A 72,089-nucleotide genomic window follows, 5' to 3' on the forward strand; every position below is an offset into this window, starting at 1 on the left:
GACCCACTGAACCAACTACAAATCATCAAATTACTTCACCAATAACTAAACCCTAGCTTATTCCTAGCAATTTGGGCAGTTTTCCTAGAAACTTTGTTTTTAATTTCTCACAAGCACTCCTTTCCTTCATTTCACCTCATTTAAGTTTCATAAGTTGTTTACAGTCCCTATCCATCTCCTCTAATTTTCCTTACCATTATTTCCACTCCACCTATCCATCATTTCATTTTTTCACTCATCCCTCACTATTTTTTCTCATTTTCGTGCTGCCAGGGTTTCTGTCATAATGGAAGGAGATTCTTCACCAAAAAGGAAAAAACACCATTAAGGAGGCAAAATTATCAGATATGAACCTACCAACTGCAATGAAATCAATACATCACCCTTCATCAAGCAGTGTTTTGAAGATGTCAGTTGTCTAGAGTTTTATAAAAGGGTGTGTGAAGTTGGTTTTCATGAACAGTTGACAGATTGGATCACCACTCATTTGAAAGGCGAAAGTGCTATCATTGTTGGAGTTGAGTTCACATTTTCAGTGGCTCCTATTTCACTTGCTACAGGGATACCAAATCATGGAGAATATTGGTTTAAGGGCATGAATTTAGATCTTGAGCATTACAGGTCCTTGAAAACACCATATAGGGAAACCCATACACATATCATACCTTTTAGGTACATGTTGGAAATATATGCTCCATTAATGAAGGTTGTCATGAAATTTTTCACATGTGAGGTAAGGTTTTCTAGATTGTATGCCTATCACATCCAACTTCTAATGCACTTTAGAGAAAAAAACCTCTTAACATGTGCAACTATCTATGTAGAAGCCTCGTCAAGATGTCCAAGAAGGTACAGGTGAAAAACAAAGAACACTATCCTAGTATTTTTCACCATAGTTTGATCAAAACTGTAGTCCTCCATCAGATTGCAAAGAAAAACATGTCATGGGATTCTTTCTTGGAGACGTCTTTGAAATGGCATGAGTCTAATGTCTCAGTTCAGCATCCAAACATGCCAACATAGCAGATGGATGTTGGATCATCAAGCCAATCAGTGGAGGTTCCTGAAGCACCTAGACCTGAGGTGACTAGGATGTACCAAAGAGGGAAAAGGCTTGTGTTTGCTTCCCCTGGTGAGAAAGGGGCCAAGCCTTATACATCAGCAAAATAGGGATCACCAATACAGGATAAAGATTTGATTAAGAATGAGTTTGAGTTGGTAGACCTAGAAACATAAAATGAGCCCTCAAGCATGCAACAGACTATCAAAGAAAAAGACTCTCAGATTAGAGAACTAATGGAAAAAATGGCAAGGGCAAGGTTTGTCATCTCATTCCTAGAACAAGAAAACAATCAGCTAAAGGCTAAACAACTTATCATGGAGAAAGAACAAGCTAAACTATTGCAACAAGCAGGGAAATTCAAAGCAGTATTGGAGATCAATGAACCTGAAGAAACTGAAAGACAAGGCGAGAAAAATAGGCCAAGAACCAAATGACTCAAGAAGTTATTGAAAGAAGAGAAAAAAACACAGTTTTCTAGATGAAGAACTAGATATGGAAGACATAATTTCCTTAGAGATAAATAAGGACTGGGAGTATTGGTTAGACAAGGTCAACGACCACTTGGAGTAGCTTCTTGACAAGGCCAATAGAGATAACCAACTACTAAGGCACATGGCACATCACTACCAAACCCGAAACATAATTTGTAACATCAAGGTCAAAAAACTGTAAAACAAGCTCAAAGAAACCCTAAAGGAGAAAAGTGAGAAGGGTAACTTAGAGATGCTTGTTGAAGCATCCATGAGGGCTTAACATACCTCATTTTTCAGCTCTTGACAAATTTTGGAGAAATTCTGAGCATTTTTTGTTTTTTGGCTATTTTGGTGCCTAATTCAGAAATTTGGCCAATCACAGGCGCTGCGCTTCTGGAGCCACCTTGGGAGAATGCATTTTTGAAGGCCTTCCCATGGGTAATGTTCAAAAATTAAAGGTGTTATGGAAACTATACTTGAAAATATAGTTGATCGTTCTTTCAAATCTCCATTTGGAGCTCAATAAGGCATCTTAAAGTGGGCTCAAAGTCAGCATTACGCTTCTGCAAATTTTTGTGTTTTTCATTTAAATTTCATTGTGTAAATTTCCTAGTTTTTAGTTTGACTTGGTCAAAGTCAAAACTCTTGATGTAATTGAAGTTATTTAGAGGTTAGATGATGTAAGAATAAATAAATGGACATGATAGGTTGTTTTTGTGGTTTAATAGGCCTCATTAAGGAAGTAAAATCCAAAACAAAGTCTACAAGAAGTGTTTGTATTTGACCTTCTCACTCTCACCTGTTGGTTGAGAGAATCTTGGAATCAGTTCCACCACCTAGGAATTCGACTCCTGAAGGTGGGGAAGTGGTTCAATTGAGTCTATATGTATCATTTCTCATTCAGAGAGAAGGGTTGGACTTTTGTGGAGCAGGCTTGTATGTTTATGTTCTCTTCAGCTAATACAGGAGCAGTTGCAGCTATATTTTAGGAACTATAGTTCAATGAGTCATTGTGTTTGTTTCCTCTTAATATCAGTTTCTAATGGATAAATCATCTCTTCACATGCTTTATCTTCTTCCTATGAATTTCATTGCAGTTATATAGACAAGAATCTTGAAGTTAAGCTTTGTTTATGTGGAATTCATAGTTGTGTTTACTTTCTTCTAAAGCTAATGAATTCATGCTTTCACATGCTCATTAGCTTCTTTTAAGCTCACAAACATATACTAACTTGAAAAACACCCGAATTGCACCATAACACACTGATATCTAGCTCCTATTTATACTTGTTTCTGCATACTTGAAGCCTAGACCTAATTACTTGTTCTAAACCCTAGTCCAGCAAACTTAATTCACAAATACTCAAAACAAACTTGCATATCTAGCCTAAAACCTTGTTCTTTACAACTTTGCATTGACAAATCCTTTGAGAGATCCCTCTCTGGCTTAGTAGGGCTAGATACTGAGCTGAAAGTGGTTCGAGGTTACCTCCTTCAATATCCTCATCAGCCTAGGAAATTGTAGGGGATAACATTTTTGGCATCGTTGCCAGGGAAACGACTGATAAATCATTCATGGGAAATATTTTAGAGCTTTCAAGAGAAATGGTTCTATAGTTGACAGTTTCCAATATCCAAAGATAGGCTGATTTTAGGAATTTCATCAATCTTAAGGTGAGAAAAAATTGTGGCTCCCGAAAGATATACCAGGTCAAATCTTGACCCAAATCCACCTTTTATTGTTGAAGATCCTAAAATTCTGCTCAGAAAACTTAAGTTACCTATCACTAAAAGTGAAATTCGAAAAATTAAAAGAACAACTTCTCTACCTAGAAATATTTTTGCTTTTGAGGAGCTTGCTTTTGATACTCAGTTAGAATTGTCTCTTTCAAGGTCAAAATCTGAGTCTTGCATTTCTGAAGTGATATCTGAACCTCTTCAATTTGAATCTCATTCTCATTCTTCAGAATCTCTATCTGCTAGAGTTGATCATGAGTTGTGGTTGAATTTTGACAAACTTCAAAGTCTTGCTGACCAGCTCCAAATCACTACTGAAAAGGCCTACATTCAGTATCAACTTGAATACTTAATTGTTGTCTCATCCTCTACTACACCTCCAAATACATCTACTACATCTCCAAGTACCTCAGCCACCTCATCCTTTCTTCCACCACCTCCATTAGTGTCATCATCTTTACCTACACAGCCCATTGTAGTACCTCCACCACCTCCAACAATCATGGCATGATTTGTGCCTCTCATGCTACCTGCTCAACTTGCTACTTTACCTCAAAACTATGGTCAAAGACTCCCTCTATTTGATGGGAGCTCAAAAATCATAGCCCAACATCATGTTGATAAATTGATAGATTTTATCGATCTAGAAGAAATTGATGAAGATGATGCTAAGATGAGAATAATAGCTCAAAGTTTCTCCAGAGATGTGAAGAAATGGTTTCGCAATTTGGATGCTAATTTTATCAATAATTCTCAGAGGCTAATAGAATTTTTCTTAGTGCATTGGAAAGAAAAGAAAAATCCACTACAAATTTTGGCTGAGTACAATTCTATGAAAAGAAATCAGAATGAGACAGTCCAAGAGTTCACAGCAAGATTCAATTTGGTATACAATTCTATTCTTGATGATATGAAGCCTCCACCTAGTCTAGCACTTCTCCATTATCCCGATGCTTTTGACCCAGACATGGCATATCAACTCAGAGAGAGAGACCTTGCAACTCTTGAAGAAATGCAGCGAAATGCAGTAAGTGTCGAAGCTAATCTGCTCATCAAGAAATCCAAATCAAAGCCTGAAAGGACTGAGAAGAAAGTTGTTTTTAAAGAAGAACCCTCATCATCTTCAGATGTAAATCTTGACACTTTGATCAAAACCATGGAGAGAATGATGGATAGAATATCCATAATTGACCGACAAGCAGAGCCTTCAGTGAGGAATCTAAATTTTCGTGGCCAGAAATAACAACAGTTCAGAAATAGACAGAAAGAGCAACAAAATCAAGATCCTCAAGGACAAGTAAGAGCGCCATTTGAGAAAAATTATACCAAGGGCCAGGAAGAAGATGAAGAAGAGATTGTAGAAGAAAATCATTTCTTTGAAGAAGCTAAGCTACCTACCTTTTTTACAGAGGAAGATCAGTTTTCTGAAGAATCTTTCATACCAAGTGATCAGCAACTTGTACTTGCAAGTGATGATCTATGGGCCGTGCAAACTGAAGGATACCAAAGAGGATATCAGAATTCTCCTAGTCATTTGCAAAAGCAATACAACTTGAGGAACATAAATGTACCTGTTACATTGAACCAGAAGAGGCAAAATGTGCAGAAAGACACACCAAGAAAAGAAGTAGCTCCTGCAAATCAGAATAAAGAAAAAGAAGTTGTCATACTAAGTCGGGATAAAACCAATGAGGCATCTCTGAGCAATGTGAGGAAAGATAAGGAGTTTCAAAGTCAAAGTCATAAGAAGGAATCTCAAGGTAAACGGCAGATTGAAAAGAAGGATATCATTGCAAAGGAGGTAGAGAAGCAATCTAATCTTTGTAGTTTAGAAAATGAAATTTCTAAGTTGAAAGTTTCAATTCCTCTCACTAAATTAGTGAAGAATAATAAATATAAGTTTCAGATTGTAAAAATGCTTAAGTTTGACCAAATGTCAGATACATTAAATGTTGCTGATGATGAGCCAGCAATCCTTTTTGGTCCAACCTTAGAAGGAAGTCCTGAAGATAGTGAAATTCCACCTTTTTATCTCAGTCTCAAAATTCATGACTTTATCCTCCATAATGCCATGCTAGATTCCAGTGCCTCACATAATATTATGCCCAAAGTCATCATGGAAAAACTAGGACTGAGTATCACCTGACCTTATCACGACCTCTACTCTTTTGATTCAGGTAGAGTGAAATGTCTTGGCCTCATTAAAGATTTAGTAGTTTCCTTGGACCAAATTCCTGCCAAGAATGTGCTGATGGATGTAGTGGTTGTTGATATTCTTCCTCAGTTTGGTATGTTTCCTTCAAGGTCTTGGGGACCAAAACTAAAGGGTACTCTATAGTTTGACTTTTCATATGCTACTATCCTAGTATTTGGACAGCTCAGAAAACTCTATTGGGAAAAGAAGATGAAATTCATGATCAGTAGTAAGGAAAAACCAATAAATCACCCTATACATGTTGTGCACACTGATCTTGATTCTTTCATTTTGTTTAGTGATATGAATTTAGTCGATGATGAAAGTCAGCTTGTAGAGATTTTAGAAGTTCCAGATGTTATAACCAATGTGAAGAAAGTTATGATTGTTGAAGGGAAAGAGATGAATGAAGAGTGTTTGCAGCCAGTAAACCCTCTTAAAAAGATTGTTGAGATAGTGCAGAAAACAGAGTGCCTGGAGACAGCCATCCATCCTCCAAAAGATCAGATAGTTTAGCCTTCATAAGTCCTTTTTCTGGATGAAGAAAATGGTCTTTGGACCATGGAGTTTGATGGTGCATTAGGAAAATAAGGAGTTGGGATTGGTGTTTGGATTCATGGTCCACTATATCAATCATGTAAAATTCCTCGCAATGCAAGAATGGGTTCTCACAAGTTAGCTTTTGACTGCTCAAACAATTAGGAAGAGTACGAGGCATTGATTCTTGGCCTCAAGATTCTGAAGAAGTTGGGAGCAAAGAAAATTTCTATTTATGGCGACTCTGAGTTGGTAATCAAACAAGTAAAAGGGGAATACTAGGCCAATCATCCAAGAATGAGAGCTTATCACAATGTTATACTTGACATCCTCAAAAATTTCACAGAATATACTTTGTCTCTTATTCCTAGAGCTGAGAATGTTATAGTTGATTCTCTTGTTATTGCAACTAGTATGGTGAAGATTCCCTTTCACTCCAATCAGAAGTATTCTATTCATGTCAAACATCGCCCAGTTGTCCCTGATAATATGAGATTTTGGCAAGTGTTTTGGGATGAAAAACAAATCAATAATTTTCTACAAATGGAAGGTGAATTCTAGAATTCCTTCATTGATGATGCATATAATATGAATGATACAGATTTTGAAGCAACTAAGATTGAAACACTACACCTGAAGGACAACAACATTCCAAGAGGCATTGTACCTTTGGAAAAGTTGTTTGATCGTGACGATGTTGCCAAAAATCCCACAATGGTTCCCACAGAAAATGGTGATGCAATTGACAAGCATAAGATGGTAAAACTATCAAAGTCCTTATCTCCTGAAATGAAAAGTAAGTACATAGCTTTAATGGAAGAATTTTCTGATGTATTTGCCTGGGACTATTCATATTTGAAATTTTATGACAAGAGTATCATTCAGCACACCATTCTGATCAAGCCTGATCAAAAGCCATTTCGCCAAAAGCTGAGAAGGATTAATCCTAAGCTACTGCAATCAATTGAAAAAGAGATAAATAGGCTTTATAAGTCTAGTATCATAGTTCCTATTCGATTTTCTGAGTGGATTCCTAATCTAGTGCCAGTAAGAAAGAAGACTAGGGAGATTCATCTTTGCATTGATTTCATAAATTTAAACCAAGTGTCCCTGAAAGATAATTATCCCCTGCCAAATATGGATCATATACTTCATAGGGTAGTTGGGTCACCAGGATGTCATTTCTAGATGGATATTCCAGGTACAATCAGATTTTGGTGCATAAAGATGTTCAGTTGAAAACAACCTTCACAACACCATGGGGTACATTCATGTACGCCAAGATGCCATTCAGATTAAAGAATGCAGGAGCGAATTTTCAGCGGGATATGGACATAGCTTTCGCTAATGAAAAAGATGTATTTCTGGATATATATGTAGATGATCTCACAACATTTTCCAAGTCTGATGAAGATCATTTACATCATTTGAGAATTTTTTTCAGAAATGCAGAAAATTTGGTATCTCACTCAACCGAAAGAATAGTCTATTCGCCATGGAAGACGGTAAGTTGCTGGGACACATCATTTCCAAGGATGGCATTCACATTGATCCTGTAACAGTGCAAGCCATTCAGCAATTAGATTTCCCAAGGAACAAGAAAGAAATTCAGTATTTTAATGGGAGAATCAATTTTTTGAGAAGATTCATCCCCAATCTAGCTAAACATTTGAAAGAGATGACATACATGTTGAAGAAGGACAACGAGGTGAAATGGTCTTTAGAGGATAAGAAATCTTTCCATTCAGTTAAATTTGCATTATCTACTTCTCCTATTATGATTAGTCCAGATTATACTTCATATTTCATTATTTTTTCATTTGCCTCTAAGCATACATTAGCAGTAGTCCTAATGCAAAAGAGAGATAAGAAAAATGAGCAACCTATAGCATTCTTCAGTCACACCATAAGAGATGCAGCATTAAGATACAACATCATTGAGAAGCATGCCTTGGCATTGGCAAAATCTCTCAAAGATTTTCGAGTTTATATTTTTCATTCACACACCATTGTTTATGTTCCCACAATAACGGTGAAAGAGATTCTTGTGCAAATAGATCCTGAAGGTAGAAGGGGAAAATGGATTGCAGCCATGTTGGAGTATGATTTGGAGATAAATCCCACAAAGCTCATCAAGGGACAAGGTTTGGCTAAGCTTATGGTTGAATCTAATCTACATGCTCTAGACATCAATTTTATTGGAACACTTTTTGAAGAAGAAGAAACCCCATATTTATAGGTGTATGACATGTTCATCTCATCTCCATGGTATTCTGACATTGTTTATGCATTGAAGCATTTAAATCCTCCACCGTAATTTCCCAAAGGTAAAGCTAGATCCTTAAAGTTGAAAGCTTCAAAGTATTGTATTCTTGATGGTGTTTTATACTAGAAAGACCCTGGCGGTGTGTTGTTGAATTGTTTGGTTGAAAATGAAACAAAGGATGTGATGAAAGATTTTCACAAAGGAGATTGTGGTGGCCATCACTTTTGGAAGACTAAAACAAATAAGATCTTAAGGGCTGGTTTCTATTGGCCTACTATTTTTTCTGATGTATATAAAACAATGATGAGTTGTCATCAATGTAGGATTTTCCAAGGAAAAAGAAAACTTTTTCCATTACCCTTGCACCCCATTACAATTTCAACTCCTTTTCAGTAGTGGGGTCCTGAATTCATTGGCGAGATCCATCCTTCATCATCAGCACATCATAAATGGATTTTGACAGCCACCGACTACTTCACAAAATGGATCAAGGCAATCCCAACCAGGCAAGCTACTAATTCTGTTATCATTCAATTTATGGAATCTAATATCTTGTCTAGATTTGGCTGCCTGCAGAAAATAATCACTGATAATGTTGTTTCCTTCAAGTCAAAAAGAATGGTGGAGTTTTGTGCTAAGTACCATATTGTATTAGGACATTCCACTACTTATCATCCACAAGGGAATGGTCTGGCCGAATCTTCCAACAAATCTTTGATCAACATTATCAAGAAAGTTTTAGAAGTGAACAAGAAGAACTGGCATAAAAATCTCATTAATGTTTTATGGGCGGACAAAGTCAGTACTAAGAAATCAATAGGTATGTCTCATTTTCAGTTGGTGTACGGGATTGACACAGTTTTTCCTTCATCTCTTGTTGTCCCGGTCATGAAAATTCTACAGGAATTGGACAATGAAACCAATGATATGCAAAGAAGGATAAACCAAATGATCCATCTACAACAAACTAGAGAGGAATTTTTTCAAAACACCTCTAAACTTCAGGAAAGAATAAAAAATATCTATGATTGCAAGACCAAGGAAGACAATTTCAATTTGGGAGATGTGGTTCTTCGTTGGGATGCTAGAAATGAAGAAAAAGGCAAACATGGAAAATTTGAGAATTTGTGGAAGGGACCCTACAGAATCTCAACTTTCAGAGGGAAGAATGCTTTCCTACTGGAGGAAATGAATGGAGAATATTACTCAGGAGGAGCGATCAATGGTAGGCTTCTCAAGCACTACCATGTTTGAAACAAGTTCTGAAAATTCTCATCACCATTGTACATACCGGTGTGTTTTTTATGTTCTAGTATCTAAGTGGCTATCACAAGAGTTTGAAGCCCGAGGAGAAGGCCATAAGGCTTATTTTATCAGTTGTTATGTTTATTTTACTTTTATAGTCCTGTCATGTCAAATAGTCAGTCAATTTTCAGTCAAAGTTTAGTTTTCTGCACGTTGACTCCATTACCCAATGAATAAGGCTACTTGGTCTACGGTGTTCTTGACACCTCCAAGGAGCTTCCATCCCCAATTGGAGATAATTTTAGTGTCAGTCTTATCTACTTTCCACCAGTGATCAAATATTCTTTTACTAAGTTTGTCAGGAGTCTCAAGGTCAAATTTTATCATGTCACTAGGTTTACAAAGTAAACTTTGGTCACTGGCTAATTTGTCTAGGAATGTTTTCATTCTTTTAGAAAAATAACACATGCTGGTCGCCTACCTTACTCAGATGAAGGTCTCATAATAAAAAGAATGTTTTCATTATATCAGTCATCATCATCACCATTCCACTTAGTCTCATGTCTACATTAAGTCATTAGGGTTTCAAGCTCCACCATCATCATGTGTAAATCCAACATTAAATTAATCATAACAAGCAAACTCTTTGACATTAGCTTGATGAATTTTCACAAGTTATTCATGATTTCAGTCTCAAAGGTTCCAGGAGAAGAAGTTTCAGTGTTCAAAAGGTAAAAATGCAGCGCAGGTTTTAGCCCTCCAAAGTGACTCAGTCTTAAAGGTGAAAAACCATTTTTTTAAAAGGCATGTGGGGCCCATTTCTTTTCAAAAGCGAAACATAATTGCCTATATAAACCCAAAAATACCCAAACTCACTTCATTTTCCTTCTATTTCCCTTTGTTCATCGAGCTCTTTCCTCCATTGGCAAGAAAAACACAAATTTTTAGGCAAAATTAGCAAAAATTTGAAGGCGTTGTGCTTCCAAAGACTGTGCTGCGCTTCTAAGGTTGGCGCTACGCTTCCGGACACTACGCTGCGCTTGTGCCAGAGCAGCCTGAAACCTTCCAGAAATCACCCAAACTTAGAATTGAAGCTTACAATTTACTTTCTTGCTAATCTAGACTTGTCTACAAGTAAGTACATCACTTCACTTACCTTTTCCCTTTAGCAAGATGGATTCAAATACAAGATTTCTTCATCTAGAGTTTTAGGTGAAATTATCATGCTATAAGTTAGGGTTAATGATGGCTAGTCCAATTTTCATATGATAAACACGTAAACCTTTCATCCTACACCTCTACACATGTTTAAAATACATTTTGACCCACTGAACCAACTACAAATCATCAAATTACTTCACCAATAACTAAACCCTAGCTTATTCCTAGCAATTTGGGTAGTTTTCCTAGAAACTCTGTTTTTCATTTCTCACAAGCACTCCTTTCCTTCATTTCACCTCATTTAAGTTTTATAAGTTGCTTATAGTCCCTATCCATCTCCTAGAATTTCCCTTACCATTATTTCCACTCCACCTATCCATCATTTCATTTTTTCACTCATCCCTCACTGTTTTTTCTCATTTTCCCGTTGCTAGGGTTTTTGTCATCATGGAAGGAGATTCTTCACCAGAGAGGAAAAAACACCATAAGGAGGAAAAATTCTCAGATAAGAACCTACCAACTGCAATCAAATCAATACATCACCCTTCATCAAGTAGTGTTTTGAAGATGTGAGTTGTCTAGAATTTCCTTAGAGATAAATAAGGATAGGGAATAGTGGTTGGACAAGGTCAATGACCACTTGGAGAAGCTTCTTACAAGGCCAATAGAGATAACAACCTACTAAGGCACATGGCACATCACTACCAAACTCGAAACATAATTTGTAACATCAAGGTCAAACAGCTGGAAACAAGCTCAAAGAAACCCAAAAGGACCAAATTGAGAAGGCTAACTTAGAGATGCTTACTGAAGCATCCATGAGGGCTTAAAATACCTCATTTTGTAGCTCTTGACAAATTTTGGAGAAATTTTGAGCATTTTTTGTTTTTTGGCTATTTTGGTGCCTAATTCAGAAATTTGGCCAATCACAGGCACTGCGCTTTTTCCTCAGGCATCCAAATGACAAATGGTTTGCAATTTTAGAAAGATCATGGCATCCTTTCAAAACCCATTTCATCATATTTTCCAGAGAAGACCCAAATTTTGAGAAAAAGAGGAAAAAGTGGTCAAAAGTCAGCATTCTGCCTCTCTTTTTGACAAGCGTTGTGCTTCTGGACTCACCTTGGGAGAATGAGATTTTGAAGGTTGTCCCATGGGTCATGTTCAAAAATTCAAGGTGTTCTGGAAGCTAGACTTGAAAATCTAGTTGACTATTCTTTAAGATCTCCATTTTGACCTCAGGAAGGCACCTTAAAGTGGGCTCAAAAATCGTCGATGCACTTCTACAAATTCCTGTGTTTTTCATTTAAATTTCACTTCGTAAATTTCCTAGTTTTCAGTTTGACTTGGTCAAAGTCAAAACTCTTGATGTAATTGAAGTTAATTCGAGGTTAGATTGTGTAAGAATAAATAAATGGACATTATAGGTTTTTATTGTGGTTTAATAGGCCTCATTAGGGAAGTAAAATCCAAAACAAAGTCTACAAGAAGTGTTTGTATTTGACCTTCTCACTCTCACCTGTCGGTTGAGAGAATATTGGAATCAGTTCCATTACCTAGGAATTCGACTCCTAAAGGTGGGGAAGTGGTTCAATTGAGTCTATATGTATCATTTCTCATTCATAGAGAAGGGTTGGACTTTTGTGGAGCAGGCTTTTATGTTTATGTTCTCTTTAGCTAATACAAGAGCAATTGTAGCTATATTTCAGGAACTCTAGTTCAGTAAGTCTATGGTGTTTGTTTCCTCTTACTATCATCTTCTAATGGATAAATCATCTCCCTTTACATGATTTATCTTATTCCTAAGAATTTCCTTGCACTTATATAGACAAGAATCTTGAATTTAAGCTATGCTTATGTGGAATTCATAGTTGTGTTTACTTTCTTATAAAGCTAATGAATTCATGCTTTCACATGCTCATTAGTTTATTTTAAGCTCACAAACCTATACTAACTTGAAAAACACTCCAATTTCACCACAACACACTGATATATAACTCCTATTTATACTTGTTTCTGCATACTTGAAGCCTGGACCTAATTACATGTTCTAAACCCTAGTCGAGCAAACTTAATTCACAAATAGTCAAAACAAACTTGCATATCTAGCCTAAAACCTTGTTCTTTACAGCTTTGCACTGACAAATCCTTTGAGAGATCCCTCTATGGCTCAGTAGGGCTAGCTACTGAGCTGAAAGTGGTTCGAGGTTACCTCTTTCGATCTCCTCCTCAGCCTAGGAACTTGTAGGGGATCACAGGGGGCACCTTTCCCTTGCTTTGGATTCGTAGATCAAAAGTCTCGCTTCTTCTGTTTAAGCTTTTGCTCGATCTTAACACCGTATAGGTATGTCGTGTCAAGCGAGGAGATTTCCAAGAACTCCATCTCATCTTAGATGTACCTGTGTAGGCAGCTGCGGTACTTGAGTACCAAATGTTTCTCAGAATCCTTGATACCCAACTTCGTACAAAGGGTATGAAAAACATTAACTCTAGCACATCTTGGTCCCTTCCCTGCCGCAGTGTGGTCCACTTTGTGTAGTTATCCTCATAGGTCCTGACAGGGTAGTAGTGCTCCCTGATGGCATCCTGAAACAAATTCCAAGTGGGTGCAGCTGAAAACAGTGAGGATGTACTTTCATCCTTATGCTCACAGTAGGTTTCCCACCAATCCTTGACATGGGTGGTGGCTTTGAGAAGAGAAAAAGTAATCTTTTCCCGGTTGTAAAAATCAAGAACAGAAAAATATCCTTCTAGCCGATTTAATGGCGTCTACATCTATTTGGCCCTCAAATATGGGAATGTCAAAGTTTACTTGTACCTTAAAAGGAGTGGCGCCTCCAAAGTGACCACTTGATGTGGATGCGTCGTCGGTGGGCAACCGTTGAAGGATTTGGGCAAAGTTATCCATCATGACGTTCCTTTGTTTCTCGAGGGCCTCCTCGAGCAATATTTTGATAGGATCTCCTACTCCCTCGTCTTTCTCTTCTTCCCCCATGGGAGGTCGTCAGGATTTGCAAGGCTGGACTTGCAAAGGTGTTGTGGCCATCAACAACCCCCCTCCTTATTTAGTATTAGCAATAACACTAGGTAAGTGGGGACCCTTAGTAAAAAATTCAAAAAAATCAATTAAGGCTCATGTATTTTTACTCCTTAAGAAACATCGCATCGCGCAAAGAATGATAGGATATTTCCTTATGAGTAAAAATGATAAACTGCGAGATTGCGACGTGAACTCCATTGCATCGCAAGAATTAAGAAACGATCACATTGGAAAACCTTAAAAAAAATCGTCGATATGCGATATCACATATCGCATATCGTAAAGTCACACGGAAAAACACATAATGATTTAATGATTGCAACGATCTGCAATTTTGAGATAGTGCGATACTGTGATCCGTGATCTTGTGATAGCGCGATCAAGCGACCTTGCGATAACGTAGCACAATGAAATTGCGATAATGCAATACTGCGAAATGCGATGCTGCGATGCGAATCACAGAAACAGTCCATCGCAAATTTCCCTGGCTCAATATTCAAGAAAAAGTTTTCCATAAACCAAGAACTGGATACGCGCTTTAATGATAATTGATGAATTATATGCCAGTTGTTAGGAAATATGGTTTTATGTTGCTCAAAGAGTCAGTTCACGTCAGGTGGCATGTTTTTGTACATCCGTAGAGTTTAAAGCTTTCCTGTCAATTTTTATTGTCATTACTCTTTCCTCACTTGTGAACTGCAGGAACGAAAAATGAAAGATACACAAAGCAATGTGCAGGAAGCTATGAGGAAGAAGGGTAAAAAATCCAATATTCAAAAACAAAGAAAAGACGCACGCATGCAACAGAGCCGCAGATTCACAAGAACACTGTTGAGCCATCCATTACAGATCTTTCATTCACAACCATGATTGAATGAGTAATTGAACGATGTTGATATCAACAGGCGGTTTAACGCTCAAGGTCAAGAGCTCACGAAAGCAGTATTTTTACAAATTTTGAAGCTTATACCCGGTGAAGAAAAAGGCGCTAAAGGCAAAAAACGCATCAGAGAAGCCCAGATCAAAGAACGGAGGCAGTTTCCGATGCGCGATTAGCGCCTAACGCTAATCGTGCATCGCTAAGAAAATTGTTCGAGAAGCAAAGCCTCTAACTGCTCAGTCACTTGTAAGCCCGAAAAATGCAAGAAAGCAATGGTAAAGAACAAACTGGAAACAGAAAGCTAAAGAAAAGGCAGAAGCAATTCAAGGGTTAACCAAGTTCAACTTGGATTATTACTGGGCATACGCAGTAAATCCACATAGTCAGAGGATGACTCTCGAGTATATCATCCATGTTGCTGAAAAGATGGTGCCAGCTCTTACCATTTCTGTTTGCTTAGCTCAATCAAAAGCGGAAGACAGTCAGCCGACTCTCCCAGGCAAATACTGAATGCTCGCAACATTAAGGAGAAAATGCAGAAATAGTTAGATATTAGATGTAGTTTTTAGAAATAGTTTTGCTTAGAAAAAGGGAGGTCATTTAAACCGTATCCTGAATCTATGTAATTAAGTTATGTAGTTAGTAGTATTTAAACCCTTCTCATGCATTTAGAGAAGGGTTCAGAAATTTATCAAAAACTTGTCCTCAAAACATGCACTTTTGCACCCTCATAGGAGGTTTTGGTGAATGAATGGATCAAGATTTGTTGATGTTTGCATTTGATATCTGCTACTGATGTTGCACTTCTATACTCTTATTGGATGTTAGAGCAAGGAGAGATAAATCATTGTTGCTTGAAGCTTATGAGTAGGACTAGTCATAAATGGTACTTTTATCTCTTGACCATTTCTGCTTATATGTTAAAGTGATATACAGTTTTTAGTTGTTTATGTATTATTGCATGAATGTCTGAGTTATCATTTGGCACTTTTGTACGATGATAACTATTTATTTATGCCTAATGTATGAATAACTCATTATGCGATATGTTTTTCACAACTATTTCGTCTAACTTTTTATGCAAAATGGTTCATCGTTATTGATTTCCTTTCTTATAATTGTTGAATGATCTTTATTACCAATTGTTATTCGAAATCTCTTTAGATCGCATAATAGAAGAATTACATCCCGGGTTAGTATAGATTTAGATGTGTTTTTTATTAGATTACAATAGCATAAAATTAGATTAAAGTTTGAATTAGAATATCTTAAATAGGAACTGTTAGATCAGCAACATCAAATTCTACACACACACACTCATAGATTGGGAAACTGGTCCCATTATCCCCAGTCAGACCAGCTATACCAAACGGATAAGGAGTTGCCAACCAAGGTCCGGACCGGGCGGGTATCCCCCTTGTTTTCGACCCGATTTTCGGGGTTTCAACATATTTGGTGCTAGAAGGAGGGCCTGAACTATGAATGGCAGGTAAATCCAAATCTGAATACCATTCTGAGATTAAATCACCCTCATCATCTCCCCCGACTTCTCCATTACACTTAAATCCAGAGTTAGAATTCGCTCGAGTATCAACCGCTGCTATACACCCTGATATTTCATAACAATCTACCATTGAACTTCCTGAAGTTGAATCTCTGATTCACAAACTTCAGCGATTTTCCATTTCTCCTCAAAGGTCTGATAAATCTCAAGGCAGCGTGACTTCGCATTACAATCCTGCTCATCCCCTGGCCAGGCTAAAGAGTGAAAAGTTTGGCATTCAACCAACTGAATTACCTCTTCCCACCAGGAAAAGAGCGAGGAAATCACCTAAAGAGTCCGACAGCGTTACTCTTTCGTCAACATCGTCCATCTCAACTTCTTCATCGTGAATTCAACCATCCACCCCACAACCCCTCTTCAATCATCTACAATCGTAGTATCCTCATCCTCTCAACCACAGGGATCATCTTCTGCACTTTCCTCTGTTATCAGTTCAACAATGGCCTAGTCTCCATGGAATAACCCTGGGGCAGTCTTAATGCCTGCACCCTTGAGTCAAGTACCGGCCCATCCTGAGAAATGGCTGCCTAAATTTAATCCCGAGGCAGGCATGCTAGCAGAAGAGCACATAAACAACTTCATGCTTTCCATTAATCTCAGTGGGGTTACTAATGAAGATGTTGTTGTTCGAATTTTTCCTTATACTCTGCAAGGAACAGCCGAGTCATGGTATTTTTCATTACCCTCTGGATCCATCACAAGTTGGGACATCTTCCAGGAGCAATTCCTGACCAAGTTTGGTGATGACAGGTCTACGGCAACGTTAATCAATGACCTATCCAACCTTAGAGCCGAAACTAGAGAGCTTATCAAGGATTTCAATTTACGTTTCAACAAAATCTTCAATAAAATTCCTACTGCTTCCCAGCCCAGCGAAGAAGTACGATGTGAATGGTACATCACCACTCTACCATCGAACATAGCAATCTTCGTGGACAGGGCCAATAAAACAACCTTAGCCGATAACATGAAAGAATCAATAGCAGTAGAGAAACGAATAATATCCCTAGAAAAGAAATCCGCGATAGAGGAACGTAAATCCAAAAAAGTCACCTTCAAGGAAGACTCCAAGAAGAAACAAGCAAAAGATCCATTTGATTTGGAAGGATTGCAGAAAGTTCTAAATACCATGTCCAATGAAATGGTCGACATAAAAAGCAAGTAGCAGAAACTTCTTCAAAAAAGCCCTACATAGCTTTTAAAAGAGGTCCTTCAACGGATCCAAAGCCACCCAATGCCATTTCAAATGCTGAATCCGAGGAAGAGGAAGAGGAAATTGCCACTGAAGGGCAGACTGATGACGAAGAAGTTGTGGAATTACAAGGAATGTGGGATTTCATCCTCCCACAAGAAGAAGATCAAGAAGTATTCCCAGTTAGCACACGAAGCAAAAATCAGCTTGATCCTCCCCAAACTATCCCTAATCCAAAGAGTGCAAGCTCTGCGATAAAAGATAAAGTCGCAACAAAGAAAACGACATCTAAAGAGACTCAAACCAGCCCAGTCCAAACAAATGAAACAACTCCATCTAAAACACTGATAGTGTAAAATGAAATGGAGTACAATATTATAGAAGACATGAAGAAGACTAGGGCCAACATCACCCTTTACGAACTGATCAAGTTAAAGCATCAACAGAAGATAATGATGAAAGAATTACATGCCGTGCCAGTTGCACCTTTGCCTGTCGCTAAACTTTATCAAGCTTCCCATAACATGGGAAGACCTCCAACTAACGCGATCAATAAGATTGATCCAAATGACATCGCTCTAATTGGAGGAAGATCAAGATCTCACACTCCCCTGTTTCTCCTTATGGAATCTTCAATAAAAATGTGCACAATTGTTTGTTAGATTCTGGTGCTTCATCGAATATTTTACCCAAATCCATATGTGCCAAGTTAAATGTTCAACCACAGAAATCGGATGTGCACATAGTTCAGCTAGATCAATCTCAAGTCGAAGTGATTGGCGAACTAAATCAAGTAACCATAAGGTTGTCATCCAACCCAAAGGTATGTCAAGTTATTGACATTCTAGTTGTTGATATCCCAGAATTCTATGGCTTAATTCTTAGCAGGGATTGGTCAGAAAAACTTCATGGATACTTCGCAATCGACTGGTTGCACATGTGGCTGCCCTACAACAGTAAACCGAATCAAATAAAAGATGAATGAGAGTTACATCAGAAGTACATAGTAACGGAGCTAGAGGGGGAGAATGAACCAGTAGTGTATAACAGCAGCATTATTGGCAATTACTTGGTAGATTCTTTCCTCGGCAATTTCAATGCTCATGCGTCACCCTATTTAGAACACTCTTTTCTGTCCCAAGTCGAAAATTTTTCTCGAACTGACAGTTCGAAGTGTATCAATTTTTTAGATAAACCTATAAATAAATCTTTGTTTTGGAAATTATTTTTTGATGATTCTAGATCTAACGAAGGAGCAGGAGCAGGATGCATTCTGATTAGTCCAGAAGGAGATAAAATCATGCTCACATGTAGACTTGAATGCGATTTCACAAACAATACAACAAAATATGAGGCTTTAGTCCAAGGCTTGTACAAAGCAATCGGGTAGACATCAAGTACCTTCAAGTTTTTGGAGACTCTGAGATTGTGGTTAAACAGGTACGTAACACTATGCATTGCTTATCAGGTCATTTAAAACATTATCAATCCTTAGTTCAAGATCTGACTGAGCATTTCATAGTGTTTAATATTTCTTCAATCCCCAGACTCCAAAACGCAAGTGCAGACCTTTTGGCTAACATAGCTTCTAAGCTTATTCCTTCTGAATATTTTAGTCCAGATAGATTCTCAATAGAATTAACCTTTAGACCATCCATTCCTGATAACATCACAAATTGGAGAGTATTCAATGACGATCCTGATATTTTAAATTTCCTCACATCTAAAGGATCCTACTCCAATCAAATAATTGACGAAGACCAGCACGATCGACGATTGCAACACGATAGCACTAACAATGCTATACCTAAGTCGGTGGTCAAGTTAGAAGACTTGTACGATTTGAAAGATCGATTTAAGAGGTCTACCAATTCAAAACTCCAAAGTTCAACCTTGAACTACGAATTAGTAAACCTAGGGACCGATGTTAAACCACAAAACATTAATCTAGGCCTCGGCCTAGCCCCTGAAGAGAAACTAGCGTATATTCGTCTTTTGAGACAACATAAAAATGTTTTTTCCTGGAACTATGATGAGCTGAAAACATACGACACTTCCATCATCCAACATACTATTCCCATGATCGATAATGAAAAACCTATCCAACAAAAGTTGAGAAAGATCCACCCCAATTTAGAAAATCAGATAAAAACTGAGCTAATAAGTTATTGAAAGCCAGAATAATCTTTCCCGTCAGACATTCCAAATGGGTCTCCAATATGGTACCTGTTAGAAAGAAAAACAGAGATATTAGGATTTGCATTGACTTTCGAAACCTTAACAAAGCCTGTCAAAAAGATAAGTTTCCTTTACCACCTATGGAACAGATACTGCAGGCAGTGGCGGGCTCAGAATTAATGTCTTTCTTGGATGGATTTTCAGGATACAATCAAGTGTTGGTACATCCTGATGATCAATTGAAAACCACATTCAGAACTAAATGGGGCACATACGCATATCAAAAGATGCCATTTGGTTTAATTAATGCTGGTGCCACATTTCAGAGAGCCATGGACATCACATTCAAAGGTTTAGTCAATAAATCTGTAGTAATTTATTTGGATGATATAACAGTGTACTCGAAGAAACGAAGCGACCATATCAAAGACTTGAAACAAATCTTTCAACGTTGTTTAAGGTATGGAATTTCACTTAACCCAAAGAAATCTTTTTTCGCACTAAGTGAAGGGAAACTTCTAGGATTCATAGTGTCAAAATCTGATATTCACATTGATCCCGACAGAATCAAAGAAATTTCTGAAATATCCTACCTCATAACAAAAAAGCCATGCAATCTTTCCTTGGTCAGATCAACTTTGTAAAGAGATTCGTTCCAGATTTTTCACGAATCGTATCTCCTTTGCAAACCATGATTAAAAAGAACTCAAATTTTAAATGGGGCCAAGATGAACATGAAGCATTCAACCTGATCAAACAAGCTATTATTAATGCTCCATCTTTAGCAACTCTGAATTATTCAGAGCCTTTTTTTTTATACACAGTTGCCTCAGATAAGTCATATGCTGCGATTCTAACTCAAGCAAATCAAGCAAAAGCGGAAGCTCCAATTGCGTTTTTCAGTTCAAATTTACAGGGTGCTGAACTAAATTATTCAAATGTGGAGAAATAGGCTTATGCTATTTTCAAAGCAGTCAAATACTTCAGACCTTTCTTACTCAAAACCCATACTAAGATTATAGTACCGTTTCCAGCGGTAAGGAATTTTCTAGTACATAAGGATGTGGGTGAAAAAAGGGCCAATTGGGTTACTTCCTTACAGGAATATGACATCGAGATTAAACCAGCAAACGTTGTAAGAGGTCAAGGCTTCTGCAAAATGCTGGCTGGAGCATCGCAAATTTCTGAAATTCCATCTGAAGAGGTACAAATGTGCAAGGTAAGCCTAAATGATGCAGAGTCATTATACGCTGATATCATTTATTATCTTAAGAACGGGTATGCTCCTTCACACCTCGATCATACTAAGAAAAGAGCTCTAAGGTTGAAAGCCAAACAATATCAGCTCATAAATGATATTATTTTTAGGAAAAATTATGATTCTGTTCTTCTTAGGTGTCTTGAGAAAGTTGAAGCTAAAAAAGTTTTGCAGGAACTCCACGATGGGCCGACAGGAGGACACTATGCTGGAGATGTTACTGCACATAAAATCTTGCGCGCAGGATATTACTGGCCCACGTTATTTAAATACTCGCACAATTACGTGAGGAGATGTCAAGTCTGCCAAACTACTACAGGAAGACAAAAGAAGCCATCCTTGCCACTACATCCGGTAAACATCGAGCAACCTTTCAGTCAGTGGGGATTGGACATAATAGGTGAGAATGTTCCTCACTCTTCTAAGCAACATAGATACATCCTCACAGCAACAGATTATTTTACTAAGTGGGTAGAAGCAGTTCCACTCAAGACGGCTAATTCTGAAAATACCATTGAGTTCATAGATCAATTTATAATCACCAGGTTTGGATTGCCATCCGCTTTAATGTTTGATAATGCATCATACTTTTCTGGAAATGCAATGACTGAATTCACACTTAAAACAGGATTCAAACTTAAATATTCGGCCAATTATTACCCACAAGGCAATGGGTTAGCTGAGTCCACAAATAAAAACCTAATCAGGATTATTAAAAGAACAATTGACAAAAATCATAAGAATTGGCACGAGGCTTTGATATATGCTTTATGGGCAGACCGAATAACGCAAAAAGCTTCTATCGGCACTTCTCCCTTTAATTTAGTTTATGGGAAAGAAGTGGTTCTTCCGATGCACTTAGCAATTCCCTCTTTGTCTTTAGTTCAATACATTGATGAAGTACCCACTTCCTCCTTACAGCTAAGACAAACGGAAATAATCAAATTAGAATAACAACGAGAACAGGCTAGGAAAACGCATGCTCATCATCAAGCATTCGTAAAATCCTCTTTTGATTCAAACATAATGACCAGAAAAGATTTTCAGATGGGAGATTTAGTTTTAAAGTGGGACAAGGCTCATGAAGAAAAGGGAAAACATACAAAATTTCAAAGAATGTGGCTTGGTCCTTTTCAAATTGTAGAAGTCATAGGTCCATCAACGTTTATGTTACAGGATTTAGCAAGTAAGATCGATCCTTTGCCTGTTAATGGACAAATTCTCAAGAAATATTTTCCATAGAAGATTATTCTTCTATTTTTGTAGAATAGTTGTTTTTCTTTTTCATAATAAAACCAGTTGTGAGTGGTTACATTAGGCATTTACGAAAAAGACACCAATTCCCTTTCATATTTTGAACTTTTCGCTTGTATAAATAGCAAATCTTTTGGAATACTGATCTTTATTATTGATAGATACAGTTAAAGACTCTAGTCTAGATATGATACTAGTTTCAACTTCAAAAAGTTTGATGAAAACAACCTTTAGGGAAGAAATTGTTTTATCTTAGTACAATGAAAGGTATCAATAACAAAATAAAGATTCTCTGTAGAACAGTTGTTTCCAAAAACTCTATTATTGTCGTCTAGAGCTATCTTAAGGAAACAATGACTTCCTCCCTGCTAAGGAAATCACAACTTTCAGAGGAACAACCCAAGGATACACTTTATCTTGAAGAATAAGAGGTCTCATCACGAGCCGGCTTATCATAATCACAGATATTATAACTTGCTGACTTTGCCAATACTGTACACCACAACAGGGCAATGACTCAAGATTGTTGCAATCAAAAGACAAGGGGTCTCATCACGAGCCAGCTTGTTCAGCAAAGTTATAATCAAGTGAATGATTGTGTCATAATTTGGCTACCAAACCAAGACATTGTTCTTTAAGAATAAAAAGAAAATCAAAAAGTGTGGATATGGACTTTTCTTTGAAAGTTGTAGGCTGCTTTAAGTAGGATACAGGATCATTTTTGGGTAACAGGTAACCCTGTTGAGGCTATAAACGCCTGCTGGCAGCAGAGGCTCTACCTACGACAAATGAGCATATTTAAAACTGGTTTACAGAGGAGACTTTGTTTTATCTTTACAAGACCAAGTAATGACTGATGTAAATACAAGGACCAGCCTGAGGAAGCAAATAATCAAAATGGAAAATGGTTGAAACAAAATATCATTGACAGTTAGAGCATAATGTACTTTATCTTTCCATAATAAAGTTTAATTTTCTGAAAAAATTTCTATTTTGGAAGTGTGAAAATTCAATAGAAAAAACAGAGATAACTGGTTCTTCTAAGTGAATCGCTAATTGTTGTGGCCATCAACAACCCCCCCTCCTTATTTAGTATTAGCAATAACACTAGGTAAGTGGGGACCCTTAGTAAAAAATTCAAAAAAATCAATTAAGGCTCATGTATTTTTACTCCTTAAGAAACATCGCATCGCGCAAAGAATGATAGGACATTTCCTTATGAGTAAAACTGATAAATTGTGAGATTGCGACGCGAACTCCATCGCATCGCATGCATTAAGAAATGGTCACATTGGAAAACCTTAAAAAATCGCCGATATGCGATATCGCATATCGCAAAGTCGCATGAAAAACACATAATGATTTAACGATTGCAGCGATCTGCGATTTTGCGATAACGCGATACTACGATCCGCGATCTTGCCATAGCACGGTCAAGCGACCTTGCAATAACACAGCACAATGAAATTCCGATAATGCAATACTGCGAAATGCGATGCTGCGATGCGAATTGTAGAAACAGTCCATCACAAATTTCCCTGGCTCAATATTCAAGAAAAAGTTTTCCAAAAACCAAGAACTGGATACGCGCTTTAATGATAATTAATGAATTATATGCCAGTTGTTAGGAAATATGGTTTTATGTTGCTCAAAGAGTCATTTCACGTCAGGTGGCATGTTTTTGTACATCCGTAGAGTTTAAAGCTTTCCAGTCAATTTTTATTGTCATTACTCTTTCCTCACTTGTGAACTGCAGGAACGAAAAACGAAAGATGCACAAAGCAATGTGCAGGAAGCTATGAGGAAAAAGGGTAAAAACTCCAATATTAAAAAATAGAGAAAAGACGCCTGCATGCAACAGAGCCGCAGATTCACAAGAACGTTGTTGAGCCATCCATTACAGATCTTTCATTCATAGCCATGATTGAATGAGTAATTGAATGATGCTGATATCAAGAGGCAGTTTAAACGCTCAAGGTCAAGAGGTCACGAAAGCAGTATTTTTACAAATTTTGAAGCTTATACCCGGTGAAGAAAAAGGCGCTAAAGGCAAAAAACGCATTAGAGAATCCCGGATCAAATAACGGAGGCAGTTTCCGATGCGCGATTAGCGCCTAGCGCTAATCGCGCATCGCTAAGAAAATTGTTCGAGAAGCAAAGCCTCTAACTGCTCAGTCACTTGTAAGCCCGAAAAATGCAAGAAAGCAATGGTAAAGAACAAACTAGAAACATAAAGCTAAAGAAAAGGCAGAAGCAATTCAAGGGTTAACCAAGTTCAACTTGGATTATTACTGGGCATATGCAGTAAATTCAGATAGTCAGAGGATGACTCTCGAGTATATCATCCATGTTGCTAAAAATAAGGTGCCAGCTCTTACCATTTCTGTTTGCTTAGCTCAATCAAAAGCGGAAGACAGTCAGCCGACTCTCCTAGGCAAATACTGAATGCTCACAACATTAAGGAGAAAATGCAGAAATAGTTAGATATTAGATGCAGTTTTTAGAAATAGTTTTTCTTAGAAAAAGGGCGGTCATTTAAACCGTATCCTGAATCTGTGTTTAATTTATGTAGTTAGTAGTATTTAAACCCTTCTCATGCATTTAGAGAAGGGTCCAGAAATTTATCAAAAACTTATCCTCGGAACATGCACTTTTGCACCCTCAGAGGAGGTTTTGGTGAATGAATAGATCAAGATTTGTTGATGTTTGCATTTGATATCTGCTACTGATTTTGCACTTCTGTACTCTTAGTGGATGTTAGAGCAAGGAGAGATAAATCATTGTCGCTTGAAGCTTATGAGTAGGACTAGTCATAAATGGTACTTTTATCTCTTGACCATTTCTGCTTATATGTTAAAGTGATATACAGTTTTTAGTTGTTTATGTAGTATTGCATGAATGCCTGAGTTATCATTTGGCACTTTTGTACGGTGATAGCTATTTATTTATGCATAATGTATGAATAACTCATTATGCGATATGTTTTTCACAACTGTTTCGTCTAACTTTTTATGCGAAATGGTTCATCTTTATTGATTTCCTTTCTTATAATCGTTGAATGATCTTTATTACCAGTTGTTATTCGAAATCTCTTTAGATCGCATAATAGAAGAATTACATCCTGGGTTAGTATAGATTTAGATGTGCTATTTATTAGATTACAATAGCATAAAATTAGATTAAAGTTTGAATTAGAATATCTTAAATAGAAACTGTTAGATCAGCAACATCAAATTCTACACACACACACTCATAGATTGGGGAATTGGTCCCATTATCCCCAGTCGGACCCACTATACCAAACGGATAAGGAGCTGCTAACCAAGGTCCGGATCAGGCAGGTATCCCCCTTGTTGTCGACCCGATTTTCAGGGCTTCAACAAAAGGTTCGACCAGTTCAAGCCCTAACTCCTTATATCCCAACCTTGTTGGGGACATGCAAAGAAAAACAAAGAAAGAGCAAACCGCCCTGATACCGCTGATCCAAATTTAAACAAGAATGCAATAAATTATATATATAACCATAAATACAGAGATGTAGCAGAAATAACACTTCATTTCATTAATATCAAATACTAAAGTATGTTTACAAATAGAATTGAAATAAGACTAGCTCGGGCGATGGTAGCTTATCTCTAAGAAGAGTTGTGGTGGCTACATGCCTGTGAACTATGTTAAAATGAGGCTCAAGGGCCTATTTATTATTGTGAAACAATGGAAAACCCTAAACATCCAAAAACCTAACCCTAGGAGATGAAGCGCCAAACTATGGGCCCCATTTAGGTAAATTGGTACATCAACTTCCCAGGGTCATAACTTTTGAATACAATCTCCATTTGACGTGCACAATACGTCATTAGAAATATCTATCCGACTACAACTTTCAAGTGGTTTGTCCCAGTTTTACCAAAAAATGTCGTTTAGGGCCTCAAAACGGCTCCAGAAATTCAGGACCTGAAAAAATGCCAGAAATAGTAAATTGTGCTACAAATAAGGAAACTGAAAGAAACAATGGTGGGGGTCTAAGTGGAATAGGCAGGTGGCCACCAATATCCAGCTGGATCATCAAATTCAACCAAAAAAAATCCTGAAAATGACAATCAAACTTGGTCAACTCTACGGTCAACTCTGTGATCAATCCTGTAGTCAACTCTGTGGTTAAAGTTCCTGGAAATTGTCGATTCCTGTGCCAAACTGTACGCCCTGCAAAAAAAAAAAAAAAAAAAAACACAAAAATTGCAGTCAAAGGATGATTCAAAGTGCTTGGCCAATTCTGGTCAAACTCCTGCAACAGTCCTGAAATGCGGCCCTACAATTTGCCCTGAAATTGTGTCCTTCTGCCACACATGTGGAAGAGAGATCTACCCAATCGTTGTACGAACCAATGAGAGAAGGAGAGAGGATAAATGTGTGTGATGATGATGCCAAATGAGGTGAGAGGGAACCTGTATTTATACAAGTCATTGAGGGTGAAGAATCACGTCCATTGGGGTTCATGAGCCTACATGATGATGCGACCAACTTGAACAATTTGCACATGTGTGGGCATAAATTCAACAACACACTTCTGCTTGTCCAAATTGGATGATATTTATATTAATTTTGGTACTCTTGAAAAGAGGAATTTAATGTAATCATCATATCCATCAAATGATTTTTCCCAAGGTGGGATTTGGCCCTAGTTTCCAATTTTAACACTCCCTCTCAACTAGGGAGAATTCCACCTACCAATCCATTTATCATCATTAATCATCATGCCACCCTGTCCTCATGTATCATCTCTAAATATTATCTCATATCTTCTCTGTTGAGCACTGATATGAATAATTAAGAAGAATCAATCGAGAGTGAGTCACAAGACCTTACCACTCTCCACTAACAAAAGTCAGTCCAGAGGTAGAACCTCAATCAGACTTGATACCAGATCAAGTCTTTGAACACCATGCATCCATCGGTAGTACTATGGTCCCTATCAACTTTTCCCAACTCATTGGCCATAAGAGAGGTACTTCCCATGAGTCCTAGACGACATGGGTAGGATGTATATTAGGGCATCAATAAGGGAAGGTGAACCACTCATCTTATGCATATGTCAATCGTAGGAGAAGGTGAACCGTTCACCCTACACACATATTAACCATCATGGGATACACAAGGGAAGGTGAACCACTCACCCTCTACACAATGCACCAATAGCAGAAGTTGAACCACTCACCCTATGGTCGCTCATAGCTCCAAGAAGTACCCCAAGCCACCCTCCCATGAGGGTCTCGCAACTCAAGCAAGACCCTCATGGGAGGGACTTTCCACGACTCCAAGGCTCTCTCGGAAGGCTAATAATTTGACCTTCCCTAAGGTCTTCATGAGGATGTCTGCGACTTGCTCATCAATCCTGATGTGTTGGAACCTTATTGCTCCCCGTTGTACCATATCTCGGATAAAGTGGTACCTGATATCAATGTGCTTGGAGAGGTCGTGGAACACGAGATTCTCTAAAAGGAGAATCCCACTCTGGTTGTTTGAGTAGATCACAGTGGTATGCAGCACATGCTCAAATAGCTCACTAAAGAGCTTCCTCAACCAAACAGCTTCACAACAGGCCATACTAGCAGCAATGTATTTGGCCTCGATGGTGCTTAGAGAAACCGATTTTTTCTTCCTGCTCATCCAAGAAATTGACACAAACCATAATGAGAAGAAACATATAGATGTGCTTTTAGGATCCACCACACTACCAACCCAACTAGCATCAATATATCCATGTAGCCTTAAATGACCAGTAGTGTATCTGAGTCCTTAGTTAATTGTGCCACAGAGATATCTCAAGAGATTCTTAGAATAAATCCAATGTATGTGATGAGGCTCGACCATAAATTGATTCAACGTATTTACCGCAAAGCATATGTCCATATAGAAGTTTACCAAGAACATCAAGACCCCTACAAGTTGTCGATACTTGGAAGGGTTTGTCAATTCGGGCCCAACAACACTTCCACTTGGATTTTTAAAGTTTAGGTCCATCGAAGTAGACACAGAATTGCAATCCACCATCCCACATCTCTCGAGCAGCTTCACAAAATAGTTTCCTTGAGAAAGGGAAATCTCACATGGATTTTGCTAGACCTCCAAGCCTAGGAAGTAATGCATCAGACCTAGGTCCTTAATTTCGAATTTAGAAGCCAACTCCCTCTTGCATTAATAAATGAGAGGGTCTGCACTTATTAGAAAGAGATCATCTACATAAAGGACCAAAATGAGAGGCATGTCCTTTTCAACCTTGAAGTACAAGTTAGGATCAGCGAAGCTCCTTGTAAATCGTAGCTTCGTAAGATAGCTATCAATCCTCTCATACTAAGCCCTATGGGCTTTCTTCAACCCATAGAGGGATTTCTCCAACCTGCATACGTGTGTCCTTCGACCTTGTACTTCGAACCCCTAAGGTTGTTCCAAGTAGACTTCCTCCATAACCGAGCCATGAAAGAAAGTAGTCTTAATGTCCATTTGATGTAGGCTCCATCCTTAAGAATCAGCGAGAGCAATAATCGATCAGATAGTGGTATATTAGGAAACCGTTGCAAATATCTCATCATAGTCCACTCCTTCCTTTTGAGAGAAGCCTCAAGAAATGAACCTAGCCTTATATTTTTCAGCGCTCCCATCAACTCCATGTTTAATTTTGTATAGCCATTTTGAGGTGACTATGGACTTGTTCTTCGGTCTAGGCACCACATCCAAGACATCAATTTTCATGATAGATTCATATTCTTCACTCATCACATCCTTCCAAACTTGGTGTTTTACGGCTTCTTCGAATGTACATGGCTCAGATTAAACAAAAGTACTCATAGAAACTAAGTACCCTTGATACCTGTTCAACTTCTTACTTTCATGGAATGTCCCTCTTGGAGAAATATGTCTTTCAACATCTTCGAGAGTATCTTTGAGCCACAAAGGTCTTTTTCTTGAGGTAGAGGGATCACCAGGAGGTGGATCAATGGGATCCATTAGGCCTTCAACATCGGGCATAGGCTCATCTGTCAGAGGTTCATCCTGCTTTTCTGTAGCATCATCATTATCCTTCCTTGGAATGGGGATATCTCTGGCCTTCCCAAGGGTAGTGTCTTCATCGAAGGTGACATCATGGCTAAATTCCACATCTCTTTATCTAGGCACATAGATTCTATATGCCTTTGAATTTTCATTGTAACCCACAAATATACATTTCTTCCTAGATGCTTCTAACTTGTTTCTTTTCTCTTGAGGCACATGAAAATACACTCGACAACCAAATATTCTAAAATGAGAAACATCAGATTTCTTACCAGAGAAAACTTCTTCAGGTGTCTTGAAATATACTGCTTGATGTGGGCTCCTATTTTGAACATACACGGTAGTGTTGGAAACTTCTCCCCATAAGAACTTCGGTAGACCTTGATCAGGGAGCATGGCACAGGTGGCTTCCATGATTGTTCAATTCTTTCTTTGGCAACTCCATTTTTCTCAAGAGTGTATGGAATGGTTGTCTCCCTCTTAATGCCAACCTTTTTGAAAAAGTCATTGAATTCATTTGATTCATACTCGGTTCCATTTTCGGTGCTCAATATTTTGATCTTCTTCCCTGTTTGATTTTCCACCAAGGCTTTGAAAGAACGGAACCATTTGAACACTTCATCCTTCTTCTTCAAGAAATAGATCCATGTTTTGTGAGAGAAGTCATCCACAATAATTGCATAGTATAAGTATCCTCCCAATGATGTTACGAGAAACATTCCAGATAGGTCGGAATGGACCAATTGAAGAATATCAGTAATTTGGCTTTCACTTGAAGGGAATGGCTGCCCTATAAGATTCCCAGTTGCACAAACCTAACAAACTCCTTCATGATTCCTGTTGAACTCAGTCATAGTTGTTACCATCTTCCTTACCCCAAGTAAGGTTTTGTAATGAAGGTGAGAAAATCACCGGTGCCATAATTCAAATTGAAGAGAAGTATCGCAAGTCAAGGCTCCCAAAGGACTTCCTCCAACTTGATAGCGACATTCACCCTAAATCCAAGTGTAAATGCATCTTTAGGATTTATTTGCCAAATACGTACCTTTCCATCAATGAATGCTACCTTGAAGCCTTTATCTTCCATCACAGAAATAGACACCATATTCTTCTTCAAATCAGGTACATACAATACTTCTTGTAGATGAATGGGTTGACCTTGATTTCAGTGAAGAGCGACAATACCTATCCCTTTCAAAGGGTAGGTGGCATTGTCTCCAAGTATGATCTCCAAATTAGTCTTCTTTTCAACCAAATTTGAGAGGGCCTCCTTGTACCGAGTGAATTTCCTTGAGGCTCCACTATCAATCAACCAATGATCCAAAGTATTTGAAGGAGAGGTGGTAGATAGAGAAGAAATAAGATAAAACTCCTTTTGTTTTTCTACAACATTACTTTCCTCATACTTGGAATTTCTCGTCCTTTTGGGAGTTTGACCATTTCTATATCGAGAAGCAGGAGCATTACTCTTTCCTTTATTGTTGAACCTATTGTTCCTTTCATTGCCATTTCCTTTGAAATTTTTGTGGTTGTTTTTATCATCCCTTGGAGAATTCTTCTTGTGAGGATACTCTCTAGCATAGTGGTTGAACTTGTTACAATTGTAACACCTTCCTTTTCTTCCTTCTTTGAATCTCTACTTGAACCCTTGACCCTGTCTCCTTGGACCAACATTATTCTTCCTCTTAGCATGAGCAGAGAAAGTAGTAGATTCATTTCCATTTGAAGGCTTGCCTCTCTCCATCATCCTCGTATCTTCTTTAGTGAATCTAGCCAATAATTCATCGAAACTAGGAATCCTGTCATTATTGAGAATTTTTGTGTTAAACACATCCCATGCTCTTGAAAGACCTCCAAGTGTAATGAGAGTGAGATTCCTGTCAACAATAACTTCTCCAATAGATAGAAGGTCATTCTTGATTTGTGTGATCCTCATGAAGTAGGATTGGATAGACTCCACTTTATCCGTCTTGATGTCCTTCAACTTGTTCTTGAGAAAGAGGATTTGATTTGCATTGTTTACTTTGAACATCCCAATCATCATATCATACATCTCCTTATATTTTCCCAAATCAGAGATATAGGCAACCAAATATTTTGAATGGAGTCTATGATAATTCTTTTAGCTTTGACCTCACTGTTGTGGGGAAAAATGCCTATGCAGGACGATCCTATCCACCTAAGGTGTGACAGTGCCTTAGCAACAAACAGAAACAGCTATTCTAGTATTCTTCCTTTATGAATTTAGAATGAAGAGAGATGGATGGACTAACCGGTGTCTTCCATTTGTCCCTCGATCCGGTTTCTCTTCTCTTTGAGAGTTCCCAGCTACTTGCCTTCTCGCTCGCCCAGCTTCAACAGGTTCCTGCAAGATCACAAGAAGGGAACACTACAAAAAGACATAGATTCATATTCATAACTAGTTCAGGATTAGAAATAAACCAAATATACTAATGCAATCATACATCAAAGACAAATCAGCATATAGGAGAAACCAAGATAGCTTTATTGATGAATAACAAGGTTCAGTAGGAGATACAACCAAGAGAGTTCCAATCCAGCATCTCCTTCCCAGCAAATGAAATTCCTATCTTCACCTCCCTTCAAAGCATTAAGCACCCAATGATTCCAATCTCAAACCAACAACAATTCTTTGCAATAACAAAATTCCAGCCTCTCGATCTCATGGAGAAGAGATCCATATATAGATGTTTGGAGTGAGGATGAGTCAGCTTGTGATCTGACTAGTGTCCTCTCTCTCTGTCAGTTTTTATTTCCACTTGGAGACTAGAGCCTCTTACTCATCACTTAGTCGAACTCAGTAAGGCAAGTGTCATGGAGGAAGATTCTGGAAGCTTCCACAGTCTTGACACTTCTCACAAGAGACCCTGACATTTGTCATTTCCCGCTCAGCGCACACTGGTAGTTCTTCCACCTGCATTGCAATGCAACTAGCTAGTGTAGCCTCTGCATTTCAACGCAGGCAACTAGTGGAGCTTCTGAATTGATCCTAAATTGACTTGTTTTTGAGCAGTTTCTGCTGGAGAACTTCTGTGAATTGCTGTGATTTGTTAGCCTTGTTCCTCTAGGGGTAGGAACAACATGTTTAGGGACTTTGGATCCCTTGGATTATGGACATTTCATGCTTATAGCTGTAAGGCACAAAAATGTCTATAACAGTTGCCCCCTAAAGCGTGAGGCTGTTTATCGGGTGAAATGCTTTATTAGGAGGATCCGAAGTTCTTTCATTGCTGGGAGGAGACCTGTAATATAATACAATACAATACATTATTTTCATACTTTTTTCATGATCTAGCCGAGGCGGGCATTCCCATGCTCAGCTTTATAAATTCATTTTCATGTACATATAACAGACAATCGTCTGATGATAGACTGATGATTCTGAAAGAGCCATCATCCTTTTGGTATGATGATTATCTGTGCTGCAAAGCTGTACATTTCCATGTCTTTATTTTCTGAATATATATCGCAGCCCGGATGGATGAAACTAGATCCGAGGTCTTCAATCTCGTCCGATCTTCACTCTAAGTACAAGTCGATCCATGTGAGAATTGCTCTGAAGTCGAACATGGAAAGACATCGCTTGATTACCAGTCAATGATGTAAACTGTTAACAAGCGCAAGAGGAATCACCGATAATGAAGATGACCCTCAAGGTACTGCAGTACAATTCACGTGGTGTGAATAGAGGACTTGGCGTCGAACACCACGCAAAATCTTTCGGTCGAAGGTCATTGATGTATACCTGTCGCCGGAAGTGAGAAACTTGCCATTGAGGCATGCAAGCTTCAAAGTACTGAAGGGGGTTGTTCCTAGATCAACTTCTTGGATAATGAGCTGACGTCGACAAGAAGCGATCTGTCAAAGGAGGGCCTTAATGAATCCCACATCGATGACACGGAACGGAGCTAATGATTTTGATGGAGGTGAAAACGATCTGATGACATATGATTCAGGGTGGCGGTCATGAAAGAGTATAATGTATGGTAGTGGATGGGACACAGGTGACTTCTCTGAACGACTTCTCTTGAACATATGGCGACACTAATGCGATGGATTGGTAGCATTACCCCAAGTATGGATGGTATGGCGAGACCATGGTGATGTGACTGGTGAATGAAACAACCCAACCCGATTGTGGTACGGAGGAAAAGTGTCATGTTCAAGAGCGACTTGCTACCATCAAAGTCTTCTTGAGTTTCTCCCAATTTTTTCCCAGTCATTGCTGACCAATACCTCTTTATTTTTGTCAAGCTTGAGGAGGATAACATATGCGTGTTCTATAACTTGCCCTTCGGGCAAGCCCATCGCTATGTTTTAACGAGCCTAGCGATAGGGAAACTCGTTCTCGTCTAAAGACAAGTTTGTCGCTATTTAATGCATTTAACGAGTCTAGCGACAAGGATAACTCGGTCCTTTTCATTTTTAGAGAGTCTGAAAAGGTACATAAAGTTAACTCCAAAAGTCCTTTTTCGTCATCTAATCCCTTAAGTCCGAAAAAGTATAAAACAATACAGAAGGGATGGATTTTCGATATCTTTAACGAGCCGAATAAAACAAGCGCTTGATCTTTTTGTGTAATAATCCCTCAGGTCCAAAAAGATTAAAATCTAGAGGAGGGATAGCTCTTCCGATCACTTTAACGAGCTGGAAGGCCAAGACTCGGCAATCTTTTCATATTTTACGAGTCAGATGAAAAGAGCTTAAAGAAGACTCGTCTTTTGAGGAACGAGTGATAAACAGGGGTAGCAGCTGATTCCAGGGAAGGATTGGAATTTCCAAATCACGGCAGTGTCACAAGGATGGCTAGTGAAATCACTCTTCGCAGATGTTCCTCAAAATGGGTAAACAATCATATGGAGGTGAATGATCGGCCAATGGAAAAGTGGAGGTGGTGGGCAAACACGACCAAGGCTTTAATGGCTGATGTTGCTACATTCACGGTGGTTATTTACCGGAATAGTTCATTTTTTAACGAGCTTAAATGCGGGTGGAAACATTTGCTCGATCTTATGTTTATTTTTTAACGAGCATGAACTATGCGCTAAAACTGCTCGGATCTTGCGTTTATTTTTTAATGAGCATGAACTGTGTGCTAAAACTGCTCGATCTTATGTTTATTTTTTAACGAGCATGAACTATGTGCTAAAACTGCTCGATGATAAGTTTGCATGCCCCCAGCATAATAATGCAAATCGAGGTGCATGCCCCCCAAGCTTCATTGCATTCAACTCGGTGGTTGGAATGAAGGTTTACCTTTGAGATTTGAAAAGGGGATTTGTTTCATTTTTTAATGAGGTTGACACAGATAAGAACCGTCCTCGGAGTCCAAATCCATTAGATATAGAAGGTTTCATATTCCACTGTGGCCACTTCTGCCAGATTACTCAGAGGCGGTAGGGAAAAAGTACCCATTAAGGCAGGGTCTTTTAGGATACCTACTCCGATATTTTGGAGTGAATGATTGCTTCCATGGATCATTGGAATGCTTCTCGTAACTTGTGAAAAGTTGGGGAGAAATGTTTGTTGGTCGACGATTGTAATCCCTCCTTGAAAGGGAAATGCAATCTTTCTGAAATAGGTCGACACAACAGCTGCCATGGCATATATCCATGGTCTTCCTAGTAGGATGTCATAATCAAGATTCCCATCTATGACTTCAACATCTATTTCTACTGTTTTCCCTCCTAGTTCAACTTTCAAGTTATTTAGGATACCATACGGGGTATATGTCCTTCCGTCGAATTCTTTTAATGTCGTCGAAGATCGCGACAAGGTTGGAGATCCTAAAGTTTTCCAGCAACTCATCGACATAATGCATGTAGATGCCCCCTCATCAATAATTGTTCGATGAACAGTTTTGTTGAGGGCTTTCACTTGAATAAGGAAAGCTAGTTGAGCTGGTAACTGAGGGTCATATCCTTTATGATTAAAGGCCACAAGATTGGAATCCATTGGGTCAATCCCACCTATTGCTGATAATAAAGCTTGCTCTTGGGAGAGGCAATTTTGCAGTACCTCAAGTGTCGACATAGCGGACGGCGATTGGGCCAGGTCCTCTATTATATTATAATTTTGTGCTATTTTTGCACGAGGATTAAATGTCGATTTGTGCACTACTCCCTTTGGCGACTTTATCATTTGTTCAGGAATGATGGGTGGCACAACTTTGGTCAAAGTTGTTGTCGAACTACTAGGTTGTTCATTAGCCTTGTTATTCGACACCTGTGGATTCCCGTAATCTTTTTTTCTTTCCAAAGCATCATTTTGCTGCTTTGAGATAGACAACATAAGCACTTGGGATCGGGAAGCATTTTGATTAGCAACCAGTTTGGTTCCCGGGTTTGGAAACGGATTAGTCAATACCGCTGGCGGTTTTGAATTTTTAAAGAGTTTCTTAACTTCAGCTATATGTGGACAATCTCTCGTCCAATGATCCTCATCGCATATATGACACCCCGCAGGGGGTTTCCTTTTTCTCCCTTTCTTTTTTTTCTTGCCCCCTGGTTGCTTCAATTGTTTGCCCTTGTCGGTCGACACAGCATTTACTTCCGAGGCAAGAAGTTCCTCATTTGCATTTTGACTGGAAATCTTACGGGCCTTTTTAGATGTAGCCTTTGTCGATTTCGTGTCTGTCGCGCCAATCACGCCATCGATGGCATGAGAGTCATGGTTCGATTTAGGAGGAGGAGGAATTGAGAATTCCGGTCTAGGGGCGTCAGGTATTTTTTCGTAGAGCGTGCCAGACTGAGTATAGACCAAGTCCAGATATTGCGCACAAGCGATAACTTGCTCTTCCGTTACGACTCCCCCCTTTGCCACATCTTCCGTGATGGTAGGAAGTAAAGACTTGATAAACCATTCAGCTAATAGCTGATCGGGAACGTACGTTTTTACCATCCTGCGACGACGTCGCCACTCATGTATATGATCAAATATGTGAGTGGTCGTTGTCTGCTTGAAGTTGGTAAGGAGTTCTGTTCCCGTTTCATACCTTATCGGTAATTGAAAATGGGTTAAAAAGGTAGTGGCTAAGGTGCTGAAATTGTCGAACGAAGCTCTAGGTAATTCAATATACCATTTAGCCGCTGGACCCGTTAACGTCCTCTGAAAGAGGCGAAGCCTTATCGAATCATCATTTAAGGTGTTTTACGAACACCATAGATGAAATGTCATCAGGTGATTCGATGGATCTTCACCCAGATTTCCATTAAATTTAGGAATGTCTGATGGAAGTTTGTATGGAATCGTTGGCCACCATGGGGCGTAAGCAATTGGATCGTTTGTTAACTGATGTAAATCAGGTAACTCTAGAGTTGCCACAAATGGTAACTGCTGGCTCAGGTTAGGTGAAGCATACCCAGGATACGATGGGATCGCCTGAGCAGTTGGTCTTTGCATACCAGCATAATGCAGCTGATGCTGGTATGACTGGTAAGGTTGGTGGACAAGACCATTATAAAATGGTTGATTTTGACCATTTTGAATGTACGGTTGCCCACTATTTGCAAAGATCTGTTGCTCAGGACCTTGGTATACTTGTTGGAATTGTGGTTGTTGGTATTGCACCAGCCATGGTTGAGAAGCCATGTGCTGTTGCGCTATACTAACCGTTGGACCAAGGTGTGGGGTAATTGTACCCGTTTGGACCTGTGTCGCCCCACTAGTTGGCGATTGTGGTTGAGTCGCAGGGTCAAGGGGTTGTTGCATTACAACCTGAGAAATCTGAGGTTGACATACAACAGGCAACGTTTGAACTTGCGACACCGTCACAATCGCTGGTGTAGTTGGGATGTTCGACATAGGTACACACTGTTGCATCGAATACACAACCCTTGGTTGTTGAGGTAGCATAGGCACCCAACCATTTGAAGCAATTCCAGTGTAACCTGAACTTTGTTGTGAACTCCCGTATGGATAGCCTCCCAGAGGGGGTAATGAAAGGGCATACTGCCCCCCATACGGTGGCGATCCAGCGCTGAAAGGGATTGTTTGCCCTTGAGGACTGGATTGCCCAAATTGACCTCCAAATGGATCAATTTGTCAAGTTTCAACATAAGAGTTGCCGGGTATTATTCCGGAAGAACAAACAGGAACAGACCATACTGTCGTAATAGCCCCTGAATGGGCTCCTTCCAGCGGTTGAGAGCTAGTTGGGACAGATGGTATGCCGGCGAACATTGTTGGAGTGACGGCAGGGAGTTCTGCTGTCGCTGTGTCAGGTGCCACAGTCCTAGATGTTGACGGTTGTTCAGACATATTTAGTCTATCCAAGAGATTCCCTAGCGATTCTACAAGAACTTCCGCTGGTGGTAGACTAACTTCTGAAGAAGGATATAGAGTGACCCCGACTCCAAAGTGAGTTGGAGTACTTGTTGGAGGGTCTTCTACAATTTCTTCAATCGCAATCAGACCAGGTGGAAGAGGAAGACCGTCAGGTCCGTAAAATATTTCTGGTGCCGAAGAAGGGGTTGTATCGACAACGACAGATGTTTGAAGAGCACCACTCTCCGGACCGGTTACTGATGGAACTAGTTCGGTAACACAAGTGTTTACTCTCAAACTAGGATCAGTATCACTGTCCCTCTGTGGCTGTTGAACTTCTTCTGTAGAGGCAGGGATTCCAGAAATGTTTGGAGTAACCGGAACCTCCGATGTCGTCGGAACACTTGTTCTAACTTTAAGAGGAGATTTGGAACCGGTTAAACGAGTTCGCTTTGTCCGTACTGGTTTCGATTCCGGAGACAAAGACGGTTGACTCGTAAGTCTCCGCGAACGACGGGGTTTCAATTGACTTTCTTCCACGATTGCGGATTACTCGATCAACTAAAATAAACAGGGGAAGTATGTTTCCGAATTGAATGAATTTTAGACGCTTTTAGACACAACTTGTTTTTTCAGTTTTAAAGAGTCGAGAAAAAACAAAAGATGACTCTAGTCGCCTTCGATGTTTTAACGAGCCCGAAGTGACAAATGCTCGGATGGACTTTTTCCATTATAGAGTCTGAAAAAGGCCAAAAGGAACTGCTCTGGAGATCTAGGTAGAGGGTGTGCCAAACTTTTCGCAAAACCGCAGAATACTTTTTAAGGTACGGGCGGTCAATCTTCCTGAATGCTGTGTTCAGTGCATTGCGATCAGTAGGGCGGCCGACACAGCTTCCTAAGGATAAAGGTTTTATGCCTATAGGGGTCTCCCAATATATACTCGACGGTACGTGGGAGCACAATCCGTACTGGCGCTATCGTCCCTCAGGAGGAATCACCCACCATCAGCGAGATCGACAGTCACCAGGCTTTACGACGCCAGAACACGTCTCTAGCCTAGACCTCTATGTTGTGCGTTATGTTACAAAGCGTTATTAAGTTCATTCAGTTTATTTTATGTTGATCTTTCTTAGAAGTTTGCCTTTTGAGGTTCACCACGAGATGTATAGACAACTTCCTAAATGCAATCTAAAAGATGATAAGCAAATTTTATCTCTTTTTCAACAATGAAAATCCTAGCTACAAAGGGAAAAGAAAGACACCATCTTTTCTCAGAGAGCAATCAGCACACTCTAAATGCACTTTCCCTAAATCAATCATGCAAACTATCAAGATGCAAATGCACAATGCAAGTGTTTGTTTTCTGCTTTCTTAATATTGATGCCTAAAAAGAAAGCTTTTTGCACAACTTTGAATTTGCTTTTAAATGACAAATACAAACAAGTTTACTTTTTCGAAATCAAAAAGGGTAGAAGAGATTACAACACTTAACGATTTTCGAAATGAATACTTGTTTTGACACTCAAAAGAGACAAACTCAAACCAAAAGCAAAAATGAATGTATAACCAACTGTAAACAGCCAATGAACTCTCTCCTAAGATCACAATCAACAGATCTGAATCAAGGGCTGACGGATGACTATTTCACTCTTGCAATGGAAACTGTAAATGATGCCACAAACACATAAAAACACTCACAGTCTTTTGTACAAAAGGAGGCGGAATTTAAGCAGAGAAAAGGGGCTATCACACAGGTACCTATGCTGGTTACAGGCTGCAAAAATCAGAGATCAAAACAAGGAAAAACAGAGCAGAGAACCCCAGCTGCACAAGGCCTAACTGGATCAGCGCACCTATATAACAGGGAAACTGAATTTCAACGCAGGTAGCCTTCACGAGAACTGTGGTGAAATGCAGAGTCTCTTCATAGAGCCTGCGCTGAAGGAGAAACGAGAGTTCCTCACTGGGTTCTGGGTCACGGTTTGCTATTTAATCTACAGTTTCAGGCCAAATCAAAGCAACAAGCAAGGTACAATCAAAGGGATGCTTTGAAGGAGGGCTAAGATCTATCACAAAGGATCATCAAATCATTTTTGAGTCCATTGTTCAGATCATAGACAAATCCAGTGATTGGATCAAAGCAGCAGTTGTCTACTTTGCATCTGAGAATAGCAGATGCAGTTCGATTGTTGCTGTTGAGTCTATGAAACAAACAATGATAGAAACACAAATAAAATGACTAAACAGATCTCCCCAGTGGAGTCGCCAATTTGTTGTGGGGAAAAATGCCTATGGAGGACGATCTTATCCACTTAAGGTGTGACAGTGCCTTAGCAACAAACAGAAACAGCTATTCTAGTATTCTTCCTTTATGAATTTAGAATGAAGAGAGATGGATGGACTAACCGGTGTCTTCTGTTTGTCCCTCAATCCAGTTTCTCTTCTCTTTGAGAGTTCCCAGCTACTTGCCTTCTCGCTCGCCCAGCTTCAACAGGTTCCTGCAAGATCACAAGAAGGGAACAATACACAAAGACATAGATTCATATTCATAACTAGTTCAGGATTAGAAATAAACCAAATATACTAATGCAATCATACATCAAAGACACATCAGCATATAGGAGAAACCAAGATAGCTTTATTGATGAATAACAAGGTTCAGGAGGAGATACAACCAAGAGAGTTCCAATCCAGCATCTCCTTCCCAGCAAATGAAATTCCTATCTTCACCTCCCTTCAAAGCATTAAGCACCCAATGATTCCAATCTCAAACCAACAACAATTCTTTGCAATAACAAAATTCCAGCCTCTCGATCTCATCGAGAAGAGATCCATATATAGATGTTTGGAGTGAGGATGAGTCAGCTTGTGATCTGACTAGTGTCCTCTCTCTCTGTCAGTTCTTATTTCCACTTGGAGACTAAGAGCCTCTTACTCATCACTTAGTCGAACTCAGCAAGGCAAGTGTCATGGAGGAAGATTCTGGAAGCTTCCACAGTCTTGACACCTCTCACAAGAGACCCTGAAATTTGTCATTTCCCACTCAGCGCACCCTGGTAGTGCTTCCACCTGCGTTGCAATGCAACTAGCTAGTGTAGCCTCTGCATTTCAACGCAGGCAGCCAGTGGAGCTTCTGAATTGATCCTGAATTGACTTGTTTTTTAGCAGTTTCTGGTGGAGAACTTCTGTGAATTGCTGTGGTTTGTTAGCCTTGTTCCTCTAGGGGTAGGAACAACATGTTTAGGGACTTTGGATCCCTTGGATTATGGACATTTCATGCTTATAGCTGTAAGGCACAAAAATGTCTATAACACTCACCTTTCTTGTACTTCGTCTTTGCAGCAGTAGGTGCATTTGAAGGAGGCTCCACCACTCTTCCCTGCACATAGTCCATGGAATCATACTCTTCCAAAGTTAAATCCAAAGTCATCTTCCATGCATGATAGTCAAATTTTTCCTTGAGCTTATCCTCAGATTTGAAGTAAGATGTAGTAGCCATTGAAGCTAGTCTAATAGTCTTGTCTAACAACTCTCCCTTAGTGATTGTTTTTCTCTCTCTTGCTTGGGCTTTGTCTTCACCTGAGCTCTGATACCATGTTAATTTTAGTTAACAATGGCATGTTCTATGCTGAGCACAATTACTTCAATGTTACTTTAGCAGGCTAATGAAATTTCAATTTAGTTTTCCAAAAGAAATCACATTGACAATAATTGTATATAGAACATAAAATAAAATGTAGAAGACAAGCCAAGACAAGACGACACCAGATTTGGTGGATGCCAAAGAAAAACCCAAATGTGGGGAAAACCCTTTGATCAATTCTTCTTATTATTATATCAAAATGTTCAGTAGAGAGAGAGTGTGCAGAAGGTCAAAGTTGACTTTCCAAATCCAAGTCAAAACAACCCTGTCAAATCTGTAGTCAACTATAGTCAAATTCAGCCCTAACCAAAAGTCAAAGATGGTCAATGCAACAAAAAATATTTCTCTTTGGAGCTCGGTCATACCCAGTCAAAGTTGGCCTGATAAGGTGGTCAAAGTCAGCCTAAAACAGTCTTGAAAAGTGTGGTCAACTCTATGGTCAACTCTGTGGTCAACCCTACAATCAGCCTTATGGTTAAAGTGCCCAGAAATTCTCAGTTCCTGTGTCAAACTGTATGGTTTGCAAAAAAGAAACTTTCCCACAAAAATTGCAGTCAAAGGATGAGTCAAAGTGCTTGGTCAAAACTAGTCAAACTCCTGCAACAATCTTGAAATTCGACCCTAAAATTTGCCCAGAAAAATTGTCCTTCTACCCCACGTGTGAGAGAGAGATCTGCCCAATAGTTGTACAAACCAATGAGAGAAGGAGAGAGAATAAATGTGTTTTATGATGATGCAAAATTAGGTGAGAGGGCACTTGTATTTATACAAGTCGTTGAGGGTGAAGAGTCACATCCATTGGGCTTCATGAGACTACATGATGATGTGGCTGACCTGAACAATTTTGCACATGTGTGGGCATAAATTCAAAAACACACTTCTGCTTGTCCAAATTGGACGATCTTTATATCAATTTTGGTCCTCTCAAAAAGCGGAATTTAATGCAATCATCATCTCCATCAAATGAGCTGTCCCAAGGTGATATTTGGCCCTAGTTGCCAATTTTAACATAAATTCATGTAACTATTGTAATAAATCTTGCTCCTAAAGCTAAATAAAAGAGCCCAACGTTTTCAAGTTTTCCCCACACTGGGTTTTCCTGGGTATACTTGTGTTATTTTGTTGATGTGATTGGTTTCATGTGAATCTGATTTTGTTGTTTATTGTTGTTAATTAGCCCAAAGTATTGGTTGTTACTAATCAGATAGATAAAATTTATTTTGGTTCTATTCTATGAAAAAAATTGAGCAGTTAATCTGTAACTGGGTTATAAAAATTTAACATAGGGGAGAACAGATGGGGGTAATGGAGAGTGAAAATAATTGCGATATAAAGGGGGAGGGTTGTAGAGGAGAGGTGTGATAGAGAGAAGGGATATGGCATGGAGTCGCTAATTGAGGGAGGAGTAGAACTACAAATTACAGGGAAGAAAGGGGGATAATCCATAGAAAGGTGGGGATGGGAGAATTGGTTGGGAGTATGTAGGGTCAATGTGAGTCATGGAAACCTCTCATACATGTCTTGTGATCGCATGAGAATAGGGAGGTCAAGCAAGGATGATGATTCCTTTGTTGGAACTTCACTAGGGCTGACTTCTAAATGTTGGGACCCACCTACGGCATTTAACCAACAATTAAAACTATGAACCAAATTGTAAACAAAAATTCGTAGCTTTAGCTTCTCCATTGACCTAAATTTCACCTAGGGTGCAAACTTATCATTTTATTTTGACTAGAGCACCACACTTCCATTACAAAATCTTTTCACCCAAATTATGTTAACTTTGAGAGGTAAACAAGAAAATATTATAGAAACAGAAGAAAGCATCCCAATGGTGAATTAATTAATAGCACTAAAATAAAAATCAAATCATCCCAAGCCCACACACTTTCCCCGACAAGGGTGTACCCAAGGGAGGGAGAACCTTGAATCATAACTCAAAGATTTTGATGACAACCTCTTTTCCTAATTTCCATGTTGTTGCCACCTGTTCTAGAGATTGTTTGAGTCCCACCACCTATGATCTCGTAACACCTACAATAAGGAATATCCTATTAGGGAGGAGGAAAAGTCATCATTTAGCCTTAATGGCCTACAATCTATCTCCCATGGCCCTAAAATAAATGAAAGAGTGTGATTGATCCCAACCATGCACTTTCAAGGGGTAGGTCAATAAGGCCTAGGATGTCTCAAAGGAAAGAATCCCTTCTTATAAAGGATCTAAAATATTGATGATGGTGGAGAAAAGCTTGTCACCTTGAGGTACAACTCACAGGCACATCTAGTATGTTCCTCAATCAGTATATTTAGAACAACCTTCTCAACCTCAACTTGGTGGAGGTGGGAATTGTCTTTCACTTTAACAACTTGTACCCATGAATGAAGTTGAGACTCAATTTCCTATTTAAAGAAGGCCTCCTACAAGCAAATTCCTTTCCGTTTGTTTTTAACATTCATAATTTCATAGTGGAGAGAATCATTGAGAGGTTGCATTTTGTATTCAATTAGCAATTGTGCCAGGCTAGGAGGTAACTCCACAATGTGAATTGTGATTTTGCATTAAGATTGCTCATGGATATATACATGGAGGGAGCGACTCTTGGGATTCACCTCCCAGTGTCTCTTCATATTCCTATTCTCATTATTTACTATGTACAATATTTTACATATATTCACCCAATCCCAATGATTAGGTACAAATTGTTTGAGGAAAAGATTCTCAATTTCAACTTATGAAATTCTACGTGGAAGAACATTTACCATTTCCAGTAAATTTTCCATTTTACTAGCATATAAGCTTCTAATGTGGGTTGTCAAATCTACATTATTGACTCGTGCATGGAAGTGAAAGTCTATGGGAGTGTTTCCAACTAAACATTCATATATAGCTAGGTATCTACACTATCTTCCCAGTTTGGTGTCATTTGAAGCGTTATCAAAGAGGTTGTTGGAATAGGTTTCAATGTTTTGAAGGTCAAAGGTATAGGGGAGAGCAGATGGGGATAATGGAGAGTGAAAATAATTTGGCTAGGAAGGGGAAGGGAAGGATGGAGAGGAGAGGTGTGAGAGAGGGGATAAGGCATAGAGTCACTAATTAAGAGAGGAAAATAACTACATGGTGTAGGGAAGAAGGGGGGTAATCCATAGAAATGTTCAGGGAGGGTATAGGTAACAAGGGAGGATAAGAGAATTAGTTAGGAGTAGGTTGGGCCAGTGTGAGTCATGGAAACCCATCATACAGGTCTTGTGTCTACATGAGAATAGGGATATCATGCAAGGATGATGATTCCTTTACTGCAACTTCACTAGGGCTGACTTATGAATGTTGGGGCCCACCTAAGGCATTTAACTAACGATTAAAACTATGAACTGAATTATAAACAACTTTTGGGAGCTTTATCTCCTACATTGACCTAAATTTCACCTGGGATACAAACTTATCATTCTCTTTTGAATAGAGCAGCATACTTTCATTACAAATTATTTTCAAAAAAAATATGTTAACTTTGAGAGCTAAAGCAGAAAATATTATAGAAACAGAAGAAAGCATCCCAACAGTGAATTAATGAATAGCACTGAAATAAAAATCAGATCACATAAAAATATCAGCATAAAAGACAAAATATAAAAAGAGCATTTACTAATGGACACTACAGATTTGTCAAGTCATATAGATGACTGCAATAAATGTTATATCGCATATACATCAATGATAGAATGTAGTACATATTAATGTCAATCATTCTATAAAGTCTGAGATATCTCACCAAATATCTTACTCATTAGGATCTCACATTTCTCTAATGCACGCTCACACTACAACCACGAGATGAAAATATAGAGAGAGGTCGCATGGCATAACCATGGGCTACAAATCCATGAACCCAAAACCATGTGCCAAAACTATGTCGAAACCATCTACCAAAACCACTACACTATAGAAGACATTTTCCATCTTTTCCATGGTAGTGCTCGAATGGAATCGCCACACCAAGTGAATTTATCTCAACTGACTGGTTTTATTAATACATCTGCAGCATTTTCCTCTATCCCTCATTTCCTTAAGATAACTATGTTGACATCTAGCATTTCTCTCACAAAATAGTTAACTTTTAGATTGTTTCTCCTTGCTTGAGTCCAATGTCTTCACATAACCTCCTCAACCAAATCACTTCCTTGGAAACCTCAATGGTGGATATATATATTGTGCCTTGGTACTAGATAAAACAACGTGTTGTTTTTTTCTCATCTAACTAATTTCTGCTCCAGACAAAGTAAAGAAATGGGCACTAATAGATTTTCTTTCACCTACATCTCCTGACCAGTCTACATCCACATATCCATGCAAAACTGGGACTTTTATTTCAAGACACTTCTTTCCTTACAGCATAGGCCCAAATCCATGGTGCCATATAGGTATTTACAACATTGCTATGCTGCTTTCCAAGATTGGCCATGAACCTATTACCACGCCGACCACTTGTGCAACATCCAATCTCGTGCCTACCATAGCATACATAAGTGATCCTCCAGCACTGAAAATAGTTTCCTTTCCATATCTTCCTCATCTTTCACTATCTTGGGAAACATGTCTTTTGAAAACTTGACTCCCACTTAATTAGGAGTCCGCATACGCTTACAGTGCATCATCCCAAAATGTTTTAGTATCCCATGAATATACTTCTTTTCGCTCCACTAAATTTTTCTACTCTGACAGTCCCTTTGCACAATGCCAAGCATATAATTCATAACTCACAAGTCTATCATATCAAACTCTTATTCAGTTAGCCCTTGATGACGTTAACAAGATCTTTGCTATCACTAAATGACAAATGTCATCTACGTATAGCATAACAAAAATAGTATTGTTACCTTCACTGTTGATGTTGATTCAATGATTAGCCTTGGTCAATTAAATATTTGTCTGATTTTTTATACCATTCCCTTGGAAACTACCTAAGTTCATATAAGAACTTCTTTAACTTGCACACCATGTTTTCTTTTACCTCTATAACAAAACATGTTGATTGCTCCATATGAATTTCTCCTTTGAGATTTCCATGCAAAAATCCATTTGTTCTATCTTGAATCTCATGCTGCTATCCATGCTACCACATCCTAATCGAGGTTATCTTAACCATTGGAAAGTGTTTCCTGGTAATCTACTACTTACTCCTTATTCAGTTAGCCCTTGGTGACATTGACAAGCTCTTTGCTATCACTAAAAGAAGAATGCCATCTACGTATAGCACAAGAAAAATATTATCGTTACCTTTACTCTCTTGATGTTGATTCAATGATCAGCCTTGGCCAATCAAATTTTTTATACCATTCCCTTAAAAATTACTTAAATCCATATCAGGGCTTCTTTAACTTACACACCATGTTTTCTTTTCCTTCTATAATAGAACATGTCGATTGCTCCATATAGATTTCTCCTTTGAGATTCCCATGCAAGATGTTATTTATACATCCATTTGTTCTATCTCAAATCCCAGGTTGCTATCCACACTACTAACATCCTAATCGAGGCTATCTTAGCCAATGCAAAGAAAGTTTCCTCGTAATCTACTCCTTCAACTTGGAGTATCCTTTACCTATCGATTGAATTTGTATCTCTCAACACTCACATCAGTCATATTTTTCTTTAAATACCCATTCACGTCCTAAATCTAGATGAAAGTAACAAAAATCGATACCTGTCTGTCCTCCTTTGTCAGAGGCTCCCCCTTAGATCTTGATCTAATTGATCATTCTTAGGCCGATTTTCATCATGTTGCACTGAACTTTCTGATGCTATCAATTCACGCACATGTTCCTCCGGTGCGGAACAGTCTCTAGCTAATTTCTTCTTTCAACCCTTGTAGAGGTCTTCTGATCTCAGGGTCCCTCAAAGATTACCTTTTCTGCTGCACTTTCTTGCATGCTATCTCCAGAATTTTCAGAATTGCCTTTGTTGAAAATTACATCACACTATACACAATCTTATGTTCAGAGGGAATCCATAGCCTACAGCCTTTCACTCTAAGTATATAGCCAAGAAAGGCACACTCGGCAGACGTTGGATCCAATTTCTTTGTGTTCTTCTTTGGAATGTACATGTATGCCTCACATGCAAACACCCTTAGTAGTCCAGTGGGCTCCGACTCCATACTTTCTTCACATTTTTGTCCCCTAAAACGGAAGAGGGAGACCTATTCAATAGATAGTTGGATGTTGCAATTGCCTCTGCCTAAATTCCCTGGTTGATACTTGTATAAACCATCATGCTCCTCGCTCTCCCTGAGAGAGCCCGGTTCAACCTTTTAGCAATGCCATTATATTGACTGTATGAAGTAGTTTTCTGCCTTGCAATGCATGCATTTGGCAGAACTTATCAAATTATTTGGAACCCATTATCATTTCTTTGGGTCTCTACTTTATTTGTCGTTTGCATTTGCATGCATGCCCCACGTCAAAAAATTAAAAGTATAATGAGGTCTATCAACAAAAGGAGAAAAAAAACATGGGATCCAAGAGCAGCATTCCAGAAATCACGAATGTATCCCAATGAAAAACAACTTTTAACAGTAATCTGAAGTGAATTCCAAAGAGGGAAACAAAAATGGAATGATTGTACTTGGATGCACTAATGATAAGAAACCTAGTTCCTTAGGGCAACATACATTTCCCAAAGATGTGGCTGCCTATACAGATCTGTGAATGGAAGTGAGGTCACTCTGACAGACTTGAGGCAGATATCATCAACAGTACACATAAAACCCTAAAAAAAGGGCCTGAATCTTGTTCACTCGACACTCTTTTCATTCCGAGGCAAATCGTGTTATGTAAAGCTGAGATCTGATACAAGATACAGAAAAAACAAGGTGACAAAGACAATATATTATGCTCAGAGTTAAAATAAGTTTTGACAGGGGACAGTATACATCAGGTGCCACGTTGGATCTCTTCTTAATCAATATAAGTAACAATGAAATATTTTTCAAAATAATCTCAAATTTTGTTGAATGGGGTTTGACGATTGAATATTGTAGAATTATGAATGGTCTGACAAGCGTAAGCAACGAGTTCCCCTGTGCCTTTGTTTCTCAGTTCCTCAACTGCTGTAGAAAGGCCTCCCTGATGACCCACAACCCTCGCATCGATCTCAATTTCATCCTGATACAACCAAATCCAACTACTAATTACACTACAGAGGAAAATATGTATGGGCAAAATCCAACTACTAATTACACTACATAGGAAAATATGTATGGGCAAATCAGGAATAAAAAACTGAATGAAATTTAAGTATACTTCGATTTGAAGAAGCAATCTATCTTATAGCCTATTTTTAGCCCCGTTAAAATCAACGGAAACCTTCGCTGAGACCACATACAAGACGACAGCTGCGCAAAGAATGTCTACAAGAGTCATCAGAGCAGGTGCGCGCCAATGCCCACTTTCGTCCTACAAATAATGATGATGACGACGACGACATTGCATTCAAAAGGAGGAAAAATAAACACCAGAATATAGAAAGACGCCTAGAGAGAGTTGAACATACGACCAGACGGTGAGGTACTGTGAAGGTGCAGAGCAGCCGACCCGCTGAAATTGGATTCCTCTGAAAACAAAACCGTCCTAAATATTGGTAAAGTTCGAGTGATCCAGCGAAGAAAATACCGGTGATGGTGGCGTTGTATTTTGGAGAGATTTCAGCCACTTTGTGGCCCTTTTGCAGGGATCCTCCATCAGAGCTACCCGCACTTGCACACCTGATGTTGAATTCTCCACTTCACCGGTTTTCAGTTTACCGATTGATGGTTATCAGTGATCAAACTTGCAATTTACAACTCCCCATAGATATGTTAGCACGTCCGCTTTCTTGCATCCCTGAACAAAATGGGCTGTGAGGCAAATTCTTGGTGAAGTTACATTTAAAACGTGAGAAAAATGATTAGAGAGGATGGCTTCATAAGACTTCCTGTAAAATACGAATGGGTGAGCTGGCCCTGTAATGCGTTATAAGAATAGGTGACTCGGTTTTTTTAATGTGTTAGTCTTCCGTTAGTTCGCTTTTTGGTACAGCTGGAGTGGTCTAATTTGTAGAAATATGTGATATATTTTTGGAATCTGAGAACGTAATCATAAAATGTTTTAATTAAATAAAGGATTTGTAATCGTCTACCGAGGCGGAGGAAAATTATGTTGTAAGGCCAGAACTTATTATAAAATGTCTGTCTATATAGATGGAGGAATTGTTAAGAGGTTATTAGAATTTAAATAAATAAATTTCAAAAAATTTTATAAAGTTAGTGTTTGAATAATGTTTTTGATGGTAGAAATAAATTCAACATCATCAAAAATTTCTGAAGTACTTAAATTTTTACCTGATTTTTTCAAAATATAATTAGAATTTCCATAATTTTCAGGACAGAAAAACATAATCATTAGACTAATGCGATTTGGAATTAGTTGAAAAGCATATATTAACAAGATTGATTGCTATCTGTAATTAAATTTTTCCTTTAGTTATATAACATTTAATTTGATACAACAACTATTAGTACAATATTGCAAAAAAACCATTACCTTGAGGATGGTGTATATATAAAAAAATTATTAACTGTTTATAAGTTTAGATTATTAATCACTTTCATTATTAATGAAATGTTTAAGTAGTTAAATTTTAAATATGAGAAATAAATATTAATAATGAAAAATAAGGGAATGTTTTTAAATTAAAATATATTAGAGTAATTTGGGTCATGTTTTTAAGGTTTTTTCTCTCATATATATATATATATATTAGTGTAGTATAATTTATAGATAAAATATTTTTTTTTTCATTTGAATTTAGTGATATAATTTCAAGTATGATTGTGATTTTTTTGTTATTTAAAATACTTTTTTGAATGCAGAAATAGATTCGGCGCTCTAAAAAACTCCTAGGACACTCAAATTCTATAATTTAAACAACTTAAATTCAAGTTTTTAAAAAAAATTTCAGGAATTTAGTTAAAATCTACTAGAAAAAATTGCCCTAAAAAGATATTTCATCTATAAGTTAGACTATCTATATATATATATATATATATATATATATATATATATATATATATATATATGTGTGTTTCATGGAATTATTTCATCCATAAGTTAGACTATATATATATGTTTCATGAAATTATTTCATCTATATGTTAGACTATGCACATATATATATATGTTTCATGAAATTTTAAATGAATAGCAGTGGAAAGAGTTCAAAACGCCAAAAATATTATTATGATTAATCCAGAAGAGTCATTCTCTTAATTTCAAGACATTCATCTTAATGGTAAGATTTTCCTTTTTGAATATCTTGTAAAAAAATTATTATTAATTATTTTTAAGTTTTGATTATTAATCATTTTAATTATTAACCATACATTTAGCATATATTCTTAAGTAGTTAAATTATGAATATGAGGAATAAAAATTAATAAGGAAAAATAACTTAAAATATATTGGAGTAATATGGCAAATATGGTGGGGGCAATTAAATTGGTGATATACATGTCCTAGAACCCGAGAGGTTTACTAGTATTTACATCTCAGACAGGCTACTAGGTTCCTTTGGGATACAAAAAAAATATGGCAAATATGTTCCTTAAAATGGAGTACAAATCATACTCACAACCACACGCCAAGCTAGATAACAAATTGATGTAAGAAGAAAGAAAGAAAGAAATTATTTTAACGTCTGCCAGGCTAAAGATAGCTTATGGAACAAATATCTTCTTCATCTGGTTGTTGTATTCGACCCTTTTCCTGTGAAGCTTCACAATAAATGCTTCCAGCTTCTCGACAAACCTCTCACTGAATAGATTATCCCAAGAGCTAGCTACCAAACTATCTACATAACTTTCTGTGTCGTCTTTGAGGGCCTCACATTCTACAATGAAATGTTTTTTTGTTTCCACTTTTCCAGAAGAACAAAAAATACATACTCTTTCCTCTCACACTTGTTTTGTCATTTTCCAGCACCCTGTTTCACAACAGAGTTGATGAGAATTAGCCCTTAACTGAGCAATAAGAATTTTGGCTCTCCAAAAAATATTGGCCTCTATGTACACTTTTTGTTGATGATTATGAGTGGGATTAAACACTTCAATATAGTGCTTTTCCTTTCCCCCTAGCTCCTTATCCCAAGTACGCATGTGGAACTTATCCACAACAAAGTATTTTATCTCTTTATTGTTTATGGTTTACTAAACCATTTGTTATTTTGTTGCATCCAAGTCTTCTTTCTTTTGCACAATATGTCATTAAAGACAACCTTAGGTCATCTTACCTCTTCCATTTGCTCAATTTTTTTTTTAAATACCTTATGACTCACACCATAGCAATTGCTTCAATATGAGCAGCCCTTGTTTCACTTAACCCCTTGTATGAGATCCCCTTGTTTGTGGGACAAGGGACATACATCCATTCAATGTGTACATACTCCACCCCTCTAAATTTGAACTTATGAGTCCCTCTTTACAGGAAGCAAATGTTCTTAACCATTATAATAATCTCATTGTCCAAATGTTGTAGCATGTCGGTGCCCTAAAAAATCATCTTTACCACCAACAATATAACACTAGTGAATACAACAGTCTTCCAATCTTGCCAGTGAGAAAGTCATTTAATACAAAAATATGATACCCATAACATTACTTTGAATTTGTTTCTAAAGGGTTGTTTATAAGTTTTGGATTTTTAAGTTGTGGTAAATTGTGAATTTATGATGTTTTAGAGGCATTTTTCATTGTATAAATAAATTGAACATATGTATACATATAATGTTTGAATTATGCAGATAAGTAAGCCTATTTTGGAATAGAGATTCTACAATTTAGATTTAATTATCAATAATTATTAGTTCCATGGGAGGGTTTAACCTCCATAGAATATTCTTAGTAGTACACAAATCAAACATTGAGATTTACATAGAAAGGAGTTATGGCTCTTTTTCCCTTTTAATTAAATTCATTAATTAAAAAAAAATATCATATGAACCAGTGTCATATGAAATGAGTTATGGTTTTTTGAGCATGTGGTATTGATGAGCTATGATATTGTAACAGAATCTATTAACAATGTAAGAATCTTCATGATAAAGTGAGAGTAAATCTCCATAGTTAAGAATCTTGTTACATGTTTTTTTTTTCAAAATGTATATATTTAACTTATATATTAATTCTTTTTATCATTAATAATTATTATTATCATTTTATGTATACTTATAATTTAGTGAATTCTTATGATTTTTCTAATTTTAACAATAAATTATGATTTCTGAGTGTATATTCCTTTTACTTTATTTTATTTTAAATTGTAGTCAACAACTTATTAATAAATATATTTTAATAACTCCAATTTTTAATTTCTTTTACTTAATCTAATTTAATCTCATCCATTTTAAATTGTGGTCAAAACCTTATTATTTATATTTTAATAATTAATTTTAATTTTTTATTTCTTTAACTTTAATTTTTAATTTTAAATTGTGGTCAAAACCTTATTATTTATATTTTAATAATTAATTTTAATTTTTTATTTCTTTAACTTTAATTTTTAATTTTAAATTGTGGTTAAAACTTTTTTTCATAAATATATCTTATTTAAAATATAGTCAAAAATCTTTCTTTACTTTTATTTTAAATTTCTTTATCTTTATCTTTATTTTATTTTATTTTAAAGTGTGGTCAAATCTTTTTAAGTTATAGTCAAATTTTTTTTAACAAACATATTGTATTTCCTAAAAATATGTTGAATTCAAAATCAAAAAAGGATAAAGATTAGTGTTAAAGTAGACATTATATTGTGCAAAGACATACACTAGTTTACAAAGACAGACTCTAGTGTAATTTGCAGAGCTAATAGAGGACACCTATAACTTCCCTTTTGCCAAGTGGAAATGCTCCAAACTAATTTACCAATTGTGATAATTTCCATATGCATAAGGAACGTAATTGTACATATTGGTATCATGAAATTGTGGTGCATAACCATAACCTGCATCATATCCTTGTAAAGAACCATAATAATCCGCATTCCATTGATTTAGATCTAGTTGGTGGGGTTGAACCCACCCTACAGGCTCAAGCTACAACAATATAGATCCATCGTATGAAGTGACAACAAGAATAATGACTTAATCAACAATTGTAGCATTAAAAGCACGCACTTGTTTGTTTGCAGGACTTCGTCCTCAAGAAAGACGAATTGCTTGTTGGCCAAGACCTATAGCATGTAGCTTTTGCAATGCTTTCTCTGTAGACGCCATGTAGATGGAATGATTTTGTCAAAAAAAACGGAAGTTATACTATTAAAATTTGAACTAGCACTAATTTCCAAAATTTTAGATTCTACATGAAAGTTATTGTGACAAGCTTATGTATGTTGAGAAAATGAAGAGAAAAAAGCTACAATATAATGCTTTGCATTGTATCGTGAGATGTTGAAACGTAATATACAAGTAAAAGTGTAATGGGGACATAAATAAATTCATAAGCAATACCTGTTACCTAAGTAACCGGATTCGTTGATATAACCCAATGAATATGAATCCCGTGTATCCGATACGATTCGTTGGAAAATCGTATCCCAAAAACCGGATTCGACGAGTCCGACTAGGATTCGTACGAATCCTGTATGAATCCTAGTCGGACTCGTCGAATCCAGTTTTGGGATACGATTTTCTAGTGAATCGTATCGCATATGCGGGATTCGGATTCGTCGGGGTATATCAACGAATCCTACATGCTCAACGAATCTCGATTTTAGGATTCATATCCCAGAAAAGTGCCTCCCACGAGGTTAAAAAGCACGCATTTCCTTCATTCTTTCACATTGTTTATCATTTGTATTTGCATTGTTTGGGCTGTTTGCAAGGAGATAACGGTTCGGAGCAAGGAGCTAAGGGAGTAGAGCGTTCGGCAAGGAGATTCAAGCACCAGGTAAGTGCATTTCAGCTCCATTTTTTTGCATTTCTTATTCTATTACAGCAGTTTGTATATGATTTTTTGTTTACAAATTTGTGCATGTTTTGTTGATTTTTTTACAGTATTCATGGCTCAATCAAAGGCAGTAGTTAGGGGGTAAAGGAAGGGCAAGAATGTCTCCATTGGAGATGCCCCTCCTCCCCCAATATCGTCAGAGTCTGTTGCAAGTAATGTTGAGGGAAGAGGAGGACCTAAAGACAACATTGAGAAATATCCCTTGTGGAAATATGTCACAAGAGAGGATCGGACAAGCACCAAGGGGAAGGGAGGAGGCAATGTGCAATGGAGATGCAACTTTTGTCACATTTCTTTCAAAAGCACATATTTCCGTGTGAAAGCCCATTTGTTGGCTTTACTGGGTTGTGGGATTAGATCTTGTACAAAAGATAAAAGAATTGGAAAAGGAGTCCACTGTTGGTATGGAAAATGTGGCTTCAAAATCAAAAAAACCCAAGAATGAAGACCCCCTTCCATTTTTTAGCAAAGCCACCACCAAATTTCCATTTTAGAGTTCTATTAGGGGACAAGTAGCAAAAAGAAGAGCAATTGCACTTGGTCCAATGGACAAGATTTTCCAAAAAGAGAGATGGGAAGAGCTTGATCTCACCATTGCCTTCTTCTTCTATCAAAACTTCATATCATTTAATGTTGCATGCTCACCTCTATTTATTGAGATGTGCTGAGCTCTAACTCAAGGGCTCCATCAGGGTATGTGCCTCCTGGGTCAGAGAAGCTGAGAACCACATTGTTGACGAAGGCAAAAAAAGAGGTGCAAAAAATGCTTGAGCTTATTGTAGCATCATGACCAACATCTCGGGTTAGCATTGTTTCTGATGGATGGACAAATCCAGCATGACACCCAATCATCAACTTCATGGTGTCTTCCTTGAATGGTCCAGTTTTCATGAAAGCAGTGGATACACTTGGAGAATACAAGGATGCACAATTTATTTGTGAGTTATTTATTAAAGTTATTGAAGATGTAGGTGTTGATTCTTGTTTGCAAATCATTACAGTTAGTGCACCTGTTTGCAAGGTTGTTGGCATGATTGTAGAAGCTAAATATCCACAAGTGTTTTGGACACCTTGCATTGTCCATTCATTGAACTTAGCACTGAAATCAATTGCTTTTGATGTGCTTTGGATTGGTAACATTATTGAGGATGCAAGACATATCCGTAACTTTGTGCAAAATCATACAAATTCCCTCACTATCTACAAGGAGTACACCGATCTATCATTGTTGAAGATTGTTAATACATAGTTTGCCTCTTCATTCATGATGTTGAAGAGGTTGAGGGAGGTCAAGACTGCTCTTGGGTCCATGGTCATTTCTGAGTTTTGGTCTTTTTGGAGAAAGACAGATCAGGTAGCCTCAAAAAGAGTGAAGGACACAGTGCTAGATGATGCTTGGTGGGAGAGGGTAGATCTAATTATTCGGATCATGGACCCTATCATTTCTTTGCTTCGATTTGCAGATACAGACAAACCCATCCTAGGAGAGGTTTATGAGGGATGGGATTCCATGATTGAGTCTTTGAGGAGCATTATTCTACAGAGTGAGCGCCCTGAGTATGAGACATCACCAAAGGTCTTCTGTGATACTTTACATGATATTCTTGTCAGCAGATGGGACAAGAATTGTACACCTTTACATTGTTTGGCTCACTCATTGAACCCCAAATACTAGAACCATGAGTGGCCGAATGGTGGACCTTCTCGCGGATTCCCTCCTCACATGGATGGTGAAATCTCACAGGGGAGGAAAGAGGCATTCAGGCAGATTTTTCAGGATAGTGCATTGCTTGATGAGGTGGAGGATACCTTTGCATAATTTTCCACTGGCAGTGGTCGATTTGGAGGTTATGATGTGATTAGAGACAGGGGGGCTAAGAAGCCCTATTCTTGGTGGGCAAATCATGGAGCAACAAGCCCTCCTCTTCAACAGTTAGCCATGAGGCTCCTCTCTCAAGTGACTTCATCCTCTTGTTGTGAGAGGAATTGGAGCACATATGGGAATTTGTATAGTGTGAAGAAGAGCAGGCTTGAGCAGTCCAAGGCAGAGACAATGGTGTATGTGCACACCAACCTTCATCTTATTTACAGGCAGAGGGAAGAGTGGTTGAGGGGAAAGACAAAGATGTGGGATGTCTTTCTTGATGATATGGGTCTGGACACCAGTGTTGAGTTGGCATTGGCCAACATGGATCTCAATGATCCAGTGCTAGAGCCTGTTAGATTTGATGACTTAGAGGGGTCATCCTCCACACCAGCAGATGCAGAGGCGACTATGGATACAGGGGAGGAGGAGGATGTAGAGGAGAGCAGTGGGGACCATGATGATGAGGACATTGATGCTGATTCTGATGCTGATGATGGTGATTGATGCCTTCAGGCTTGTATACTTGTAGTTGTTTTATATTTTCTATTTCTATTTGCCATTGGCATTGCACCAGCACTACCTATGTAACACATTTTGATTTGATGAATTAATGAGAAAGCTACAGTTGTTAGTATGTTTATCTTACTATCTTGTAGTTGTGAGTAGTCTTTCATTTATGAATTATGAATCATGATTTATGTGACCACTGACATGTATTTGAATTTTGTGTGTACTATGCATGCTATAGATGAAGATCTATGTTTGAAATCAATAAATTTGTATCATTAATTAAAATTTGTGTAAGAAATATCTAATTTTTAATATATATATATATATATATATATATATATATATATACAAATCCTACGTGTCCTGTTCCAGGGGGTCAACGTGTCTGAATCCAACACTACGAATCTTGAATCCTACGAATCCCGAATCCCCATGTCAGGTGACTTAGCCTGTTACTAAACCATACAAATCCACAATGTTTTCCCCCTCGTATTTTGACATGCACAAGTCCTCCAAACTCGCTAAATAATGATCTCAACATTTCATCTATCACAGTTGGTTGTAATTCACTCACAAATATTTGTGTCTAAAATGCATATAGAACAAGGGTTACATAGTAGCTAGTCTCTGTATCTTAGTTTAGGGCCTTTTTACGTGGAAGACATATGTATTTCATTTGCTAGTTCGGCATGTATTTAAAAAAAAATTATTGAAAAAATAGCTAGTTTTAGAACATATCATATCATATGGGTTTGTACTTAATAGACTTACAGATCTGTGGATTTTGTTTTATTTGCTCAAGTTAAATATAGAAATTTTACTTAATCTTCTTCTCTTATTAAATCTTCAACCATTAAAAAAACATATGTTATTTATTGTTTTTTCCTAGAAAAAAATTATAATATATATTTAGTTGTAAATATAAATATTAATTTTTATAACATATATTTAGTTGTAAATGTAAATATTAATTCTATTGAAATAGAATAGAACTTATATTATATATGAGATTTGAAATAGAATAGAACTTATATTATATATGAGATATGTAATATAGAAGGTATGTGTGACTAAACAAAAATTATTTTAAAAAACTTATAATAAAAAATTTAAAATACAACAATTAAGTAAGTTTAATATTTTTAATGTTTAACCATGTGTATTCATTGTTTAATGCCATTTAAATATATTGCTATATGTGGATTTTGATTTATTTACTCAAGTTAAATATAGAAATTTTGTTTAATCTTCTTTTCTTATTAAATCTTCAATCATTAAAAAAACATATGTTATTTTTTTTTCCAAAAAAAAATCATAATATATATTTAGTTGTAAATATAAATATTAATTTTCATAGCATATATTTAGTTGTAAATGTAAATATTAATTCTATTGAAATGGAATAGAACTTATATTTTATATGAAATATGTAATATAGATGGTATGTGTGACTAAACAAAAATTATTTTAAAAAAACTTGTAATAAAAAAATGAAAATACAATAATTAAGTAAGTTTAATATTTTTAATGTTTAACAACGTGCATTCACTGTTAATGCCATTTAAATATATTATTTTTTTTGTGTGTGTGTATATATATATATATATATATATATATATATATATATATATATATATATATGTTATTACACATTCCCATTGTTTAGGATATATGATAATAATTCGAATGAATATTTTTATTATCGATGCACTAAGAGAGATATATAGGGAGAGAAGGCTTAATTGTTTTAACACCAATGAGTTGATATTAAGCTATATGAAATTTCATTATACAATTACATATTTCTATATTTAACAAGGTTTAACTGTTGCCATGATAGGGAGAAGAGAGATATACATGAGGCTAGAGAACAAAGATATCTCGCTTTAATAAATCCCATTCTACAAAATAGAAAAGCAGTGTCATCTACATTTCGTTGCAATGAAAATCCTCCAATATTTTGTTGACATGACACCAATCTATAAAGTGACACAGTGATCAGTACTTATATGATTTTGGCTAAAAATTGTTTTCGTGTGTGTGCTTGAATTGTTTGGCTGCCCAAATTTATTTTGTTGTCAAATGCTAAGGAGCTTATCAATCAATGAAACTTATGATATCAAATTTTAATAAATGTAGACGTTGGAAAAGAGTTTACTTGAAAGGGGCAGAATATATCAACTTACTTTACCATGTAATTGCTCAGTTGAATACAATGTGCTTTGAATATGATAGTCATCACATTGATCACAATCGATCTATGTTGGACATGGGTCCACGGAGCTTAGCAAAACAATAATCAGTGGTTGGGCAATAAATGCATTGAGGCCACATGCATTTTCGCACCAACGCTCGGTACTGTTCAGAGTCCGCTGATTTAGAATTTATAACCTAATGGTTCAAAATTTATAACCTGACACTATTCACTATAAAAGCGTCATTACAAAATAAGATTGAAACTCAGGAAACCAATCAGCATTCAAATAAATAAAATTAAAATATTAAAAAAAAATTATAAGGTTAACTTCATACATTGTCATTTGCTTTTTAGCCATTTGATGATCAATGTGTGAACAAATGTGTTATCACCTACCCTGTTGCAGGGATAATAAGAATATAAAGTGATAAATTCCTTGAAAAATGAAAGCATACAAAGAGACAAACAAAAACAGAGGCACACACAGTTGTATTATTTGGATCACTATCTAAAGCAAAAACTTGAGGAACTGTCATCGCTGCAAAACAAAGCACTTGTGAGGGGTATAGGACATATGGATTGTTGGGGCTGCCATGGAAGCTTTTTCTATGAGTATTGTATGTTGTTCATCCTTATCAACCTACCATAAACAACAATGGAAGTTGGACTTTCTTCCAATAAGAGCAGCCATAAGTTAGAACTACATATATTTGAAATCAAAAACACTTTACACAGTTAATATCACATAATAGATGTGACTAATGCATTATTAGTGATGTTAACTTAAGCAAGCAATACCCAAATTATTTTGCACTCTTGCTTAAGTAAGGATTCTTTGGAGAAATTTATAATGCACCATAGCTTAAGAATCTGATAATATATATCCAGGAGGATTTCTAGTTAGATACAATTAAAATAGGAAGGCCTAAATGTTATAGACATATTTGGGCACTACAACCCCAATCACATATGTCCATAAACCAAGGGCTTATAAACCCCTAAAAGTGTTTTTTCCTACCCTAAAGGAACAAGGTCAACTGATTACATCATTTCCCAGAAGTTCTCCCTGAAAAACTACTCGGAACTGGTCAAAACTGGACCATACAGACTGCTCCATGTTGAGGGTGTGATGCATCTCACCTGTTACACATGGGGGGTGCGATGCATACTGGAAATCCCTTCTGTAGGGTGTGATGAGCGAGAGCAAACAAATGGCAAAAGCAGTTTGCTAGGTGGAAACTCAAAGAATCTTCTAGAAACTACTCATATGACACTTGCCTCTCTGAATTCGCCTAGGGATGAGTAAGAGATCATGAAATCTCCAAGTGGAACCAAGAACTATCAGTGAAATGACACTAATCAAAATCCCAGAAGCTGACTCACTCTCCTACAAACATCTATATATGGATCCCTCATCCTAGAGATCCAGAGGCTAGAATTTTGTAATTTGCAAGGAAGTGTTGTTGGTTTCTCTTTGAAGACATTGTTGGGTGATCTTGCTTTGTATGAGGTGAAGAGGGCTTTCATGCTGGGAGGATGATGCTGGATCAGACAGCTTGGTTGTAATCCTCTCTTCTACTACTTCTATCAATAAAGCTATTTGAGTTTTCCTCCATATGCTTGTATATCTCTGAATCTTGTATTTGTATATGCATTTATATGGTTAATGTACATCTTATACTACATTGTTTATGGTTATAGATCTCTATGCTTTGATGGTATGTTGCTGCTTTGACTCTACAGGTGTTTTTTGAAGCAAGACAAGTGAGAAAGGAGTGGTGAAAGCTCTATCAAGGGAGAGAGGAAACAAGCAAGGAGACTAGCGAAAGACTGAGGTTGGTATTCTTTGCTTCTATCTCATCTATCTATCATAAAGGAAAACACAAGTAACTTTAGTTTGTTTGTTTCTAAGATAGCTACCCGTCTTAGTGGGACTAGCAGCTCTGAATGGACACTAGTTTTCCTGATAACAAAATGGCGACTCCGCTGGGGAGCGAATAGTTTGTTTGTTTTGTTACTGTTGTTTGCTTTATAAAACACAGATGAAGCCTGAAGTTAAGCCAGCTAGCCTTCGAACTGCTTTTGCTATGCAACTGCAAAGTAGATCAACATTGCTTCAGTCAATCTCTGGGTTGGTTTATGAACTGAACATCTAACTTGCAAACATCCTAAGTGCCCTGGTGGTAGCTCAAATAATCTCATTAGATCAGCCTCTATACTTTTTGTTTACTGACAAGCATTAGCTCAGCTTAAATCCCTGAACTTAGCTGCAAACTGTGAGTGAAAACCAAGCTCAGTCTCGTCCCTGGACCATTGCACTGTCTCTCATTGGCAATTTGGATGCATCGCACCTCCTGTGTGTTGCAGGTGAGATGCATCCCTGTTTCCCTGTGTTACAGGTGCGATGATTGACTAAGGTTGTTTCTGCCTCCATATTTTGGTTTTTCTCCTCCTTGTCTTCAGCTTTATTCAGTAGTTTTGCTATCTATGATCAGTATATCACTGTTGAAACCTTATTCCTTTGCATTATTTTAGCCTCCATCAAAACGAATTGTGAATGTTTTTTATGTATTTTTCATCATTTACACTTCTCCTTAGCAAATAGTAGCTTAATCGAACTGTTGTCTTTTGATTTGAAAGTGTTGCAAGTGTCGTTTTCAGTCAAGAAAAAGAGTGTCGTAAAGCATTCCTCTTTTAGATAGTCAATTACACTTTTTTCATTGTATTTGATTTGAATTAATAGTATTTCAAGTGTCAAAAGCAATTTTAAATTCAAAATCGCAAAGTGTCGTCTTAGCCTTCCTTTCGTTTTTTGAAGAGAAAATTGTTAGTATTGTCACTTTGAAAGAAGATAGTTCAGATCTGTACTTAGTTTTCTTTTGTCATTCTCACATTAAGAAAACTGAAAAACAATACATGCATGTGCATTTGCATTTAGACTGCATGCCGAAATTGATTTAGGAAAAGTGCATCTAGTGTGTGCTCTCTGCTCTATGTTGAAAGAATTTCATTTCTCTTTCCTTAGTAGCTAGGATTTTCATTGCAAAAAGGAAAGTGAACGACTGTTTATCATCTTAGATTACATATTTAGGAATTGTATATCTACATCATGCGGTGAACCTTAAAGGCAAACTTCTTAAGAAATATCAACTGTAAAATAAACCTCAATGAACATAAAAACGCTTTGGAACCTAACGCACAACATTTAGAAGTCTAGGCTAGAGACATATTCCGGCATCGTAAAGCCTGGTACTTTCATCGTGGGTTGGGTGATTCCTCCTCTTTGAGACGAAAAGTGCCAATACAGACTTTTGCTCCCACGTACCGTCGAGTATATATTGGGAGACCACAATAAGCTACATCCTTTATTCTTAGTAAGCCGTGTCTGCTGCCATATCGATCACAATGCATTGAACACAGCATTCGGGAAGATTGACTGCCGTACTGTAAAAAGTATTATGCAGTTTTACGATTGGTTTGGTAATCCCTCTGTCTAGATTTCCAGAGTAGTCACTTTCGTTCCTTTTCAGACTCCTTAAAAGAAAAGGTCCATCTGAGCACTTGTCACTTCAGGCTCATTAAAAATCGAAGGCAACTAGAGTCATCTTTAGCTTCTTCTCAACTCTTAAAAATTGAAAAAGAAAGTTGTGTCAAAGCATCATAAAATTTATTTTAATCGGAATAACGTCATTGTTCCCTCGTTGTTCTTAGGTTGAGAAAATGGAATCTACCAATCAAGGATTTACCCTTGGGGGAAATCTTAGTCCCTTCTCCTCTTGGGGAAATGTTGGTGCTCCACACATGGCTACATTGTCCCTTCCAGGACTCACAATTGGCCTGCCAGTATGGCTTTTCTCGACCTCTGTCATTCAAAACACCACAATTCCTCAGCAATCAAATCAGCAACCAGATGATATTGGAGTTGCTCCCCTACCTTCTACTTCGTTTGTTTCTCCCTCTCCTTCTTCCTCTACGCTTGGTGAAACTAGTAACACTAAAAACAAAGTAACTGAGAAGAAAAAGAAAGAGAAGGAGAAGAAGAAGAATAAGCCAACAACGAAAGGGGGCAACCATGCATTGTCTGGCGAAAATCCACACACTGCACCATCCAAACCTAAATCTCCATGTGGCATTTTCAAGGGAGACCACTATCATCGAGATTGTCCCTGCATCCCACGGATCCTGAGGGACTGGTCTCCCCATTTGCACAATTCAGTGTCTTCAACCTCTGACGATCGTGTTGATAGCACACCATCACCTAGTGAAAACAAAGTCAATGGACAGAAAGGAAGATCTAAATTTCCTTGTAGACTGTGCGAAGGTAATCATGCCCTCCACCGTTGTCCTTTCCTAGACGAAGCTAAAAGAGTCTTGGATAACCGTCCTGCTTCACCGCAGCGACTTCCTCTTGGATACAAGAAACTCTTGCTGAGTCCATCGCTAGTTGAAAATCTAACTGACACACCGTTGTTGTCAATCGAAGCACCTATCATTGAAGATAGACCCTCTAAGTCCACACCGGACCAAAGTCAATAGGTCGAGACGGCAGTTGACCCAATCTTGTCTTCAGAAGGTCCACCTTCAAATGATACTGTCACCAAAGAGAATGAGAACGACACTGGTCAAATTCTTTTTGTTAACATAGAATCCAATGAACATGGGGGCAATCTACCCATTCCTTTACCGCAAGAAGGAAGTTCGTCAAAGATTTACCCGGTCATTTATTCGGTCCCTCCCCCAAGCAATCTAGTCGTTTCCTTCGATTGGAATCTACTAGGGAGACCCCACCTACCATCTAATGTACCATTCTGAATCATAGTACAAGCTTACAGAATGATCATGGTTGGTACTATCATAGATGAAGAGGCTTCTGTGAGTATCCTTTCCTCAACTGCTTGGAAAGCGCTTGGTTTGCCATTGCTTCTACCTGAGATTCGAAATCTGACAGGCTTCAACAAAGGAACCAGTCAACCATTGGGGATCCTTCCAAATTTTCCTATAACTTTGAGAAGGAAAATCGTTCATCTAGACGTGATGGTAGTCCAAGGACCTCTAGATTAAAATCTTCTCCTTGGGCATGACTACATTTATAGCATGGGAGCTATTGTTTCCTCACTCTTTCGAGTGATGTGTTTTTCGCATGAAGGCAGAGTGGTCCACCTAGTTGACCAGCTTTCATTCCCTGGTTCAAACATAGCTATTAGTCAAATTCCATCCCTAACTGGTCTTTTTGCACAAGGAATGTCTCATCAATCTCCAGTCCGTCCACTTGATGAGCGCGAGTGATTCAGTGATTGTGACTGAAACCTAGGAGGCATGCGCCCTAGTCTGCTTCGGCAGGAAAACCCCAGATATAAGGTAGGTTTCCGCGTAGGAATATGACTAGTCTGATTCCCATGTCCGTTTAGGAAAATGGATTTGGATTGGAAAAGGATTCCCTTGTCAAAGGTTATGTGATTGGCACTAACAACAGTCACCTTTGTCCATTTCGATGGACATCGCCAAGGAAGTGTTTTGTCTGCTACATGGATGGAACAATCTCGTTAATGCAAGAACTTCCGTATGGTAACCTGGAAACTCTACTTATACTGGGGGCATGCAAACCTTTTTTGCATGCAAGTGAAAAGTGACCTTTTATTTTCTTAGTTTGTAGGCTCTCAACCCTTTAAACTCGTAGGTTGGTCGTTCTTAGCTTTCATACAAAAGGCTCCAGAGCAAAGTTTTGAATGGGGCAAGCTCCCTAAAAAATGAACCTATCAATGAGACATCCTTATTATACTACTGGCACGAGCAGTTTTACGTGAAGTTCAAGCTCGTTAAAAAATAAGCCTAGCAATGAGCAAATGTTCCCCCAGAGTTCAATCTCATTAAAAAATGAACCCACCTTCGGTAAATAACCATTGCAATCGCATAATTATCAGCTTTTGAACCTTGGTCGTGTTCTTACCATCACCTCCACTCTTTTTAGCTGATCATACGCCTCCATTTGATTTTTTACCCTTTTGAGGAACAACTGTGACGAGTGATTCTATTAGCCACCTTCTTTACACTATCGTGATTGAAAAGTTCCAAACCTTACCTAGAACCAGCTGCTATCCAAAAACATCACTCGTTCCTAAAAAAAAAAAACGAGTCTCCTTTAAGCTCTTTTCATCTGACTCGTAAAATATGAAAAGGTTGCCGAGCAATTGGCCTCTCTCACGCGTTAAAGTGATTGGAAGTGCCATCCCTCCTCTAGATTTTAATCTTTTTGGACCTGAGGGATCATTACACAAAAAGATCGAGGACTTGTCTTGTTCGACTCGTTAAAACTATCAAAAATTCATTCCTTTCGTATTATTTTATACTTTTTCAGACTTAAGGGATTATATTACGAAAAAGGACTACTGGAGTTACCTTTACGTCTCTTTTTAGACTCTCTAAAATTGAAAAGGACCGAGTTATCTTTGTTGTTAAACTCGTTAAAACAATAGTGACAAACTTGTCCATGTAGACAAGAGCGAGTTTCATTGTCACTAAGCTCGTTAAAAAATAGTGACAGGTTTTCCCGAAGGGAAAATTATAGAACAAGCATATGTTATCCTCCTCAATCTTGAAAAAAATAAAGAGGTATTAGTCAGCAATGACTGGGGAAAAAGGGAAGAAAACTTGAATAACTTCATTGGTAGCAGGTCACTCTTGAACATGACACTTTCACTCCATCACCATGATCGAGTCGAATTGGGTTATTCCATTCACTGGTCATATCACCATTGGTCCACCGTACCATCCATTTTGGGGTTAACGTTACCAATCCATTTCAGTGTCGTCGATATGTTCAAGAGAAGTCGCTCAGAGAATTCACCAACCCAGCGAATGCCTCATCCGCTGTAATACCTTCACTCTCCATTTTTCATGACCACCACCCTGAACCTTGTATCATCAGATCGTTTTCACCTCCACAAAATCATTTGCTCCGTTCTGTGTCGTAGATGTGGGATTCATTAAGGCCCTCCTACGACGAGTCACTTCTTGTTGACATTAGCTCATTATCCAAGAAGTTGACTTAGGAACAACCCTTTCAGTACTTTGAAGCTTGCATGCCTCAATGGCAAGTTTCTCACTTCTGGCGACAGGTTTACATCAATGGCCTTCGACCGAAAGATTTTGCGTGGTGTTCGACATCAACTTGTGTATTCACACCAAGTGAATTGTACTGCAGTACCTTGACGGTCATTATCATTATCGGTGATTCCTCTCGCACCTGTTAATAGCTTACATGATTGGCTGGTAATCAGGCGATGTCTTTCCATGTTCAACATCAGAACATCTTTTCACATGGATCGACTTGTACTTCGGGCAAAGATTGAACGAGTTTGAAGACCCCGGATCTAGTTTCATCCATCCGGGTTGCGATATATTCAGGAAAATAAAGACATCAAATGTACATCATTGCTGCACAGATAATCATCCAAGCTAAGGGATGATGGCTCTACCAGAATCATCAGTCTGCCACACAGACGATTATCTGTCCTATGTACATGAAAATGAATTTGTAAAGTTGAGCATGGGAATGCCCGCCTCAGCTAGATCATGAAAATATTATGAAGATAATGTATTGTATCGTATCTTATTACAAGTCACCTTCCAGTTCGAAAAACCTCGGATCCTCATAATAAAGCATTTCACCGAACATCAGAAGATTTACAACCTCATGCTTTAGGGGGCAACTGTTATAGACATATTTGGGCACTGCAACCCCAATCACATATGTCCATAAACCAAGGGCTTCTAAACCCCTAAAAGTGTTGTTTCCTACCCTAAAGGAACATGGTCAGCTGATTACATCATTTCTCAGAAGTTCTCCCTAAAAAACTACTCAGAACTGGTCAAATCTGGACCATACAGACTACTCCATGCTGAGGGTGCGATGCATCTCACCTGTTACACACGGGGGGTGTGATGCATACTGGAAATCCCTTCTGTAGGATGCGATGAGCGAGACCAGACAAATGGCAGAAGCAGTTTGCTAGGTGGAAACTCAAAGAATCTTCTAGAAACTACTCATATGACACTTGCCTCTCTGAATTCGCCCAGGGATGAGTAAGAGATCATGAAATCTCCAAGTGGAACCAAGAACTATCAATGAGATGACACTAATCAAAATCCCAGAAGATGACTCACTCTCCTGCAAACATCTATATATGGATCCCTCATCCTAGAGATCCAGAGGCTGGAATTTTGTAATTTGCAAGGAAGTGTTGTTGGTTTCTCTTTAAATACATTGTTGGGTGATCTTGCTTTGTATGAGGTGAAGAGGGCTTTCATGTTGGGAGGATGATGTTGGATCAGACAGCTTGGTTGTAATCCTCTGTTCTATTACTTCTATCAATAAAGCTATTTGAGTTTTCCTCCATATGCTTGTATATCTTCGAATCTTTTATTTGTATATGCATTTATATGGTTAATGTACATCTGATCCTACATTGTTTATGGTTATAGATCTCTATGCTTTGATGGTATTTTGCTGCTTTGACTCTACAGGTGTTCCTTGAAGCGGGACAAGTGAGAAAGGAGTGGCGAAGATCTATCAAGGGAGAGAGGAAACAAGCAAGGAGACTAGCAAAAGACTGAGGTTGGTATTCTCTGCTTCTCTCTCATCTATCTCTCATAAAGGAAAACACAAGTAACTTTAGTTTGTTTGTTTCTAAGATAGCTACCCGTCTTAGTGGGACTAGCAGCTCTGAATGGACACTAGTTTTCTCTATATTTGGTCACTCTCACATTTTAGCTTGTGTTTATACATGGTCGGTTGTCATTTGAAAGTATATTTTCTCAGGGGTTGAATAAGTTATGTTTTTGTCTCGTATTATTGAAAACTATAAGGTGTATATCATACATATGAAGTGGTATGACAATTTTCTATGTAAAAACAATAAAAAAGGTTCTTGTGTATCTTCTACTATGACAAGATTGAATAAAAATGTTGAAAATGTTTTCTTCTTTGCAATAAATAAATAACTCACATGGAATAAAGTATTCACATAAAATAGAATATTTTGTGCAAAATAATATTATGGATAAGCATGACCCTCTTTGTTTTGTTATAAAAATGTTGAAAATGTTTTCTTTTTTGCAATAAATAAATAATTCACATGGAATAAAGTATTCACATAAAAAAAGAATATTTTGTGCAAAATAATATTATGGATAAGCATGACCCTCTTTGTTTTGTTTAGTTCCATATGTAACCGATTAGTAGAGAAAAAAGAATAGGCAAAGAAAACTATTATGACTTGTAATACGTGTTTTTGTAACAAATAACAAGAATAACAAGCGAAATCCACCTGTAATTTTCAATGGTTCTATGTTCCTAACCTTGTTAAACAAAAGCTATTCAGTCAATTTAACTATTGATCATCATTCAACTACTAAACATGAAGAGATATTTTATCTTTCTTGGAAAATAAACATTAAAATAAATTTATTACAAATACACAACTCTTGTAAGTGCAACAATCAAATGGCATAGCCATCTTGCATGGGCTACTTCCTCTTAAACATATAAAAGAAAATCAAAGTTTATTACATCACTTAAACCTAAAAGAAAACAGATATTAATAACTAAGTGCTATTTTCTTATATATTCACTAAACTGAACTAATTGTTTAACAGAAAAAAATGATTAAAGTCATTTCAAATATTCTTATTAAGTGGTTCACTTTGAGGTTAAAACCAATAATGCTCCCATAAGTAATATGGCTTAAAGTAAAAAAGAAAATTTTTATAAAACAAAAATATAAACAAGCTATAGAATATGAGAATAAATCACCAAAACCTCCTAATAAATCATTATGGGCATTATTAAATTGCATAAGAAAGGGCAGGATGATCGCATTTTAAAAGAAAATGAGAAATGTATATGGAAAATATCGAAACAAAAACAATCATAATCAAAACTTAAAACCATTGAATTTCTTTCAAAGCGATTCATTTATTGGATGCAATATTTGGAGAAAGTAAAAGTTCACAGTTTTCAATTTTCTTAGATTCGGTTATAAATGAACCATTTAGACCGAAACAAGGAATAAAGATGTATAGGAATAGGGTTAGAAAATAGCAAAGAGATCTAGACATTAATGAATATGCTTTTTGTAGGGGCTGGAAGCTAATCGATTCAAACTATGGGATGTGAGATGTATTCTTTTAGGAATGATATTTGCTTGAAAAAAAAATGTTTTTTAATTCTAAATATATATTATGATTAAGGAGTAGTATGAATTGTAGTGGTTAGGGTTGCAAGTCTAGATTTTGTCACAATGGTAAAAGGTTTTATGTTTTATTACAATTCCTAAGATGTCCAAATAATAAAAAATAATAATTAATTGAAACATTAAATAAAGGAATTATTGAAATTAAAAAATAATAATAATTACAAAATACTTTAAAAAATGGTTATATCATATGATAGCAATATCAAGAAAATATGGTGTAACAATCATGTTGAATAATGATAACACAATCTAATTTCATATCTTTGATATTTGAGTACAAACAGTAATGAGAAGTTTTTAAGATTTAAGTAGAATGAAGAATAAGATGAGAACCGTATATCAAATTTTGTTTTAATTTTATTAATTTCTTATTTTTAAAATTAAAAATTAAGATAGAAAAAAACCCATGATTAATAAAACTGAAGTTGAAAATAGAGACAAAAAAATCATAAAAAAACTATAATTCATGAAAATACGAAGAAAAAACTATAATTCATAAAAATGGAAATAATAAAGAAAATAAAAAAGTAAAAATAACAACAACAACTAATGGAAATGGGAGTTATGAAATGAAATGATATTTTAAGGTCCACAAAGACTAAAAATAGTCTATGAGACTATTAGTTCCCTGTTTTTTGCTTTTTGCAATTTAGTCCTTTTCCAATTCAAATTGATGATGAGCTGATCCAACCTTCCAACAATCCCATCGCTAGAAAGACAATGCCAAGAAACTGATGCTAACATGTTCTTATAACTTTCTCTGATGTCTCTGAATGCATCACATTCCAAAATGAAATGTTTTTTACAATTCCACAACCCCAGATGTGCAAAATGTACACACCCTTTCTTCCCAAGCTTCTTTAGGCCTTTTCCACCCTCTTGTTTCACACCAAAGTTGATGTGAGTTGGTCCTTAATTGAGCAATAAGAACCTTTGCCCTCCACGAAATGCTCACTCCAATGAACTCTTTTTGTTGTAAATCACACCTAGGGTTGAATTCCTCAATGTAATATTTCTTCTTTCTACCCAACTCTTTTCCCCATACCTTTTTACGAAACTTCTCCATAACAAAATCCTTTAGCTCCTTGCTATTTTTGGGACAGGCATTGAGGTAGATATTCCATTTTTGCATCCATGTGTAGTTTTCTTTCATCCATGTTTTCTTTCTTTCACTGATGCCTTCATTGAAGATAACATTTGGCCATCTACCTACTCTCATTTGTTCAATTCTTTTTAGGTATCTTATGAGCCGCACCATAGCAATTGCTTAATGGAAGTTGCTCATGTTTCACTCAACCTTATCTCGTAAGGTACCGAACTTTTTATTTTGAACTTGCTCATGATCAAGCGTTTTTGGATTTTCTCAATTTGTTTCCATTTTGAGACGGGAGTGCTGCTAGCCCACAATTCACACCCATATAGCATCACTGGACAAACTAGGAGTCCAAAAAGCACTTTAATCGTTTTCCAATCCCATAACTCTGCCTCTCTAAATCTGTTTTAAAGAGCATATAATGCTTTCCACCCTCCTAAAATTATTTTCTTTCTGTCGTCCTCCCAATTGAGTTTGTTGTTGAAATCAATCCCAAGGTACTTGTACTCATTTACTTCTTCAAGAATGTTGTCTTCAAAGAAGAAAGTATGTTGGCTCTGCTTCCTTTTATTAGAAAAAATCATTATTTTGGTCTTGCTAGTATTGACTTGCATCCCCACTACTGTACAAAAATGCGCAAGGGCATATAAGTGCATTTGCAATCCATGGGCTGATTTCGAAATCAATACAATATCATCAACATATAAAAGAAGCTTTATCACAAACTCCCCCAACCGAACACCATCTCCACCTTGCAAATTTAACCACTCTTCCAATTTATCAATATATAGACAAAAAGAGTGGGGGATAGAGGGCAACCTTGCTTGACTCCAATGTCACTCTAAAGCTTTCTAAAATACCTACTTAGGTTCTAATTTTGGCTTTCACTTTTTCATAAAGTCTATGGACAGCGACTCTATAATGCGCAGGAATTTCAAGTTCTTCCATTCTACGTCACAAGTTCTTCCATGCTTATTAAACATCCCATAATAAACATGCACAATAACACCTCAATTAATCACCTTTTAAATAAATAAATTTAAATAATAATAATTAACAAAAATTAAATTTACACTATTAAAATGTATTAAATAAAAAATTAAAATTAAAGGTAATTAATAAAACTAAAACTGAATACCTAATCCCATGCAGCGGTATAATCAGAAATAAAACCCGAAATACACTTAACCGGAAAATGCTCTATATGTCAAACGAAATTCAAAACTGAGAGGCAGAATTCGGCGTGTCTGCTTAAGATTTGAATTGGGTCAACAGAAGCATAATTTGAACCTAGACAAGTAGTTCACTGTATGCCTTGTTCTGCTTAGCAATCTTTATCCGTTCTGTGCGGAAAGAACCAGGGCGATCAATGTAATCTTTATCCGTTCTGTGCGAAAAGAACCAGGGCGATCAATCGGCTCATAGGTGTGAGCACCAAACAAGTCCCGTTGTGCCTGTACAAGATTGGCAGGCAACCGAGCACGGCGGTAAGTGTCAAAGTAGGAAATACTTGCATTCATTCTTAGGGTATTGATTCCAACACTGGTTGCCAAATTCACCTCTCGTCCAAGCAGCCTGCCTCTCAACCATCTCTCTGGCAAACTACGGATCGACCAAGAGACTCGGAAGCAGCGGGTTCCGCTCATAGGCCTTCTTGATCCGATGCAAGAAAACAGGCCTGATAATCTAGCCCCCTTCCAGATACGAGCCAATTCCCCAATATTCAGATTCCACGCCTTCTCTGTACTCTTGGCGCGAAGCAGATTCGTCCCCTGTGCATAGCTGCAGATCTTTGACGCATACAGCGCCTTGCAAACATCATCGACCAATTGCCTCTTGTCAACTGTCCCTCCACTGACCAAAACATCAAGCAGGCCAGCCTCTTTGAAAATCTTCGCGGCGGCCTCGCGCTCCTCCTTCAGGCCACTGAAATACCTGCAATCAAGCGAGGTATCAATTGTGGGTGCTGCAACAGAGAGCTCTACAGCCTGCTGCACAGTCCATCTCCCAGTCCCCTTCATTCCCGTCTTATCCAATATCTTAACCACGAGCTCCCCACCGTCATAAACATCCTTCACAATAAAAATATCGGCAGTTATCTCAACCAAAAAACTCTC

At 37.6% G+C, this 72,089-nt stretch overlaps 1 protein-coding gene and 1 pseudogene across 2 annotated transcripts in view; both read right to left on the minus strand.

Annotated features, from left to right (window-relative positions):
- Positions 1-47,960: 47,960 nt before the first annotated feature.
- LOC149258366 (uncharacterized) lies at positions 47,961-48,882 on the minus strand (annotated as a pseudogene).
- Positions 48,883-71,089: 22,207 nt separating this feature from the next.
- LOC149258367 (6-phosphogluconate dehydrogenase, decarboxylating 1, chloroplastic-like) overlaps positions 71,090-72,089 on the minus strand; it is a 2,196-nt gene continuing 1,196 nt past the window's right edge. Inside the window, exon 2 of one of the 2 annotated variants that reach the window (XM_089415234.1) lies at positions 71,090-72,089. This exon is cut by the window's right edge and continues 229 nt beyond it. In XM_089415234.1, coding sequence (XP_089271360.1) covers positions 71,307-72,089 — 783 coding nt within the window. In that variant the 3' untranslated portion in view covers positions 71,090-71,306. The other variant, XM_089415236.1, reaches the window with a different exon arrangement.

The sequence above is a fragment of the Pinus tabuliformis genome, chromosome 6, assembly GCF_031772625.1.
Source record: "Pinus tabuliformis cultivar Carrire ecotype Pingquan chromosome 6, CPIR1, whole genome shotgun sequence".
NCBI lineage: Eukaryota > Viridiplantae > Streptophyta > Pinopsida > Pinales > Pinaceae > Pinus > Pinus tabuliformis.